Below are 70,998 nucleotides of genomic sequence, written 5' to 3'. Positions count from 1 at the left end.
TAGACGTTGTGTTGTGGTTGTTGATGATAACCACCTGACCTAGGCTCAACTGTAAACACTGACCATTCAGTCAGTTCAACTATCCTGCATTGTTCATATAATTATGATATTTAATCATATTTACTGTCAGCAATATATCTTAAACCCATTTGCTATTGAGACACATTACAAGATAGAGAAAAAAAAAAAGAAAGTGTGCAACCTGTTGACAAATCTATCGAACAGTCAAAACGGCACCTGATCAGAGTTGAATTCATCCTCTGTACTGTATGTTGACCACTGGTGCTGTTTGTACATTAGTCATTTCAGGAATCTCAGAAATGCATCGGTGGGTGGCAAGGCCGCTGCAGTGAATTGTGGGATATAATGTTACAAGTACAAAGCATTTTAAGTCTTGCCAGTTTATCATATGCTCCATTGTGATTGACATAGCTTTTTTGTGTCTTTGAAGGAATAGTTCACCCCAAAAAAAAAGTATAAAAATGTACTCGCCCTCAGGCCAACAAAGATGTAGATGAGTTTGTTTCTTTATCATTCAAACAGCTGATAAAAACATCAAAGTAATCCACACGACTCCAGTCCATCATTTAACACCTTGTGAGGTAAAAAGCTGCTTGTTTTAAGAAACAAATCCATCAAGGCATTTTAACTTTAAACCATTGTTTCTGACCAACATTCAAGTCCATAGTCCACAATAACGCTTCCTTTAGTAAAAAAGTCCATCCCTGTTGTCCACTTACTTCAAAATCCACCAACATACAAACTGTTTTCACTTATTTCTCTCCTGATTCAGACAAGACAACTTTTTATTTCGAGAAAGCAATAATATGGATAGAGGATTCGTATTTTAGCTGGAAGCTACAGTTGAAATTAAAAACATCTTGATGGATTTGTTTCTTACAAACATGCAGCTTTTGCACAAGACTTTTAATTGATGGACTGGAGTGGTGTGGATTACTTGTGGACTGTTGCGATGTTTTTATGAGCTGTTTGGACTGACGGCACACATTCACTGCAGAGGATCCTTTGGTGAGCAAGGGAAGTAATGCTACATTTCTCCAAGTTTTTTCTGATGAACAAACAAACTCATCTACATCTTGGATGGCCTGAAGGTGAGTAAATTTTCATTTGTGGCTGAACAAACCCTTTAAGTAAACATAAAACAGTTTCAACATGCAGTTCTTGTTGCATGATATACTTCAAATTACAGAAGTAAAACTGGTTTTGAATGCCGTTTCAAGTCAACTGTAAAGTTTATATATCTTGCAACCAAAAATAGCTGTGATTGCAATCCTTCCTTATGTTTGCTTTGTACCTTTAGCTTTTCACCGATGGCACAACTAACAAACTGGTGGGGTGTTATGTGGAGGACTGCCTCGAGGATGTGGTGCTGGTAAGGGTGTACGGCAACAAGACAGAGCTGATCGTGGACCGAGACAATGAACTGAAGAGCTTCCAGGTTCTGCACGCCAACGGTTGCGCGCCCCGACTTTACTGCTCTTTCCAGAATGGCATCTGCTACGAGTTCATGCAAGGACGTGCTCTGGATACTCAAGACGTCAGGGACCCTGTGTTACTCAGGTGGGTCCGTTCAGCACAAGGCACAAAATAGAAGGATCCAAATGGGTGTTCATTCTAAAAATAACACATTTATTTGGTCTATTGACTTGGGCATTTGGGTTAGAACATCTAGTACTTCACTTTGATTTTACTTTGATGTACATTGCCTATTTTGACCTTTGTGACTATAATAAGGAAGGCATTAAAACTGATCTTAGCTCTGTTCCAAAAACGTATACTTCTTACATATTTATAATTGTACTAATTACATAATTATACCTCATTTGTTCAAATTTTAAGATATTATCCTTTGATAAGAGAATCCCAGAATGCATTGCAATGAGGTAAAATTAAATGAATCAAAAATCAATACTGAAAATTATCAGTTTACACTACCATTCAAAAGTGTGATTGTTATTATTTGTAAAATGTTTTTGAAAGAAGTCTCGTATGCTCACTGATTATTTGATAAAAATACAGTAGAAGCAGTAATATTATGAAATAATATTGCAGATTAAAATAAGTGTTTTCTATTTTAGTGTATTTTAAAATGTAATTTTTCTGTGATGTAAAGCTGAATTTTCAGCATCATTACTCCAGTCTGTAGTGTCACATGATCCTTCAGAAATCATTCTAATATGATGATTTGGTGCTCAAAAACATTTCTTATTATCAATATTGAAATAAGTTTTGCTTCTTAATATTTTTGTGGAAACTGTGATCATTCTTTTCTAGGATTCTTTGATAAATAGCATTTATTTGAAATAAAAATCTTTTGCTTAAGTAGACACATAGTTTGATGAAAAAGAGAACAAAGGTGACATAATAGGCATCTTTTTAAAACGTTTGGTTTGTTGTTCTTCATATAGTCTAAGCTAACTGCAAATTTGGAGTGAAGTTCATGTGCACTCAGACAGAAGTGTTCATTCCTGTCATGAGGGTCACATAATCTCCTTCCAGGCACACAGTGAACCGTATCAAAATCTACACCAGTGACCCAGGGCTAATATCCATTTTTCCACACAAACAGCTTTTTCCAGGCATTGTATTTAACCTGAAATGAAACACTGCCATTTTGACCAACTTCTTCCTTTGTTATTATTGGCAGACTGATCGCGCGTGAAATGGCCCGCATTCACGCCATCCACGCACACAACGGCTGCATCCCCAAACCCAACCTGTGGATCAAAATGCACAAGTACTTCTCGCTGGTGGCCACTGAGTTCACAGACCAAGCATCTAATGTCAGGTAACCCTCAGAGAGTGGGTCTTAAATCTTCAATGATCTAAAATTCAGATTATAACACAAATAGTTCACAACTCAGAATCTGATTGGATGAGACCTATTAAAGCCATTTGAAACCTCTGTAAATTTAGATTTTGCTCAGACAGGTGTTACACAGTATACAGATTGCATCCGTCCATCTAATCTCATGCGCAGAGCTGTTATGTCACATAATCATCTCCACTGTCTTCCTTACAAACATGCTCTCTCTTTTTGCATCCTGACGTTTATCGGGAGTCGGAGATAATGCACATGTGAAGTCATTTCCGTCATCAATCATTAGAGCATTTGTTTCATAAGAGATTCTCTGGTGGAGATTATACTACTGCCCTAAGTCTAATCGGCCGATTTCACGCAGTAGTTTGACTTTATACAAGTCATCAACTTAAGCAAAAAAGCAACAAATCAGATCAGTGCTCCTAGGTTTTGAGTGAGCCGCTGCAGGGCAAAAGAAGATTCTAGAAATAGCTCCTTAAGCCCATTATGACGGGAGAGTGGTCACTCGGACAGCCTTTCTCATTGGTTTAACTTGACGACTTTATCACTTTGTCTTAATTTCTCTTTTGTTAATCCATCCGTTAAAAGCCTGATGAAGCATTTAGCTGATTCAGTAGGATTCCATTTGTTAACTCCAAGTACATGAACTGGCAATGAAAATTACTTTTATTAATCTTAATGTTCATTTCAGCATATAATAAAACATTATTAAAATCCAAAGTGTGTTTGTTAATGTTATTTAACAGACTTCAGCTAACATGAGCTAACATGAACTTATTAAAGGGATAGTTCCCCCAAAAATGAAAATTCTGTCATTAATTACTCCTTCATGTCGTTCCAAACCCGTAAGTTCCTTCGTTCATCTTCGGAACACAAATTAAGATATTTTTGATGAAATCCGAGAGCTTTCTGACCCTTCATAGACTGCGACACAACTGACACGTTCAAGGCCCAGAAAGGTAGTAAGGACATCGTTAAAATAGTCCATATGACATCTGTGGTTCAACCTTAATTTTATGAAGCTACGAGAATACTTTTTGTGCACAAAGGAAACAAAAATAATGACTTTATTCAACAATTGTTCTCTTCTGTGTCAGTCTTTGCTGCACGTTCACGAGAGTACCACGACACATGGGTGTGGTGCTGCTGAAACAGGAGCCGGCATTTTGACGTATTTGAATTAAATTCCGATTTAAATTCAGACCGTGGAGATTATTCTTAGGGATAAAGGGAGACTATTCCACAGTTTTGGACCAATAATAGAAAAAGCTCGATCACCCCTCGACTTATTATAACTCAACTAAGATATTTTGGAGCTGATCCGTTTAGAGCTTTAAAAACAAAAAGCGAAATTTTGAAATCAATTCTATAACAAATCAGCAGCCAGTGCAAAGAGTGTAATATTGGTGAAATATGATCAAATTTTTCTGCCAGTCAAAAGTCTGGAGGCTGCATTTTGAACCATCTGAAGACATCTAATATTGGATTGACTCATTCCAATATAAAGAGAATTACAATAGTCAAGTCTAGATGAAAGAACGAATGAAACACTCTCTCAAACTCTGCAAATGTTAAGAAACTCTTAGCCTTCGACAATAATCTTAATTGGAAAAAACTAGATTTAATAACAGCAATTATCTGTTTATCAAATTTGAGGGCAGAATGTAAATAACACACAGCAGAGTATTTTACATAGGAGAGCAAATCTCCCAGGTCGCCATTAAAAGTACCTGAAACACCCGTGGGCCCAAACACAGTAACCTCAGTTTTGCTATTATTAAATGCAAACAAAAATTTAACAAAACTAAGACAAGCATGCTGATAATGAGCTTAAGCCTTTTTCTGTCAAAGGGCAAATAAATTTGTGTCATCAGCATAAAAGTGAAATGACACCACATGTTTAGAAAGAATAGTACCCAAAGGAAGCATATACAACAAGAACAAAACGGGGACCAAAATGGAGCCCTGAGGGACTCCATAATCCAAAACAGAAACAGAAGAAGAAAACCCATCAAGACAAACAGAAAAGGTTCTATCATTCAGATAGGACTTAAACCAATTTAGAGCACAACCTTCAATACCCACACATTGTTCAAGTCGTGAGATAAGAATTCTGTGGTCCACAGAATCAATGTCACCACTTAAATCTAAGAGTAAGAGTATCACAGAATCCCCTGAGTCAACAGACAACAAAATATCATTAAAAACTTCTAATAATGCTAACTCGGGAATAAATCATTTTTGTTGCATTTGTAAAATACTCTTGACTCTCTGTTTGTCATGAGCTTGAATCACTCATCTGTTTCTGTGTTCTCTGAATTAGAATTCAGCAGGAAGTGCCCAGTCAGGAAGTTCTAGAACAGGAAATGATGTGGATGAAGGAACATCTGTCGCAGCTGGGTTCTCCTGTAGTGCTCTGTCACAATGACCTGCTCTGCAAGAACATCATTCACAATGCAAAGGAAGGTGAGTTTTGCTGGTGTACACCATGACAACATGAAATCAAACTTACTGTATTTACTTTTATGATAAAACTGCCTGGTCTCATTATGTACACAAGTGTGTATTACAAGTGAGTAATCTACTATCAAAAGCTTGCTCTGCCTCTGAAACAGCTTTCTTCTTGTGTAACCAAAGTCATGTGGGAGGGAAAAATAATATTTATTATTTCGTAGCCCGCTTTTCATGTTCAGTTCAACTCCTATGGATGGGAAGATTTTTTTTTATGTTTTTGAAATAAGTCTTTTATGCTCACTAAGGTTGCATTTGATCAAAAAATGTAGTAAAAGCTGGGAAATATTCTTTTGTAAAATTGTGAAATAATATTAATTAAGATATTTTAAAATGTAACTTATTTCTGTAATGGCAAAACTGAATTTTCAGCTTCATAACTCCAGTCTTCAGTGTCACATGATACTTCAGAAATCATTCTAATATGCTGATTTGATACTCAAGAAACATTTGTTATTATCATTGTTGAAAACAGTGTTTTTGTGGTAACCATGATACTTTTTTTTTCAGGATTCTTTGATAAATAAAAAGTTCAAAAGAATAGAATTATTTGAAACAGAGATTATAAATATCTTTACTGTGGCTTTTAATCTATCAATCTAGTGTGTCCTTGCTAAGTAGAAGTAGAAAAAAAAACACCTTACAAAACCCTAAATGTATGAACGGTAGTGTATATGTCATAGTACACAAGTTAAATGCATTGTGAATGTGTTTTTATGTTGTTTTAAAATGTAAATCTAATATTGTGCAACATAATAGCAAATATACTGACTGCTGCCAGGTTTCACAAACACTACTGCCGCTGTTTCCATGCTGCCTCCCGTGTTTTATTATTAAGGCAAACATGAAATCCTTCATTTGGTTGAGCCAGAAGTTGACATGTTAGGCTGCTCAAACAAAGAAATATTGACAACACCATAGAGCCAAAGTGTTGACACTATTCACCTAAGGCATTACATTTTGTGATTTTGTTTTAAAAGGCATCCAAGTCTAATATTTTGTTTTACTTACTACAAATCAACCCCTCTTGCTTTTTTCAGGTCATGTTCGGTTTATCGATTATGAATACTCAAGTTACAACTACCAAGCATTTGACATTGGAAACCATTTTAATGAATTTGCAGGTGAGCAGCATTAAAATATAATTCATAAAAGTAATCCTCTGGGATTTGTTTTGCATTAACCTCATTATACGTGTATGTGTTTGTTTATCAGGCATGAGTGAACCCGACTATAACCTTTATCCCAGTCGAGAAATGCAGTTGGACTGGTTGCACACTTATTTGCAGGCCTACAAGCTCTTTACCAAGAAAGGTGAAGAGGTGAGCCGGCGTGAACTGGAGACGCTCTACGTACAGGTCAACAAATTTGCTCTGGTGAGTGTCCAGAGGATCATAGAGGAGGAAGTGTTTTCATAATGCTGCATTTATGAAGTTTATTCCAAGGATATGGATTACAAGCTTTTTGCATGTTGATTGGTGTCAGCGATACGTCTGTGTATGGACTGAGCTGGGAGGCTTTGGCTTAAAGTTCTTGTTCTTCTGCTTTGGCAGGCTTCACATTTCTTCTGGGGTTTCTGGGCCTTGATCCAAGCCAAGTACTCCACCATCGAGTTTGACTTCCTCGGGTAAGCAGCATACCCAGCTCAGCAAACCTTTCATCTCTGTGATTGGGGAGGATTTATTTACAGGCATAAAGATCATTATCAACTCTGACTGTGTTAAGAGAAATGGGTGTTACTGGCAGATAAAGAATGTACAGTAAGTGATATGTAAGTGACAGTAAGTGGTGGAAACTCGTGCAGCCAATAAACAAGCAAGTTTTAGTTCCAGAAGATACTTTTGTAAGCTAATATAAAATTGTATACTGGGAATAAGTCCTGGTATTTCAATATTGGACACATTAGACCAAATTTAGAAATGTAATAAAAAAATGCTAATATAAGTAGTATGTGACATAGTATGCATGACATACATATGAATATCATAATATAAATCATATTAATACCCTGAAAATATAATTATACTATATGGGTCTCCAGGTTATTTGTCACTTTTTAATATCAAAAGTAAAACAAAAAATACAACAAAATAATAAATAAATAACATTTATATATAGAATCACATTAGACCTGAAGCTGAAATGAGGCTGAGATCTCTTGGGTTCATGGCTAAAACAATGTCCCAATACCTTGTCCATTGTCTTTGCACTTTAAAAATACATTAGATCTGAATCTGTGAATGAAAGCCTCAGTTGGAGGTGAACGTCTAATATGAAGCTCTCCCGTATACTGCAAAATGAATGGGTGCGGATTGTTATTTCTATTGCCTATAGAAACCAGTCAATGGTGTTTGTTTTCCAGAGGTGAAAAGTAGATTTGACTGCAACAAGTGAGTTATAGCCTGCTGCCCTCTGTGATTTTGGCACTCGACCTAAACCACACTTGAAATCTTCAGGGTTGTGTATCTGTAGCACTATGAAACTTTAATTAAGTTACTCTAGTCTTGGTTATATGGAGGGGGGTGAGTTATGTCACCCGTAGGCTGAGGATATTTTTGTAGGAATTGTGGCTCACTTTTATTAAACTGGCTCAAGTAATATATTCTGTAAACTTCCTACGTCACCAGTTTCCAAGCAACAGGTCGTGGTTCTACTCAGGCTGCACCTTTTAACAACAAATCACTGCCTGGCCTGCACAGATGAGATCAGGAGGGATCCTACAGCCTGTTTCAAAAAAATCTGCATTGTTGCATGTAGGAAAAGGTTAAAAAAGTCAACAAATAACCAGGTCTTAAGGCAAAATGGCCATCATGCCTTTTTAAATTGATTCAATATATATTTCATAATGTAAAGTGACGTGTGGCCAAGTATGGTGACCCATACTCGGAATTTGTGCTCTGCATTTAACCCATTCAAGTGCACACACACACACAGTGAACATGCACCCGGAGCAGGGTGCCCGGGGAGCAGTTGGGGGTTCGGTGCCTTGCTCAAGGGTCTCACCTCAGTCGTGGTATTGAAGGTGGAGAGAGCGCTGGTTTTTCACTCCCCCCACCGACAATTCCTGCCGGACCTGAGACTCGAACCCACGACCTTCGGGTTACAAGTCCATTTATTATGCTGTTTTGTATTTAATAATAATACATTTATTTGTAATTAATTTGTTATACTTACAGTATAGTGCTACTAATATAAAATATATAGCATAACACAAACAAAATCTATAAATACATTTAAAAACTGATGATAATTGTATAGATATAACAGCCAAAATTGGTCAAAATTTCTAAAATAAAAATTTTAAAAAGTGACATGTTTTTGTTTTTATTTGTTTATAAAAAAAAATATCTCCTTTTAAAGGTAAAAGAAAAACATTATTGGGGAATTAAATTAATTTCTGATTTTAAAAAAGTTCATTTCTGACAATATTACTTATTGTGTCTTATTCCTAATTTTTACTTTAAGCTCTGATTCTGTCATACTCTTTTCCTAGGTATGCCGTGCTACGTTTCAATCAGTACTTCAAGACCAAACCTGCTGTAATGGCCCTGGAGATCCCCAAATGAGACGTCAAGATTGAGAGGACAGTGCTGGTATCTGTTGACCTCATCGTTGACCGTTTGACTATGGAATCAGAGGCCTTTTTAGTCAGGGAAGGGTATGGGGTGCAGCAGGGGTAAGCACTGGGAGCTCTTATGATTGGTTGACAACTTGTCTGCCAAGTCGTAGTTCCACAAATTCTTGATTCCTTTTTCAAACACCATGTTTCTTTTTGGGACTCAACTTTTAGTTGATCAAGTTTCCTTTGAAATGAGTGTGTTATTTATGTTTTAAATGCAGCTTATTTATTAATTATCATTGGGCACTTGTTTTGCACCAAAGTAGTCCTTATGCTCTTGGAGCCGACTTTGCTTTGGGACTTCTTGTTATGGGTTTTGTGGTGTGAGAGCCATAGCAAACTTGTGCAGAATTTGCTGTGAAGGAGGCCTGCAGTGATGTTGAGCAAGGGGATATGTTGATACTATGGGCATTGACTAACACGAAACATTCAGCCTGTGGCTTCATAATGCTTCTGTCAAATGGACGTGGCCCACCGTTGTTTCTTTTGCATTGACAAATGCTCGAAGTCCAAAAAAAAAAAAAACTTTCAGCTTTATCTTACTGTGCAGTAATGGGTTTATGTGTAAAAATCTGGGCTGGTAATACAAAAGTTTCTGTTTAAGAGCCAAAAGGGTTGACTCAGGAGCTAAATAGTTACAAGGTCAAAATCCTGCCCTGTTCTGCACTATTACGCACTTGAGCAAATGACTTAAACCCTGCAATTTGTCCCCTATAAGTCACTTTGAATGAATGACGTCAGTTAAAAGGCAAGTAACCAAGTAACCATTGAAGTCAATGTGACCTTACTCCAGACATTCCCAAGAAGTCAGGTCCACGAGACCCCTCAGCATCTCAGCCACATTTCCACCTATTTAGCTTTTATGGTTGTGAGGAGTTCTGTTGAATTTTCCACTCATCACAGGCTGTGGTATATTACCACCTGCCTCCCACTTCCCCCTCCTTCTCTCGCTCTCTGTCCTACAGTAAATGCGTTTGCATCACCTGGCATAGCTCAAACTGAGATTTGAAAGTCATTATCTGCTCAATAATCACTAAGCTCATTCCTAATGTAACCCCACCAAACGTCAATCTAATGGTTTTCTAAAACTGGAAAAGGGGGCAATATTTATGTAACAGTGTTTTGTAGTTTGATTCAGGTCACCATCTGTGAGGACTCAATGTCCTGGAGCAACAAGGACAAGATTATTTAAGTTTAGAATATTAATTGCAGATTTAGGGATGTACTGTAATTGCCATTTCAGTCCTTAAATACCTGGACTGTCTGGTTGTATGTGGTTTTCAAAGTCTTTTCAAAACATTTTGAATTACATTTGGTTTCAGTGCTGTTAATCTAAAATTCTCTCACCTACAAGAACATAATTTCACATTTCCCAGTCTTTTGCTTTATTTAATTTCTTTGTCGCATATATTATGCTTTCACTGTAAAATGATGTCCGTTTTTGTCTTGAGTAAAACATTTCAGTAGAAACTTGCTAAAGCCTCACAAAGCACAAAATCATAAGTTTATTTTGTCATGCATATTAGAAATGCCGAGAATTGCACCATTTTGGTCACTCCAGCTGTAATATTGTACTGTAAATTAGAGGTAGAGAGATATTTGTGGGAATCTGTCAAGAACATATCAGGCCATATACCCAAAAGAAAAAAAAAAGATTTTTCAAAAAGAAAGTAAGCCTTTTTTTTTTTTTTTTTTTTACAAATGTTACGATTTATTGCATTTAAACATTATTTTCATGACAATTTAAGAGGAAAAATTCTAATTATTGAAAATTATTAAGAAGTATGAGAATTAAAAAATGTGGAGGCATTAAAAGAACTTGGGGAGAGAAATTAGCTAAATTATGGAAATGTCATATTCTGTTATCTTTTAATGCAAAATGTAGTTTCTTCATTTTCCTCATCACTTTTGTCATAAAATGTGACCTGAATATGTTTTTGTGAGATTCATCCATTTGAAGTATCACTGGAATCTGTCTGGCAGCTTGTTGAACACAAGTGTCCTTTTATTGACCGACCAGATCAGTCCCTGGTCAATTAGTACAGCAGTCCTTTTCAGACCATCTTGAAACTGAAGCTAGATGTTGCGTTTGAGCAGTGGGGTCACGGTCAAATCTCTGAGGTGTCTCTGGCTCTGTGTCAGGAGCAGGTTAATAATGAAACGCTTTGAGACGCAGGTGACGACTGAAAGCAAGAGGCCCTTCAACAAAATCATGAATAATTTTGTAGCCAGTGTTTCTCTAATGAGTTGGAACTGCCTGATAGCTCTGTGCTAATGTACTGTGTTCTGGTTGTGCTCACTTTTTACTGCTTAAATCTAAAATTTGAGTTGCAGTTTTAAGGTGAATCTTGAGAAAACATTTCCAGGTCAAATTTCACCATACAAATTAAAGTAAAAGTGAGAAATAATACTTTGCATACAGAAAATGCAAAAACATTCCCATTTCTGTAAAAAAAAACTTTAAAAAAAAATTAAACAGTGTAAATTAAATAAAAAATACTATATAATGTGCTATATAATTTAATTAGTTTTATGTGCATTACAGTAATGAAAATGCAACCGTTATTAGAATTACAGTAAGCTACTGGGATTCATTTTCATAATGAGAAAAAAGGTCCTAAAAATGAAAAAGGTTCTTTATTCATAAGTAGTCGCCTTTTTTTATGCTCTTGATAGCTTCCACAAGATTCTACTTTTAAGGTCAGCTGATGTATTTTTACATCTTTGTCACTTTGTGGTCCATGATGACTGATGACTTAAAAAAGTGAAAAATATTTATATAGGTTGCATATTCCTTACATGCATGAAGAATGTTATAAATTTGAACAATATGTTCATATAACAGGAGTGCAATTGCAAGATATGTGTGTAGATGTACATATGTGAGTGTCCACCAGAAGGAAACTACTTCTGTAAAATATTAGTTACTTATCAGTTTTCTTTTATGATATGAAGGCCATTTCTAATGTGAAGGGGGAAATGTTTACAAACACCATTCCCATTTCCTGGAAAGTTTATTTTGTATATAACTGAGATTATCCCGTCAACTTCTTAATGTGGAACAAAGTAGATTTTAACATCCTAGACATTTCATAGCACCACCCCTGTATATAATATTAGTTATTATCTCTATTATTTGAAATGACCTTGTAAATATCCCTTTTTAAACCTCTGCTCTTAAAAGGGATGTTTACAGGAAGCATCTGTGTTGGGATTTTTGTTTCATTTGCTATATTGAAAACATACCAAACAAGTCTGCTTCACAGTGTGCGCTTTATTTGAATGTACATCTTTTGTGAATGTACTGAAGAAATGTACAGATTATGTTTCATTTATACTTACATCTTTAGTATTTCTACTTGTTTTGTATATTTAACTGAACTGGGAGTGTATTTGGATTGTTAGGTTGGCATGGGCCCCAAGTGTGTGTTTGCTGGAGACCAGCAGGCGGCGCTACTGTAACGCAGCGAGGCTTTCGGCGCTGATAAGGATTCTGTAAATACTGTGAAATATTGTGAAAAATACTGTACAATGTTTTCGCTTCTATTTAACTGTGAGAATAATTTAATAATTATTAAAATTTTACATTAAAATGTCAGAGTTGGATCTAATTGTGTGCAAATGTCATTTTCCCCTTTGATATAATAGAATAATAAATCTTAATATGCATTAAATGCACATTTTCTGCTGCGTGAATCAAAATGGCCTCTGGTAACACCAAAGTGTCTTCTGTGTCACACCCGGTCAAACGCTTACGTTTCCTCATTGAACTTTTGCCCGTCTCCTGTGGACGGTGACCTGCATTTTGTCCTGGTAAGCACAGGAAGACTATTAAGGATATCCCGAATCAAACAAGCACAATGCAGTTACACACATGCATATGGCAAGCCGTTTTAGCATTAAATACTCCTTGCTGTACATGCAGGACTCCATCCTCGGCGTTAAAGTGCAGGAACTTGTTTTTTTTTTTTTTTTACAAGTTTCTCCTCAGAGATTCAGTTGTTTGAATGAGGTAAAACTCTACCATTTTCTCAAGCTCTTTCTACGTACATAAACATATAATTTAAATTTAAGTTGCTGTGTAATAGCTAAGCCAGTTTATGTGATCACGTCCGACTGACTAGTTACGATTATGACTTGGGCATTATGCTTAGCGTAGTTATGTTTATGACTTGGATTAATAATTAGCACTTTACTAAACTGAATCCAGTTGTTCACTCCAAAAATATAAAAATTAATCTGAACCACAGAAGTAAACATAACATTTTTTATTTATGCTTCAAAAACAAACCACAAAACTTGCTTGGAAAAATGCAACATACAGAAAAAAAACATGTACACCTTTAAATTATACACTTTTATAAACAAAATAAAGTCTATATCTATATTTTACAACAGCTGGTTTTGCAACAGTTGTCCAGATTGTGAATCATATTTCCCACCCCCATGGGTTCATTCTACAGATAAAATACAAACTGTATTTCTGTGTCCAGCTATATACATGTCATCATTTCCTTTAACATGTATAGGTTTATCCTAACAGTCCACTGGCAGATATCTTCTAAAATCTCCTCTTTAAAATATAAATGCTTATAATTTTTAACAAAATGTTTACATTTCAGCTCAACTGTAAATTGACTAGCAGCCCAATAATATGGACCCGGTCTTAAGAACTGCTGGAATGATAACTCAGTTATTTTCTTCAGCACAAAATCACGCTATATATACACACACACACACACACACACACACTAAAATAGAAAAGTAAACCAAAATTTAAAAAATGGGAGTAATCTGAGGGAAGGGCATTATTCACATCTCCTTTGACAAAATGAATAGTAGAAATGATTTGCGTATGTACATCAAGTGCAAAATTCTACTCTGAAAAAAAAAAGTTCTATTATGAATCATGAGGATCTGACAAAAATATATTAGATGGGGAAAGTGCATTTCAAGTGATTATTCTGCACTAAATCAAAAGAAACAAAAATATGATTTTGACCTGGGGAAATATTTTAAGTGCAGTACCCATATTCAAACAGCAGAGGACGCCACCAACCTTCGCTGCACTTAGCGAGTCTTAAAGGGGCAGGCTGCTTAAATCTCTGTAGCAGAACAGCCTCTAATCGTCATTATCTAGTATAATAAACTGGACAAGGAGTTCAGGAATGTTCCTTCCTTTTTCCAAGTCCACTTGTTTTCTTTTTCTTTTTTGCTCAGCCCTTGAGCTCTGGAAAGTACCTTGGCACAGTCTTAACAGGAACTTTTGCAGGAAAACCCTGGTGACATCAAGAAGCATTATAACAGAGAGGGTTTAGTTTTGTTTTTTTTTCTATGGCAAAATGATTCATAGCTCTTCAGTTTTGACTATTTAAAGAAATAGTTAATCCAAAAATGATTTTTTTTTTTTTTTTTTATAGTTTACTGACCATAATCTCTTTTCATTTCGTGTGAACCGTTTCATGCTATTATTGCCAATCATTTGACATGGTGTCAAATGTGGAACTTTTTCAGATAAGCCAACAGTGAATATACTTATCTGTACCCCTTATAGAGAAGCTGGTTCTCATGCAATTGCTTATCGCAGATAACATTTACTTCATAATAAATGCAGTGACATTTGATGATTTGTAAAACAATTTTTGAACACCAGCTTCACAATGCCTTCAAAAGACTCGAGATGTGCAGTCTCATAATAAATATCGTAGATTGAAAAAGTCTCGCTTTTTCCAAGCTGTGGTCAGTATGTAAGACCTATCCTGGATGTCTGGTCTAAACCACTGGAAAAATCTGAAAAATGAAGATCTGTTCTTTGTTTATCATGTTTGCTGCCTTCCTAACCAACTCTAGAAAACCATGTGACCGATCTGGCGGGTTTGAAACCAGGACATCCTCACAACTGGACTGGAAAACACTGACCTATACCATTTATTGGACACCATCATGTTGTAGGTAGGGATTGCAAAAACTCCCAATTATTTTCTCCATCTCATTCATTACATTTTCCACCCTCTCTGTCCTCCGATTGTTCCTTGTTCTGTCTCAGTCAGTGAGGACAACCAGCTCTCCCTCACTGCGTTCACCCGCGTCACTCTCCTCCCCTTCGCTGTAGGGCTGTCTGGGCCTCACGGCCTCCCGCATCTCGCTCCCTTGGCCTTTTGGGGGCTCCAGACCCCGAGGAAGGTAGTGCTCCAGGAGGGCAGGGTGCAAGGGCAATGGGGCCATTGACACCGGTGTGGTCGGGTACTGTCCTTCACTGGAGGGGTACGGTAGCTGCTGCTCTGACTGGCTGTGGGAATAAACGTCAAACCAAACATCAGGTATTTTACATTACTGATGACTGCATTCTTGGAATGGTAAGATTCACCGATTTGCATCGGTCCATTAGCATAAAAGTTAACGAGGCAATGCATCAATTTAAAAAGTGTGCATCGGATACAAGTTGGCATTTGTATTGCGATGCATCATTTCTAACATATTTGCATCGGTAAAAAACGATTTATTTATATATAATTATTAGTAGATGCACTATACTTTTATTATTTAGAAAGTGACCAAAAATTTGTGACCAATATTTTATATGTAGATCAGAGGTTGCGTTAGACTTTAATAGTGTCTGTTATTTTGACAAACGGTCATAAAAATGTTGTCAATCTATTATTACCCGTCACTTTAATTTTCATATTTTAATTATAATAACACATTTAATTGCTTGTATTTTTGTTCACATTTACATTTTTAATCATGAACCTACAGGATGAGCATATAGGCTTATGCGGTTTTTTTTTATTTATGAAGAGAACAGATGAACAGAGACTGTGCGTCACTTTTCACGTTCAACACCACACACCGCAGTGACAGCGGATGCCACTAAAAACAACAAAATATGTTTGTAAAAAAATATTCTATATATTTTATATATATAAAAAAATTTTTTGCATTGAATCGCATTGTTAAATCAGATTGCACTGCATCGTAATAGGGGTGAATCGCATTGCATCACTGCTTCAAATGTATCTTTAATGTATCGTATCGTTGGCTATGCATCGAGATGCGCATCGCATCGACCTTTAGTTATGGAGATGAACATCCCTACTGCATTCTCCAACAAAAGGCACCTCTGAAAAATGAAGATCTGTTGAGTGTGTCAGCAGGCATCACCTTGGAGGGTAAGTAACTCGTTGCTCCTGTCGTCGACTCTTCATCATGGCCTTGTACTCTCCAACCCGCAGTCGTCTACCCTCCACGATACAGGTCCGCTTCGGCCGGGGTTTGTATTTGTAGTCTGGGTAACGTTCCAGATGCTGCCGACTCAGTCTGGCCTGCTCTTCATAGTACGGCTGCTTCTCCTGATTGGACATGGTCTTCCACCGGGAACCTAAGGGATGGCAAGAATTACAATAAGTAAGGTACGATATCATATAACCAAAGGAAAACTACATGTGGGCACCAAAAGTATGTGGACACCTAAACAACACACCCATGTGCTTGAACATTTATGGGAGCTTGTTCATACACACACAGAAATGTTTTTCACTAGATGATACTGGAAAATAAATATATGCGCTATTGCAGTAAAAAAATTTAATTTCATGGCTGTATATGATATGCACCTGTCAGTAATGATTAAAGCTACTAAACCAGTTTATTAGAAGAAAGTATCCACATACTTTTGACCACATAGTTCGTTTGGAGCAGGGTTTTCAGGATTTTTTTTTTTTTTTAGATTTTGAGAGTCGGTGAGAGTTGAAATTCCACATCGACTGGGAAGTGAGAGATAAATTAGAGTGAAAGTACAAAGTAGTGCAAAGAAGAAGAAAAACAATCACTGACCCGAAGAATTCATTGACCTAATTCTCTACATGTTGCAAATATTTGACATTGTAAGAATTTGATTTACTGACTTCTTACGTGCAATGGCGCTTCCTGTTAAAGTGTGCTCCGGGCTAAAAAGGTAGGAAACTGACAGAAACGTAGGTGTGTACTAAAAGGAGCTGCGGGCCATGTTCAGGAGGAGAAGAAAGCCTGAATCAGGAGGGTGTCAGTGTCAGCACAATGGAATGGAATGCGAGTGTTTTGTGAAAGGAAAGAAATGAGGAAGGCAGAGGTGCAGCAAGGGATGAGGGGGCTGAAGTTTTGGGTGTTGTTTTCCTGTCACTCCAGGAGCCAGGTGGCTGTTCGTGCCCTGGTGTGACCCCTTTTTTAACCCCTTAAGACCTTGTGTCCTTCTCTCCATTCCAGGGGGCAATAGCAAGTTGCATGTTTGAAAATATAGATGTGTTTTACAGAGTAACACCTACACTTGTGACTGTAGGATTAGCTGTGAGCATAACAAACTCAACTTTCCCATAACCCCTCAGCCCATCCCGACAATAAACAACTGATCTGAAGAGAAAGATAAAGGGGTAGAGGAGATGAAATAATAATACAACAGTGAGGACAATGTTGTCAGAACAGGTGCTTCGGAATCCACAAAGAGGAAGGATTAGAGACACTATAGTCAGTAGAGCATGCGTTGATGGAAAGTATGGTGAAAAATATTTGACAGCAACATTTTTCTTTGACAAGACGACAATTATAAAAACACTTTGATGGACAAAGCTAACATAATGTGCTTATCTTAAAAATCTATGGGCAGAGTGGAAGACCAAGTACAACAATTAAAATTTGCAAATTAGTTACGTGTCAGACTTGTATCAATCATTTATGTGCATGCAATGTTAATAATTTTAAAATATAACAATCTTTTAATATTACTACCTCTTAACTGCTAACACTTTAGATTAAGGAATACACATTCACTATTAACTATAAGGGTTTTCCCTCAATAAACTCATTATTTGCTGCTTATTGATAGTAAGGTAGTTGTTGCAGTAGTTATGTTTAGGGTTAAGGAATGTAGAATATGGTCATGCATTAATATGTGCTAATAAACAGCCACTATGCTAGTAATATGCATTCAACTAGTTGATAGTGAATAGTGTTCCCTCATCAAAAGTGTTACCAACTATCTTAACTATCAATAGACTATCGCTAAAATCTAATGTTTTTTAAAGCAGCGGCTCCATTCTCTCTTACCGAGGATCTTGCTGATACTGGAGTTGTGCATGTCAGGGAACGCCTGCAGGATACGTCGTCTTTCGTCTTTGGCCCACACCATGAAGGCGTTCATGGGACGTTTGATGTGGCCAGAGGAGGGAGTCCGGGATTCACCAAAGCTTCCCACACCAGAGACTGCCATCTGCCCTGTTGGGAACAACAAGATTAAAAACAAAACAATCAGTCTAGACACACACAACTTCCTTTTGTTTGACTACATGCCCTGCAGCCAAATGCAATTACATAGGCAGGTGGCATCTGTGTTTTCTGCATGCCAAAGAGGGTTTTTTTATTGTATTAGAAACAGTCATAAATTCATATGCATTCGTAAGCACACAAAGCTAAAATTTTAAATCAAGTGAAATTTCTTGGCTAAAGAATTTGCACACATACTACTGACATGCAAAACTACATTTCACGAGTTCACACTTACATATAATAAACAGAGTAAAGGTTATGCGTATTTGGCGTGCTGTCCGGCGAGAGGGATTTATGAATTGCCGAAGAGCTCGGCAATTACTCTCGAGCCCGGGGTACTCCCCCTGTCCGGGAAGAGGGGTCCGAGCTCGGCTTTTAGCCCGGACCCAGAGCGCTTCTCCCTGTGCTGGGGTAGGAACGGGCTGAAGGTGAGGAGTCGGGGTGGTGGAGGGATGCTAAAAGACTAGAGATAATGAAGGTATGGCTGCTTTGGTTATTTATAGGGGTTTTCTCTTGTGCTGGTTGGATAGATGGTGTAATTACTGATGATGGACTGGCCGTGTTAATTATCTGCGCGTGCTCCTCCCAAAATTTGTTAATAAAACATCACGTCAAAATGAACAATTTGAACGACTAGTCAACTAAACTGGTAACCATATATAATTAGATTGGGATGAGATGATCGGACAGGTCTCATAGGGGGTGTTTACATAAGACCAAAATGGTTTGCAAAAGAATAGAACACAATGCAATCTATTTTTAAGTTGACACTGCATCACCGCAAGAAGCAGTGCAAAAACTAATTGAAAGACTCTCCCGTGTGAACAGCTAAAGCACAACATCCTGGGAATATGCTTATTAATGTATTGCCAAAATAAAACTGAAAAAGTGAAAAAAATATAGTTGACCCATACATACCCTCAGAGTCACTGCTGAGGTGGTCCTCATTCATCCGCAGGGACTGTCCATCATCCATCCGGTCTCGAGACGCCTCCTTATAATAAATCAATAGACAGACAGATGGAAAGACAGCTTATGTTAAAACACATTTAAAAAAAAAAACAATCATCAGTGATCATTGCATCCAGCTGGAACAGGAATTGCTTTTATGTTGGCGCCGTTGCTACAGAAGCTAGACAACATTACAAAAGCAACAACACAAAAAGCTCCAGGGACATTATGTCAAATATAATTCTGAAATTCAAACATTAATGAGCTATATTCATCTCCCTTTCAAATGGCTCAGATTTGTTGTCTACGTCTACCTGCATTTTCAAGAGCGCGTAAAACAGTTCTACAGTGTCAAGCTGTAAAAACAGGTTTAAGTGGAATGCTTCAAAACCCTGTTGACAACAAAGGCGAAATCACTGTCATATCTCCCTGCGGTTAAACTGAACTCAAAAGGAGCAACAAAGTGGTTGTCGAAACAGGTGTCTACGGAGACTCGAGGCTGTTCCGCAATTGCCACATATACAAACAAGTGAACACACAAGTTGCAGTGGGACTCTAATAACAGCTGTTCTTGGCTGAAAGGGGAATGTACCCCTTGTTTAACCGATATCATGAACCTCTGTAAACCAATATCCATCGCTGACCCTGACCGCCCCTCTTCTCTTGTAACACAGTGGGTGTTCTGAAAGAGAGGCACTTCAAGTGTGGGCCATTAATGGACACTTGCCCCGATGCTTCGGCCTTGAAGCATGACCAATGGTGACAAACAGCGGGCCCCAGGTGCCGTGAGGAACCTTGGAGAACTGGGGTGTGGAGTATCTGAGAGCGTGTTTGTGTGTGCGCTAAGACATCGACACACCAGCCTTGTGTTGTTGTCCCTCTCACGGTCCCTCTCTCGGCCTGTCGGGCCTTGTCTTCCACGCAACAGCTGCTGGGCATCATGAATGGCTTGTGTCACAACATCACCCTCTCCCAAGAAGCCTGAAGAGTGAAAGGGCGAGAGAGAAAGGAAACTTTAGACAAGGTCAAGAGAGATACATTTATCCCTCTCCGTCTTGTGATGCACAAATAAAGCACTTGGCTCGATCTCAAGTATATGATCCCGTCCCGGATGAGCCCCCTAGTCTTGAGTCCAAAGGCTTAAGACAAACAGTCACGTCTGGTGCTGACACATTCTCAGGAGCTGGTTCGAAGGGGGAACAGGTTTTCTGAACTGCCGACAACTGCCGTTAATACTTGGGATAGAAGCGTATTGGCAGTGGGAACCCTAAGAAGGGTCCTTTCTAACAGGGTCATTTTTTCTGAATGTGAACCTCAAGGACTTCCCTCTCAAACAATGCCATGGCAGGAAAACCACAGTGGATGTGTCTGACTCATAAAGAGGTAGAGATATTTTCCGACACACCTGACAGCACAACAAAGTTGTGGAACTTGTTATGGAACTGTAATAAATAAATTTACGGTCACGGTCTAAATCTACTAAACAGTTCTGCGGTTGTTGCAAGATCAGTTGTAACAAAACAATCTTTCGACTTGTCAAATTAGCTCAAAACACAAAGCATAGCTTCGACCTTCCAAGCAAATTATGTTAGAGTTTGGATGTGTCAGTGAGGTGTAGTATCACATACTCAGGCTGAGGGCAGATCGAGAAGGGCTATGCGGCAGATCTCTGGGTCGGTACCCTGTCTGCAAGTGGGCCATTTCCAGTGCCTGTGGACTTGGGGTCTTGGGTTTAGCCGTGAGGTTGAGAGGTTGACAGGTATCCTGGAGAACAAAGTCACTATGAGATTCACTAATGGATACAACAAAGTGAGATGACCTGCAGAACAACGTAAGGAAGGGTACCTGGCGAAAGACTGTACCACTGGACCTTTTGACTGGGGTGGAGTGTGGATTGGGCAGCAACGGCATGGGATACTCCACTAAAAACAAAGAAAGTTCATTCAGAAGACTGAAACTTGAAGGATTTACAAACATAAATGGTCGGTGAACATGCTAGAGATCTACTACCCAACCCAAGCCCAATGGGACTTGGCCAACTATCAGGTTTTAGGCTAGGTTCAGGTCCATATTTCCATGTCTAACTTCAAGGTAAGAACTTCTCAAAGTGTTTATCGCTTGAGAACATCTCTAATATAGCTGAAAAAAGTATTTGAGCTCAGATTCACTGGCGTCCTTGGTCCTCTACTCCAGGTTTCATTACAAAGGCGGCTCAACTGTGTCAAGCACGCTGTTAGCTGACTAGCTCATACACTTGTTCTATTGTTCCCTGTTCTTTCCTTCTACCCTTCATCTTCTAAGCAAATAGAGTACATGCATGCAGGCATCAAAGTTGTGCATTCACAAGAGTCTTTTAACCGAGTGAGGACACAGAGCCATACATTACAGACGTCAATGCAAAGAACCCGCTCTGTATTTTACCAGACCAATATACAGTCTAAATCAATGGCCAACCCTGAGCTGTTCTTCAGTGCATGTGCAAGAAATTCACTCAGGCAGACCTTTCAATTAGTCTTTCTTTCTGAAGCTCTTTCTAAGTGGACCAAAGACATCAATTCATGCAATAACTTACATTACAGAACAGACCTTCAGACGAACATGCATTAAGAGAAGGAAAAAGTTTTTTTGCAGTTAATACATTTCTAGAATAGCAAGTATTAACTCTTTCAGTTCAGCTTTGCTCCAGTCTACTTATTACCTAAAAATACAAACAACTGCTGATAAGCGTATGCTGAAAAGCGCAAGAGCAAACACGTTTTTTAAATAACCGACAAAGGATAATATTTGAAGTAAATTATTCAGAGATTTCTGACAGATGCTTTGATCCATCTGAAGTTTGTAAAAGCTAACTGTTGCTCAATATGCCAATAGGTAGATCTTTCATGCCTATATCAGGATGTGCGAACAATTCACTCCATCGGGCGAAGGGAGGGGAGTGGAGGACATTACCGAGGGTTTGGTGAAGCTCACCTGGTTTGCAGGGAATGGGCTGCAGAGGCAAACCCATCTGGACTTCAGAGGTGACTGGCAACGGTTGGGCATTGGGATGAAAGGCAGGGATCATAACATACGGCATGTTTACCTGCTGGGTCAAAGGTCACAGAGAACACCTTAAGTCACCTTATATTGTATTTCCACACTGTCCAAATAGTCTCAAATGAACAGTTCACCTAAAGAAAAGATGATTTAATCATTTTAGGTGAACTATTCCTTTATGATCTTAAGATGGTCCCCAGTTCATACATTGAAATAAACTGCAAGATTATGAATCATGACATTCAACCTCACCTGAATTTGCTGCTGCAGTAAGTTGATTTTATGTTGCTGCTGTATCAACTGCTGCTGCTGTTTGGCAATCTAACAAAAAAAAATCGGAATTTAGAAACCAAACTAACTCACATATTGCTGTTGCTGATTTCAAATGAATTCAAAACAAATTAATTGTTTCCCTTTTTTTTTCACTTTTTCAACTAAAAGCATCTCCACACCTGTTCTTGCTGCTGCCTTGCCAGTTCCATCTGTTGCTGCTGTTTCTCCAGCAGCAGAGCGGCCATGTTCCTCTGCTCAGAATGAGCTCCTAGCAGCTGCTCTCGCAGACCAGAGAGCTGGTTTATCATCAACAACAACTGAAGCTCCTTCTCTGCCAGACTCTCTGGGGTTCCTGTAAACACATACGCACATGCTGGTGGTCAGGCAGAAGGTGTCAGTGAAACACAAATGTGAGATGATCCACAATGGAACACATAGAAACAACACTATATGGTTGCTCTATTTGGTGATTTGCATGACAAAGTGCATGTATGTGCAATATAAACATATAAATTCACCTTTTAGGTTGACACTGCCATGAAGACCCTTCCCAAGGAACTTTTCTTTCCAGTCCGTATTCAGAAGTTTTTCAATAGTAGGCTGTGTGTGTGTGAGAGAGAGAGAGAGAGAGAGAGAGAGAGAGAGAGAGAGTAAGAGAGAGAGAGAGAGAATTTTACATATAATTTAATATATTTAACAATATATAACTTATACAATATATATTTATACTTAATATAATGAAGCGCCTTTATGTAGTTAAGGAGACACAGACAAAGAGTGACATAACAGAGAAGCAAATAAAGAAAAGCTTTTTTCATCTCGATGAGAGAAACACTACTGAAAATCCTTGAGCTTAAAACCCCCAGTTATACCAAAAGAAAAACAGAAAACTGAAACAATTTCATAGAATGTGTGAAAACAAAAGGAAAGCCTTTTGAGAAAGCACTCGATGACTCTTTAATAACCAAAGAGCTGTGAAATGTATCATACAAATGAAACCGCTGAGAGGCTTCATAGAACTTGAAGCAAAGTAGGAACTTGGATCATCTCAATGTAGAGTGCATTAAAAGCAATGGTATTCTAATTGCTGACACACACATGGACAAACCCCTTGCATGGGTTTCCATCAAAATTAAAACTTTCAAAAACCTCTTTTACTCTCAAACCACAGCCTTGAAACATTGGAACACAAAGAATGCCATGGACCAAGTGTGAATATGCTAATTAGCACTCCATGAAGACCTTATTTTTGTAAAGGAAACGTTGCACTTACCCTCACTGACATTAGGCTTGCTGTCAGTCTTATCATGAGCTCTACTGCCTCCATCTTGACTGGCAGGTGTGTATGATCGTACTGGGTCTTTACTGGGAGAACTCGCCTAAAAAACACAGGAACCATGAAGTTAAGTGAAAAAAAAAAATGGGGGAAAAAACTATGATTTTAATTTATAAAACAAGACTGAAATTCATAAACACTTCATACCAAAGGAGATTGTGCATTAGGGGGCGCTGACTTCTCAGAGTTGTCTCTGTCCGACAGCTGCCGAACTGACCAATCACTGACTGGAGAGGACTGCTGGGATTCCCGGTGGATGACTCTACCTCCTGATTCGTCGTCTTCAAGCTTGATACCAACACCCACCATGGTCACATTGCCCTTGGCGTGGGGATGTAGAGCAGGTGGACTGGGCTCACACATTCTACAAAACCAAACCATTCAGAAAATTAAAAATAGAATGAATCAGTCCATGTTAATCCAAAAATAATTTGCTCTGCCTGAAACAAGTTTAATTTTCAGGTGATATCATCAAGACCTCTTAATTTTTATCCCCTCCCATCCAACCACCTGTCATATAGAGCTGGTCTGGAGCATCCGATCAATTCCAGATTCCCATCCTACACATTCTCTCATGAAATATTCTGTTTCACCCAAAAATACGTCACATTACAGAAGCAAAATGCATTGCGTACAAAATTTCATGCTGAATTAGCATTTCAGCAAGAAGAGACCACATAAGACTGCATTACTAACAAGAGTATTCCGGTTTTGTACAGCTACTGTCACAGCACAGAAAGACCACAGGAAAAAACAACAACAACAACAACAGCTGACTGCTTTGCATAAGGAACAGAAGGGTTTTTGTAGAGCCCAGACACAGGCCGCCCCATTCAAACTCTTTCACCAAAGCCACTTTTTCAGGGTCTCTGGGGCTCAGGAGCCGCTCGGTGTTGGGAGAGGATATTTGTGCATGTTTGTGTTGTGTGTGTGCATCCTAAGTTGTTCGAGTCTGTCAACACACTGTCAGAAATCAGATGCAAGACTCTAGTGTGCCCATCAAGTATCTGGCCGTCTCAAGTAGCACGGCAAACCCTTCTGCAATGAAGGACAAGAGGAGGAGAGAGACAGACGGAGTGAAGGAAAGAAAGATAAGGCTATATTTTAAAATTAGCTGAGGTCTAAAAAAACCCCTCTCCTCCTTCACTCTGCATGACAAAAGAAACACAAGACAACCCAAAGAAAACAAACACGAGGGAAAATGCATCTCTCCCTTTCTGTTTCACTCTCTAGCTCTCTGTATGTATATCTATAATGCCCATTGTTACAGAGAAAGAACAAAGGAAGTTTAAACAATGGGCATGACATGGACAAAAGCAATAGGCTGCAGGAAACACAGCGGGGTAACAATACAAACGGAATGTGCCGATGGACCGGGGCAGAGAAAAAAAAGAAAAGCAGAACACTCACTGGGCCGATTCCAGTTCCTCCTGTACTTTTTCATCCACTCAGAAAACACAAAAGCAGCCTGTGCGTTTACTGTGCACAAGAATAAGGTCGAACACTTAGCTCAAATGTTTTCTGTTAAGCTGAGCAACTTGGTTGAATTGTTTGAAGAAAAGAATTCAATAGGCCAATCTGTTCTTTTGAAGTAGTGATTTGCCAATCTGGAAGGTGGTTTGGGTAAAAGGACGTAGTTTTCTGTTCCGATGTACTTGCCTGACCTACAAGCAAACAAAGTTTTGTCTGTAAAAATACAAGAATTGCATTTGGTTGTGAGGAGGTGCCACAAACTAAAACTTTGGACATTCACTGGCAGTCGTCAAACTCGTTTCAGGTCGCTCTTTCACTACAAATCGGTCAGTGTGAACTGCAAACTTGATACGGTCTTTCCAAATCAGATTTAGATACCAAGGACAAGACCCCCTCCTTTCCCTGGGAACCGAGTGCACTCAAGAAAGATCCTGCCACCATTGGGGCATTATAAATAAACACTTGCGAGGAGTCTTGCGCTATTAAGTTCCTATTGTGATTAGGCTAAAATTATTCCTATTCCCCCAGTTGAGGAGCGCTGATCCACAAACCAGGTGCAGGAAGTGTGAATTTGTCACCTCCTTCCAAGTGCACTTGTAGTTCTAGAGATATTCCGGCTATTTGCTTGGAGGGATTTGACTGTCAAAAAATGGCACAGCCTCAAGCTCTAAACGGACTCGTGAAGATTAATGTTATAGCGAAGCTTCTCCACACTCATCGTGCACAAGTGTTAAAGAATGTTGCATCATAAAAAAAAAAACAACAACAACAGTTGGATGGGTAAATCCTAAACCAGCAAAGCCGAGAATTCACGCAAAATGACACGATATCACATTTTGCATGTAGCATAACTTTATGTAGCATAGTGGTCTTTTGTAAAGTCTAAATGTAACTACATGCAAATCTCTCATTTGAACTACAGAGCAAAGTAAAAGAACAGATAACAATTTCTCATATTTGCTGAATTTTATTTCTCACAGTTGCAACTTTATATCTCATAATTGTGACTATCTTATTGTAAATAAGATTTTAGTCAAACTTTATTTTAACTTTTTTAACCTCAAACTCCTAATTTGCTGCTTATTAATAGTTAGTAAGGTAGTTGTTAAGTTTTGATATAAAGTAGGATTAAGGGATCTAAAGAATAAGGCATTAATATGTGCTTTATAAGTACTAATAAACAGTCAATATGCAATTAAAAGGCATGCTAATAAGCAACTGGTTAATAGTGAGAATTGGTCCTTAAATCAAAGAGTTACCAAGATTCCTTTACTCAAAAACAGGTTTCCGTAAAGAATTCATCAGATTTTAAAAAGGAAAGAGAAAAAAAAAAAACACACACACACACACAAAAGGACGGTACTGACAACATTGTTCTTAATCCTCTTTAATCTTTGCTCCAAGCAAAACGTGAATGCTTCATAACTTGGTGATAGTGATAAGAAATATAATGGCAAGCTCTTATGTCAGCACATGCAAAACAAGCCAGAAGAATCAACAATATGATTATTGGTAACTGCCAGTCGGTCTTACAAGAGAAGTCGCCTCTAGTTTGTTCTTACCTGTTGTTCGGATGTGGAGCCATAAGACGCATTTCCAAGAGCTCTGACAGACTTTTGTAGTCTAAGATAACATCAGCCTCCAGGTTCTTTGCTTTTGAGCTAAAACACCTCTGAAATGAAATACTTCCCATGGTCGGGGGCACGCGAGACAAAAGCTTAAGTTGCCTTACAAGTCGCAACGTGTCGCGGCCTCACATTCTGTCCTCTGATGCAAATACGAGTTTTCTTTGTTGTTTCTAACTCTCCCTTTCCTTGTGATGATCCTGAAGTGGTTAATTTCCGCATTGTGACAAGTCGGGCTTATAAAATTTGTCAAAAAGCATAAACAAAACTGTCAGGAGTGCCAAAAACAAGCCTGTGCGCGCAAAGACGTTATTTTACCGACATCTAAGCGAACAGAAGACTCGTAGTGACACAACACCAGTTGGAACTTTAAGTCCAAAGGCTCTTTTTTTTGCTTTTTAACACCCTAAATCATTGCACTTGCCAAATAGAGGCACATAACGATTAGACACATTCTAACTTTACAAACACCTGTTGTAAACCAGCACTCGAGATGTTGTGAGAATGCAGCAGACCGCATTGGATGATGGTGGGTTTCAATTAAGACAAGACACAGCTAAAAGCAGAAGTGTTTGTAAGCTTTGAATCCCTCAACATGCGACGCAAAGTCCAATCAGCTGTTGAAACCCAACAACAGGAGCTTCCAAACCCACCTGCCAGTAACTGTACTCTTAACAAAGATACAAAGCCTTGACCTACACAAACGGTCTACCAACCTCAAGAGCATCTGGTAAGTTTTCATTGTCTTCTGGCTGTCTCTTGGAAACCGTTCCACTTGCCAGTGTGGAAGTCTGAAGTAGCAACTCATCTTGTTATATGGAAGACAGTGGACACAGTGGAAAAACTATCCAGTGACCTCCCAGGAATAGAGAGGAGAGCTGGTGCTCTCGATGCCGGATGCGCAAAACTGCGGCCACAAAAGTATGCCCTATAGCGAAGGCAAACAGTAGCATTTGCATGGTTTGCCTCTGTTATAACTTTCCACTGAGTACTTTACACAGATAGGGATTTGATAACATTGTAAAAGTGAAACAGGAGAAGAGTATCCAGGAATAAACATGGCCCAAACCAAAATCAGATGGATATATACAGAACATTTTGTATGCGTTTTGCTTTGACTGCTGATGACATTTACTTTTGTCGTATATAAAAAAGAAACATATCTACGAATGACTAAAAATAGATAGAAAAACTATACTATGGAAATTGTTCAAACAATGCTTTCATTTCGATGAATGCAAGACCAACAAAAGAGTAAAAACATTAAGTACCAGGTAAAACATATTCTGGAAGAGCAATGATATTAATTAACTGTTCCAGACCAATAATCATAGGGTGTGTGTTATGCAATGCCTTTAACAATTGTTCATGAACAAGCATTACAAACTCTTAAAGAAACGCCTTAAAACTAATCACATAGTAATCATAGTAAAAACAACAATTATTTGGCATTTACGTCATTGGAAATATTACAATGCAACTTTTACGATGATCTTTGAATCACAAACAAATGAGTAATACAAATTGTTGAATTTGCCAAGAAAACAGATGAACAGTAGCGTGCAAATCCTTAGTGTCTACAAAACAAAAACAAAGTAGTTTTTGTAAACCTGTGGCAAGCTAGTAGTCAAAACTCCTTTCCTACAACATACAATACAGATTCTAACTTCAAAAACAAGCAAATGTTTTTTCATTAAGTATTGATGACTGAGCTTTGTGTAATAACAGCTCTTTTATTGATAGCTTTTCCTCTTCCGTGCAGGGGACAGCCCCTGATAGTATCCGCCTAAACTCACCGGGCTCAATGTTTTGAATGCAGGAAAGGAAAAAAACAATGCAAATCAACAGGGTTTACACACGGAGTGTAGAAACCACAAGGACACATGGATTCACAACCAAAGATGCATTACTAGTTCGTGATGAATTCCGGGTACCGTTAAATACTATCTCAGTTGCCGTTTATGAGTACTATACATTTATAGCATGCCTTTAAGCTAAGCTTAACTCATGATTTATGATAGAGTCTCCAGGCTCATAGTTTCCATGATGGCAATTTTTTACAAATTCAGAAAAAAATTAAAGGATATGATTATGGTTTTTCAGTAGTAACAGTGTAGGTGTACATTAGCACCATTTGTTGTTTGCTTTTGGGATCTGATTGTTTGCATTTGGTCCCGGAAATGGTGACGTTTGAATTTTTGTGACCTGTACATGCATGTTTGATTTGAATATAGTTTCAAACTTTCTTTAAATCTTCCTGGAAATTAGGAACAAAACAAAAAAAACCCAGACTAGGTTTTTTAATTACAAGTAATTCGTCAATGTACAATTTTATATATTTTTATTATTAAACACAAATTCATAGCTTAATATGTAATGATGTGAAAATTATTTTTTCATTTACTTTTTTCAAAGTACTATTACCCCAAAGCGTGGCATCATTTAATAAAATTGTATTAGTTGCTGGACATGATGGACATGACTAACAATATAAGCAACTACTTAAGTTAAATCAAAAGTGAACGCATGATCAAGATAAAATGTAACTTCATTTTACTGAATATTATATTGGGAGTAATTTCCAATCAATCAAACTGTAATTCTGACACGTTAAGCTAAATTTATGTGTACTTAAGATACACACACACACACACACACAATGCAAGCTTTGAAATTTGACCATTTTAACCATTTTAACCAAAACATCAAAACTGCTCAAAATGCCAATGTTTTTTAAAACAACACATAATTTGAGATGTGTTGGAAATTATATAAAAAGTTTATAAATTCTTTGCATGTGATGCATGTAAATTAATTGAGAGCTTATTTTTCAAAGTCCACAGGGAAAAAAGTGCTCATAGCTGAAGCAGTAGCCTCACATATTTCCCATAAATCAGCACGGTACGTCAAAACACACATTGTCTGCGACTTTTTCCACAACAAAAGCAGCTCTAAAGATCAGAATTTTGGGCTCATGTTCTTTTGAGACCTTCTAAATAAGACGTATAAATGGGATGATGGTACGACCACGCTCTAGACACAAAAGAGGGGGAGAGGAGAAAGAAAGGAGAGTGGGTCGCCGCCGTTTTTTCCTCCTTGTGCTTTTGAGAAACGCAGGTTAAAAAGCAGCCTCTTTCATTGTGCCTCTCTGGGCCTAAAACAGTCCGGTTATTGTGGCGCCAAGTGAAAGGCTAGTGTGGCATTTATCTGAGAGACAAGAGGAGGGGGCAATGAAAGGAGGCAGAGTACAAAACACACTTGGAATAAAGAAATATAACAAGAGAAAGGGAATAGAAGATGTTAGTGAAGGGCCCCCTTTGTGAAAAAAGGCGCACAAAAACCTTCCGCCACCCCCTTCAGGCAAAGAAAGACAAAGGCAAAATACATTAAAATGTGCTTTTTTCTAAGCCTGGCACACTTTTATATCCAATCTGGATTCAGATGGACCCTTTCCGTTTGTTTTATATAAGCGTATGAGTGCAACGCAGTTTGTGCGCAATCCATTAGACATGTTTTCCAAAGCTAGGGATCATAATGTCAGATCCAGAAGGCTCTGGGTCTTGCTGGCACGTCCTTGAATGACTACAGGTCTTGAGTTAGGGGTATTTTAGAAAAGACAGTGCGTCTATGTGGTTGTCATGGCGACCGGACCAGGCTGTTTTGTGCTACGAGGCACACAACAGGTAATTCTAAGCAACCACAGGTCATAGTCTCGAGGTCAAAGATGTGCTGGGAAGCAGCGGGTGTCGACAATAACATCATAGTGTTTGAATTGTCTGAATGATTTAGGACATTCCACTGATCCAAAAAAGCATTTTAAAATGATAGTTCACCCATAATATACCCACCCTCGTGTCGAACACAAAAGGAGATATTTTGCACAATGTCCAAGCTGTCTTGGTCCAAAAAATGATTTTAAAAAAAGCACTGTAAAAGTAGTTCATATGATTTATGTCCTGTATTTGAAGCGTCATACGAATGACACAAATTATTTTGTAAATATTACAGCGATTATTGGAATTCGGTCTGTCTGCTTCAAAATTTCATGTTTAATTTTGTTAGCAATAACACATCTAACCTGTTGTTTTTAGAGCTTTTTTAGAGTCAAATGCATGCATTTAGAATTGATTTACAAGAATGGTTCACAAAAAATTACATTATGTCCTCATTTACTTCAAAAAATGTTATTTGCCTTTCTTTTATTATGTGTGAAATTAACTAGCAATTTCTGGGTAAATACTACACCAATTGTTTTTCAGTGTGTGAAAAACTAACTTAAATCGTTATTTATTACAAATCACCTCCTCTGCCTCACTAGAGTGAAAAAAACTATTTTTTTCAATCAGAAATTGCTAGTTTATTATTTCACAATAATTACAAAGGAATGCAAGTAACATTGAATTAAATGTGAAATTTTGAAGCAGAAAGTCTGAAATAATTTCATTTTCAATCAGAAACTGCTAGTAAATTTCACAATTAATTACAAATAAATGCAAGTAACACATTAAAATAAACATGACATTTTGAAGTAGAAAGATTGAAATAATATTTGATTTTCAATCAGAAACTGCTAGTAAATTTCACACTTAAAGGCACAATATGTATTTTTCGGCGCTAGAGGGCGCATATTCAAAACAAACAAAGAGACAAAGGCGTAGTTTGATGACGCTGTGACTGAGTGTGGAATCATGGGAGTTGTCGTCTTCATCCCCACAGCCGATGCAATACGACGGGACTCGAGTAGAAATCATGTTCATGGATGAGCTAGTGATTTATTAACGTAGTAGAATGAAGCACAGTGAGGCTGAAAGCAGTCAAAGTGAAACGAGGCCACTGAACGAGCGTGACACACGGCTCGAAAGCAGTGGAGCTTTTATTATGCCACAGTCGACCGCTTCTGCTCTTTCCGGTCGTGCGTATGTGGGGGAAAGCAGCGCTGTGTTATCATACTAGATACATTTGAAAGTTCTGTTATAATGCTACTCTGTGGTTGTCACCGGTCTATTAAAACGCACAACATGTTAAAGCGTCTTTGGTGTTTCCATGTTTTCTACAAAACAAAACCAGAAATCGAGGGGTTATGACGTCATTGGCAGGCGACACAATGACACTATAGACACGGTCCATGTCACTAGTTAAAATTGCTTATTTATTTTGATTTAAACTTTCTTCAAAACATTTGGGATAATGTAAGTACACAAGTCAGCAAAATATATAACACTGTTCTAGTGGTTTTTGGATATTTTAATAAAAAAATCTTACATATTGTGCCTTTAATTACAAAGCTATGCAAGTAACACATTGAATTAAATATATCAATTTATTTTAAATATTAATTAATAAATTAAATTAATATTTAATTAAATATTGATTAATTTTGAAGTAGGAAGACTGAAATAGTATTTTATTGTAAATCATACTCCAATAATCTTTGTTTTATTTACATCTTATGAAAATTTATTTTTTTCGTGTATCAAATCTAGCTACTTGTGCTCCTCACACAAAACTATGGAAAACACGAAGGTGAGTAAATAATAAAAAAAAAAAGCTTCATTTAAAACTAGTACAAAATCAAACTAAAATTAGGCAGGACCTCAAATGTTTTTCTCCGTCATGTTAGCACCTGGCGGCACATTCAAACGGGGCAGCTCGTGGAGTTCCATCGCTCAACATGAGGACCCAGACAGGAAGAGAAGACGAAACCTTCAACTTTCAGGACATCCTGAGACCCTGCGCCTCCCTCCCCACCCCGCCGGCAACTGAAGGTGAGTAAATAATAAAAAAAAAAAGCTTCATTTAAAACTAGTACAAAATCAAACTAAAATTAGGCAGGACCTCAAATGTTTTTCTCCGTCATGTTAGCACCTGGTGGCACATTCAAACGGGGCAGCTCGTGGAGTTCCATCGCTCAACATGAGGACCCAGACAGGAAGAGAAGACGAAACCTTCAACTTTCAGGACATCCTGAGACCCTGCGCCTCCCTCCCCACCCCGCCGGCAACTTCACCGGCGCAGGACGGAGCACGTGGGCTCCTGCTGTCAAAAACAGGATACACACTCACCGCACGGCTGAGAAACAACGGTTAATAGAGAAACAAGGGTGGGAAAAGGAGGCATGACGCAGGAAGACCGAAGGATATGATGGAATTGTAGAAGGATTTGGGATCTTGTGAGAGAAAATCCATCAAGTTTACTTCTGCTTTTAAAATGTTTTCTCCATGAGCTACTCAACTAAAACTTTTAGGAATATTTCACCCAAAAATTAACATTTTCTGTTTATTTTCTAACCCTCATGGTGCTTTTTCTGCATTTTGGAAGCTTGGCCGATGTGGACACTACAAACTGTTGTTGTACTGAAAGGAGCCGCTTTGGTGACTTTGGTTTTATAGTAAACGGGGACAAAATGTCATTTATGCGAACTGTTTTTGTAAATCAACTCTAAAAGCAAGAGCTGCATGCCTTGGACTCCAAGAAACCTGAACGAGAGGGAAAAGAACCTGGGTCAAATGCAAACGATCTCCAATCATTTAAAAGAGTGGTGCACAAACAAGGCAGAACGAATGCAGCACGGGAAAGAGTGACTGGAAAAAGTGTCACTGCTAACAAATGTTGAGCTTGTATTTAAAAGCCACATCAGTATGCAGTATCACACTTTCTGATAACATCTCAAGAGATGCTCCTCAAACGTCTTGCACAAGTAGAGGCGAGACATACACACACTTCCACTAACATACAAACACAACCCCCCATTTCTACAAAACCTACCCACATTTTGGAATCAAGCACTAACTTTAATTATCACATTATGTCAGCAGTAAAATAAATTTTTTTTGCAAGTTTTTTTTTATATATATTTCAGCCTGATGTTGAAGCAATGCTACGCAGTCACTCTTCCATAAACAAATACAAACTTTTAAGAAAATCTTAAACTTTTATATTGAAAACCCAACCTGAAAAAAAAATGTGGTTCAACTGTAGAGAGGTGATATTTGTCAGCTCTTACGTACAGTGACATAAATTGATGACTTTCTGGCAAAGGCGCTTCCCCCGCGCTTTCACTACATTAAATTGCTTTCTCTGTAAGTTCTAAATTATACATTTCTGTGATTCTACGTTAGTGATGAGTCAACTGGGAATGTGAGAAGGAACTAAACATGTTATTTCTCTTTCATTGAAAAGCTCAGGTGTCAGGCAACGTGGTTAAAAAAAATTGTCTAAGAATCTGACAAGACATGAATAAGCAATTGAACCATTTTTAAAACTGTGTTTTTTAATGTTTGTGGTCTAACTGCAATAAAAAGAAACATTTGGTAAGTCATATACACATAAAAAAAACTTATTTTCCCTTTCTATTCTTTCTCCAAACTAATCAAAAGCCAGTAAATAGTGAAGGATATTATTATCTCTCTTTTTACCACAAATACCAATTTAATGTGTGATGTGAAATGGTGTATAATAAGATAAAGGAAAAGTCCTAAAGACATAAACCTGAATGTATTACTATTTCTCAGAACTAAAATTTCAAGCAACCACCTTTGCGAACCTCAAAACAACTGTCATTATGCGAGTTCCCCAGTGCAATCTGTGGACTGTTTGTTTGAGCGTGAATTAATATATAACAATCCTTGATTAATTTGTAAAGAAACAAATCATGAGGCAACGGCGGTCTATTAAAATATCAACCCGCAGGAACACTACGCTGTGTTCTCGAAAGTCACAGCGGAGGCCAGTGCAGTTCATGCAAATAACTGCGGGACTATTTCCTGGTCATATTCATTACAACTGAAAGCGGCCTTACTGTATTAGAATGACAGTTTATCCGACTGTGAGTGAACATAGCAAGGCATTTGTATTTTTACACATGACAAACAAACAAATGAAGCCCACACAAATCTGTTGACAATATTTGCACTTACGTTATTATTCAGATAAATGTAAATGATTAAACCAAATAGAATATGACATTTAGTGTGGCTTTTTATATTTCTAGTGCAAAAGACATAATACATTATTTAAATATGAATTAGATTTAATAAAATATTTATGAAGGAGATAAAAAATCTTTTATATGGTGATAAGGTATAACAATTAATGGAAATTTTTTTTATCTTACATTATTTCTAAACTACCCGATTTAAAAAATATTTATTTATTGGTTTTAATTAACCTGAATTAGCCACAACAGTATTTTTGAATGACGTTTTACTATATTTTCCATATTCTAGAACCTATAAACTAGACCCATGGGAACATTTCTATTACATGAAAAAGATCTGAATAGCGTTTGTCTCCTTTCAATTTTCATTTCATTCAGCACAATTCTTCCCCCAATTTAAACAATTATACATTCAGGGCATAAATCCACCCTGCAATTTGCCCCTGAAACTTTTATGTGAAAACATTTGTTTAAGCTCACACCCAAACCAGCATATTCAGTCCAAATCAAAGTCATGTTGAAGCTTGCATCACATGAAACTTCACCTTTTGCCCATCACACACTTTAATAAACCTGAGAACATGCTGCAGAACAAACACACATGCTAAATAAATTCAAAAGTCCAGTCGCAGCATGAAGGATCAAACCTGTTTGGTCGTTACTCAACTCAAAAATATCAGTTTTTAACGTAACGTAATGTAATACACTTAAAACAATCTTCACAAACCCATTACAATAAAATGTATAAAAAATATAATATAATATAATATAATATAATATAATATATAATATATAATATAATAGGCTCAAAATAATCCTGCAGCATAAATGTCCCGCCAAAATTAAATAAAATAAATTTTACCATTGCATAAATGATTATAATATGCAATATAACTTCCAAAGCACTAAAAGCAATTTAAAAAGCATAAAAGCAAAAGTATTTAAAAAAAAAAAAACTTAATGCAAAACAACTAAAGACAAAGCGAGCAACGTTGCAAAGCAAGTCTTACCTAAAGTGGCTGAGTTCACCGTTATGACAAAAGAAAGAGAGTGATGCTCGTTTTGATGGGTGGCTGTCAGATTGTGTGCTGAAGCTTTCTCTGCTCTAATGTTCTAATGGAGGACTTTCTAATTTCCGCTGTGGGTCTGAGCTCATCTCATGGTAAAGAGGGTAGGTGGAACAAAAACTGGAGGGTTTTGGGAACATGTAGGCGAAGAGTGAAAGTCTTACGGCACTTTCCAGTTGCCACCTCTCACGTGCGGAAAGCCATTTTACCATTTCGGACAAAGATAACTTGCCATTAGGGATTATTTATAGAATGTTTCTGTATTCTCATGTGCTAAAGGATCTACAAAAATGTGTGCAATGTAGTTAAAGACACAGCAACAAAACGTGCAGCCTTTTCTAACTTTTGACATATGCATTGCTTAGAAGAAGCAGTGATTATTATAAGTCTTGCAACTACAAAGGAAACCATTTTAAACAAGATGCTGTTAGGGGTTTTTACAGCAGGTCTTCAAAAACACACAAACAAAACTTGTTACAAAAATAGTTACAATGCAATCTTTACAGACAAAATTACATTTCATATTTCTGACAGGGCCTCTGAGTTCTTTGACTCCAAGCACAAGCTGCTGAACAGAACACATTCAAAGCATGAAGATGATTTGATGGACAGCCCCAATGATCGAACGCATTTATCAGCGCGAGCTTCTCTGGCCTGCTCAGTTTGATTTCATTGATGTTGTGGCGAGCCCTGAAAAACTCACTTAACAAGCTATTGTTGTCTCTCTCTCATCAAACCCCGGCTCAATAGGACACATGAAACAATGCAGACCCCAACAGAAGAGGTCGAAGTTTGAATAACAGAAAGAATGGACTTTTGTTCATTCGCCCGTCCTAGCTAAACTCTCTAGCCTATGGGAAATAATGTCAAGAGGTTGTCCGTCCATCAGTGCTGCAAAGATTTCAGCAGAAGTTCTCAGCACAACTTTTTCTGCATTGTGTGACTGACATCCTATAGATGCATTTGGCTCAAGCATGGCATCACCAGGATAAGGTCAATAGAATTACCCAGGTATATGGCAGATGACCAAAAATACAATTGGAACAACTCCCAAATGTAAGCTATAGTTAGAGCATCATAATTTTATAGTGTCAGCCGTGATATAGAAAGGAGTAAGTGACTGATCAATATATTGGCCAGGCCAATTAATTGGACGATACTTGGCTACTTTAAAACAACGTTCATCTGTACTATTAATGGAAGTACTGCTTCCTTCTTACATTAACTGAAAAATCCCAACAGGCTTTGTCAGTGAATAAGAATTCAAATTCATAAAATTGTGTACAATAAGTGTTCGCTTTCATCTCATTTCAGTCAAAATTACGATAATGAGCATACTTCGATCTAGGTATGAAACATTGGAAACCCCCCTTCAGTCGTCCACCAGAAAACTCAAAAAGCTATTAAACAACCCGTTTTCAAGATGTTTGCCCTCTAAAGTGCTCTAATAGTAATTCCAGCCTTGGCTGTCAGATAAGAGCATCACAGAGTTTGTATAAATCAGCATGTGAAGTGATCTGGGCTCAAGACTTTGCAGAGACCGGATGTATAGATGCACTGACAGCTAAAGAGAGCCACCACTGGTTTCCTGACCTCTCAAACTGAGTAAGAGACAGATAAAAACAGAGAGGGATGCAAAGCAAGAAAATAAGGCATAGTGTAAACATAAGATGGATAGAAATGAGGGGAAAAAGCAAAAGGTCAGAGACTCCCTACTGACAGGCAGCTTTGTGCGCAGTCAGCCACTGTGAAGCCAAACACTTGCGGCCACTTCGCCAACTTCCCCTTTAATGATCCGTCGACATGCCCGCTCACAATGGAGGTGCACAACTCAGGTGCTGGATGTTCTTGGCGGGATAAAAGCGGGATATGCTGCCTGCACTGGCACGATGTGCTTATTTAACCATGCAGACATAAAGAGGGAAAATAAAATGTCTACTTAGAGCTCATTATCAAACTTTAACACCTATTCAGCGATTGCGCCACAGTCGGTCTGCCCTGAGGAGCTCTGCTTTCTGGTTATTCCGGAAGGCTGATATTCTTCAACAGAGAGATCAACAGTTCACTTCACACAGAAAATCTGTCAGACCTGTCAGCTGCCTGAAGAGCAACTCTTAGCAGGTCTCCAAATTTAAAAAAAAATGTTCAGATGCAATAAAAACAGACTTGAGTGTAATCCATTGAAATCAGATAAGTAACAACTTCAACTACTGATGTACAGTGATAGACAGATTTTATATGTATATATAAATTTTATGTAATTATATATTTACATATATGTGTGTGTAATGAATAATATAAAATCATATAAAAATAATATACTATATATAAATTTGAATTATATATTAAATAACTTAAATGTAATTATAAAATTAGTTTTTTTTAATTATAAAATAATTACACACACACATATATATATATATATAATAAAAAATAATTATAGCATAATATTTCATGTCACCACTGACATTGGCTAATGTGAGCTGCTAATTTCTTCTTTCTAAAGGGCCTAAAATTATAAGTTAGCTATTAGTTACTTTTAAGCACAAGAATGATCATATTAGACCCAATAATCAGTATTCAGTTCACTTTCACAAATGAGTGATTAAACAATCCAAACAGGGCAATTTGAGCAGACAAAAACATCAAATAAAAATGCATTTAATTGTTTTTAGTAAGTCTGCTAGTATGGGTTCACCTCATATACGAGATAAAACAAACATATTTGAAAACGCTTGCATTAAAAAAAATGCTTCTTTTCCTTTTTCAATAATGCTTGAAATATCCATATCTTTGAAATAAAACAACTGCTTCTTCATGTACAATGAATTGCTGCAATGGCCTTGAGAGGACACTGAATACACTTTCAGCTCACATCAATAGTAATTGACTGAGTACGCATTGAAAGCAGGTTGTCATTTCCTATCCAACCGTATGAACAAACATGCTGCGCTGACACACACACACACACACACACACACACACACACACACACACCACAGAACAGTTTCAGGCGAGAAACGAATCCGTTTGATTCAAAACTCTTAGTCAAAGTGAGTTTTGTTTACTCTGCGGGTTCATAAAACCGGGATATTTTGACTTTGCTGATGCGTAAAACGCTCGCTTAGGTGATTCAGGTAGATGATAGAGGATCAAAATCCTCGTCCCGTTGATCTACTTGTGTAGGTTTGCTATATCTCTTACTGCAGACAGAAACAAACGTGTCGAACGTGCCAAACACTCGTGCGTAAAGTTTCAAACAAAGCGCCGTTTGCCCACTTACCAACTCCAAAGGAACTGCGCTGCGCTTTGCGCTCCACAAACTTTATTCCGTCAGTCTTTCCGTAGTCTCTGGGCCAGCAGAATCGATAACGCCGCATGCAAAATGTGGTTTCCCCTCGTGTCAATGAATAATACACCTCTGTCTATCAACGGCTTACAGCACAACCTGAGACTCCAAGCGCACAGCTGATGAATGCGTCGCACTCTCGCCGATCCAGCCTCCCCTCACTCCAGAATGACTTTCTGGTGTTCAGTTTCCAACATTCTCGTTCCTGCTGCCCGCTATTCACCTCCCTCTTAAAGGGAAAGCTCTTCTTTCTGGGTTTCCCTTGGCAAAAGGAAAAATGTTGGTATCCTTGAAGGGGGAAAGGGAGATGCTCTATTCATGAGTACCTGCTGTTTCAAGTTCAGCTTTAATGTCATTTTATCCTTAATGTAGCTCTAATGCACACAATTAAAGAAATATAAGCATGGAGTTTTGGGGGAAAAAAGCACATGATAACATGCATTTGTATACTTTTTATTATAAAAAAAACCAGAAAGCATTTCAATTTAAATAGTTTACATTTCAGACAAATTCTGACACAAATCCATAATATGGCTGTAAATGATTTGGAATATATTGTATGAACTTTTATGAAACTTTAGTGCTTTATTGTCAGTTTTCAAATTCAGCTATAAAGTTTTAATGTCATTTTATGTTTTGTTTAATTTAGCTTTAATGCACACAATTTAAAAAAAACATGCACAATTTCAGAAAAGGCACATGATAATAGGCATTTTTATACTTTTTAATTTACAAAAAAAATTGTGAATTTCAATTTGAAGAATTTCAGTTTTAGTCTAATCCTGACAAAAATATGATGGCACATGATCTGGAATGTGTCATATGGACTTTTATGATACTGTTTTGAAGCCAAAGGTAACTAATTTGCAATGACATGATGATTTTTGCAGTGAATTTACTCCCAATTATGTATATATGTTGCATGTCATCTAAAAAAGCGAGGAAAAAAAACATCGAATTTAGTTCAGTGACTCAAAAAAGTGAGGGGGAAAATTACAAAAATAGTATTTATTTTTTAAATCAAGTGTGAAATGTGCTATGACAGAAAAATATCAGCGTGCCATATGCTTGCCAAACCTGACACGCAGCACTTAAACATTTCGAGCAAACCCTCAATTAAGACCTTTCCAACCTCAGCGTCATTGTATTAAAGTTCTCTGTATCGAGGGGCTTCATCACAGTCACCCCGTGTGACATTTGCGTGGGGGCCCGTTAGCCAATCCGAATCATCAGAGTCCTTCAAAGCACTCCAGACCTGCGTTTTTATGTCTCTTTCTGTCTCTTTTTCCCTCAGTGTACGCACAACTAGCCATCGCCACGCAGGGGTGAGAGCGCAAAGCCGATGTGCCATTTCTAATCCCCTCTGTTCCTGCCTTTGTGTAGTGGCCCAGCAGGAAGTAGGAGCTGGGCAGACAACAATTAACAAAAGAGCTGTGAAGAATACAATTAGCCATCAATAGGAAACCACAGGCCTTTGTGCCTGTTTCCATGGAGATGCTTGACTACCACTATTCCAGGATTACAGAACCTTACCCCCCCTTCCACAACACCACCACTTCTTCTGTTTTTTTTCCACTTCGTCTTTCTTTAACCCTCTCCATCCTTCTTTTCTTCCTCTGCCTTTTATATCCACCTCTCTTTCTTTATTTCCATGTCACTCTCTTGTCACTAAGTAACTCTGGGGGCTTTAGACGAACGTTCACACCTTTGTTCTGCTCTGAGCTTTTCAGGTCTTCTACCTTTGTGTCCCCCCCTGGGCTGAGATGAAGGTGCCGACTTTTTTTTTTCATTACTCTCTCCCATTTGCTTCATTTGTCCAAAGGATTACCCAGACTGGAGCTTTGTAAGGGTTTGAGAAAGACCTGAGCTGATATAACACCTCAGTGTTTTAGCTCTTCTGAAGAAAGGTTCATGAAAATGAAGTCTTTATGGTCCATCTGCATGGGCCCGCACCCTTTGTCCTGGACTCCATAGCGTTTATTAGTGATTCACACTGTTGTTTAACACAGATAATGAGGTGTTTGTTCTAAAAATGTGTCACATTGATTCCATTTTCGTTGTGGGAACGGTAATGTTCCAAATATGTTCCTGAAACATTCCTCTGAATTTCACGTCACAATATAAAAAACAAATTTCTGTTTAAATTTTTCGAAAGCATTCTATTTACCATTCAATGTTTAATTAAACCCAAGTGTTAATTTTAAAGGGGTTTTAAGAACAGTTCACACAGGCCTCTAATGTTCGAAAAATATTCAAGCAATGTTGTACTACGAACTTGAGAATTTTCATCAGATGTTAATAAGATCATTAAAATGTTCAATTTGTTTCTAACAGTTGCACACCCTTTAGGCCCAATACATACTCTAAGAAAGTACATGAGTGCAAATGCTTATATGCACATTTGATTTCATTGTATCTCAAAATGTGTCAGAACGTAATTTGTAACTCAACTACACATTGCTAGAAAGCACTATAGTATAGTATGCAGTATGTAGTATAGTATATACTGTCGTCGAGTAATAGTTTGAAGAGAATGTTACCAATCAAGCTAGATTTTTGTTTAAAACTCTTTAAATCTGGTTTAATAACACAAGAATTTGAAGTTATCTCTATCGCCTCCTTGAGGTTTATCACAGCCACTGTAACGCACTAGGAATGGAGCTGTCAGTCAATAAATGGGAAAACAAAGTAGCTGGCGTTACTTTTTTGAAAAAGTAACTCGGATATTTTCTTGTAGATTAAAAAGTAATGCGTTACTTTACTAGTTACTTGAAAAAAGTAATCTGATTACGTAACTCGCGTTACTTGTAATGCGTTATACCCCCAACACTGAAACTCAATATATTTTAATTATATTTACATATAATTGAATGAAGACTAAATTGTTTTCTGAACAATTTAAAAAGAAATTTCTCGTAAATGAAATGATTTTTAAAGGTTATTATGTGGATGACTTGAAATAAAGCAAAAAGTAAAAATGAAATATATTGATTGTTTTCAAACAGACTTCCCAAAAATGTTTACAGCAATGTTTCAGTGTTTATGCTTTTTGGAGGTATCAGCCTATGAATGGTTTACTTGTGAACTTGCATAGTGTATGTTTCTGGCCTTAGATAACGCTGTTGGAACGTTCCCTATGAGCTCCCAATGTCAGGACAGGCCTTTGTCCATCAGGAGACTGGCGAACCCAAACACTCTACATCTTTCTGCAGAACCGTGGCATTTACAAATGCAAATGATTCCATAGAATGAAGGTGTTAATTCAGTCTTTTGGAATACAACCAAGCGTTCTTTAGACCCCTTGTCTTCATTAGAACACAGCCGGCCTGTCAAGCCTGTAAGAATCACTTTGTATTCTCCGCACTATGCCAATTAGGCAATCATTGTGACTAATAAGAATAATCTCACATTGTGGTTGCAAAAATGGTTCATATTATAAAAAGAAGTTTGGGAGCGGATATGCCTGTGTTCTCTCTTCCTGTTTGCTTGTGTGTAGATATGCTCCCCCCACCCACCTCGCCTATTAAAGATCTTTATCAACACATGCAAATGCATCTCATTAAAAGCATTATTATTAATGATTAATTTCATGTTTTCCCACTGCAGTGAATAAATCTGATAATGCAGATATTTTAAGACTCAAACATGTTTTTGGTGCTTGTTTGCATTACGTGAGAACGATAAGCTGATTAGAAGCTGCAGATATAGGTAGTACTCAGTGTTTTACCACAGTATTTCAGTGATGCTATCAGGTAAGTGCTGGGAACATTCAGAATTCACATCAAAATTGCTTTGTTAATACGAAAAAACACATCGAAGCATCTCATTTCGCTTCCAAATAAGTGATTTACTTTTTGAACCTTTGACATTTTATTGATTAACTAGGCCATTAAACTAATCATGCTTGTTCAATGTGGCAGCAGTGTGGAATTGTGGGAGAACAACGTAAACCACCATGAAATTATTATTTTCCTTTGCAATTGCTATCTGCGCTGCTTACTCTCCAACCAAAATGGCATTTTTGTCTATGTAGGCACTTCACAAAAACCAATGTGTCCTCATAAAAACAGCGCAAAAAATGTTGATGGGGAAATAATACTGAGCCAGATAGTCACTCAAACCGCATGGGAGGGAACCGGGGTGATATAGAACAGCAAACATGACAGATACTTGCCCAAAAACACATATGCGATAAGGTCAAGCGCATTATTTCTGAGAATTATCGGAAAGCCGCGACCCGTTCCGATTTCTGTTCCGTTGATTTCAAGCAACAAACGTGTTTGTTTGTGAGAAACATATGATGCAAAACATTCCTTTTCAACCACAAACGCTTAGTGAAATCACAAGAATCAGGTCTGCACAACCTAATTGAGGTAAAGGCAATAGCAAAAAAGCAGCAGGTGGTTTGAGAACCAAAAGGTTTGAGTGGCAAGTTGGGCTTCGATTATTTTCAGGCAAATTACAAGCTTTTTGTGCAACTTGGCTTTCATCAAATATCTCGTACCTGAACAAAATGGGTTGAGAGGCTCCAAACAAGTTTATCTGATGGTGCTTTCAGGCTTTCGGCATTTCGATGTGCCAGAATTCTCTCTCCAAAGCGGAGGAAACGGGCGAAGGGCATTAACCTCGACTGTTTCATGTCTGCTTGTTTGGAGCTCACATTGTGGAATGAAAAACTCTACAGAAACAAGCATCACAGTTCTGCTAGAGCACTAAAACAAAATATACAATCAATTATAAAAAGGAGTACAGTATGTATGACAGAAAGAATATTGCACATGTTAAAAGGGAATTGAATGCCAATGCCTCTACCCGGAATGCAAGCTGCAAAGAGGCCCTTGCCAAAATACTTTGCATACTCAATTTTATAGGAATAGTTAATCTACAAATGAGAATTCTGTCATTATTTATTATTTTTTCTATGAAACACATTGTTTTCTTATTTTTTTAAATAAAACTGAATGTTGTAAACTGGCATCATGTCAAACTTGGTATGGTGCTTTACGTTTTCTGCACACAGCTATCATATAACTTAAGATTTGAGATGTATTCCACAAGTCAAATGGACTGTATACTTTTTTGTTATTCTTGGAACTTGACAGACATTTATGTATTTGGTTGATGTTTTTATCTAACGTAACTGATGTTGTATTCAAGCATTTCCTTTTCCTTTCCAGTTCATACATTCCCTGGGAATCGAACCCATAACCTTGTTTGAGCTACATGAACAAAGGACAGATGTGGTCACAGTATAAACTAAAAACTCTTTAAAAACTCCATTTGTAAACTGGCATGCTTGCATATGCCATCAAATTTGATTTTATAGTGCTTCAAATTTGATCTGTTTTCCTCACAAAGGCTTCAGAAGACCTGTGATGTAGTGTACTTGTCGTATGGACTGTTCACGGTACTTTTATAGTGCTTTTTGTTATTTTTGTAGTTTGACAGACATTTACATGCATTCATGCGTTCACGCATTCCCTGGAATCAAACCCACAACCTTACTGTCATTCTCGCCATGCTCTATTGTCCGAACTACAGAAACACAGGAGAGATGTGGTCACACTACGAACGTAAAACTTCTAAACTGGAATGTTTGCATATGGAAACTTGCTATAGTGCTTCAGATTTGATCTGATCTATGATATGGCCTCAGAAGATTTGAAATTTAGCACACAAATCATTTGGACTGCATTTATGGTACTTCTATAGTGTTTTTTAGAGCTTGACAGATATGTACATTTATGCATTTGGTAGACGCATTGTTTTGAAAGCAATGGATATTATATTCAAACATTTGTTTCCAGATCATGCATTTCCTGGGAATCAAACCCATAACCCATAAGCACCATTCACCATGTTTGAACTACACGAACGAAGGACAGGTGTGGTCACATTATGAACTAAAACCTTTATTTTTTTTTTGGAAAACTTAAACTTTTACACTGGCATGCTTGCATCCGGCATCAATGATGTCAAGCTTAATTTTTGATCTGTTTTCCATATTAAGCTATTATATGGCTTCCAAAACATTGAGATCAAGTTATATGGACTATTTTTATGGTACTTTTATAATGTGTTTTAGAACAGACATTTATGTTTATGCATTTGGTAGATGCTTTAAATCAAAGCAATTGCATTCAAGCGTTTATTTTTTAATTTCATGCATTCCCTGGGAATCGAACCCACAACCGTGGCATCGTTACAGCCATTCCCTACTGTTTGTGCTACTTGAGCAGAGGACAGTTGTGGTCACACTAGGAACAAAAAAACCCTTTAAAAACTCAATCTTTTAAACTGGCATGCTTGCATCTAGTATTAATCTTGTCAATGGCTTCAGAAATGCCTGGGAATCAAACCCATGACCTTGACGTTGCTAGTGCCATGCTCTAAAATGAGCCGATATTGGTTTGGAACAACATGTGAATTTGCATTATAAGCCACAATACATAGTCAAACCATCCTAGATCAAGACCACGATGCCCACCAGGCCACCAAACTGCAGGCACAAACACACACGCAGTGCATGTCAAATTGGCGTCACATTCAAGTCTGCCAAGAGATTCCAGCTCTTGCTATTTTCAATTTGCCATGGTAAACCCAGGTGACAAGGCACAAGTTATGCCCCACTCCCCCTTTTTTCTCCTTTCAGAGGCCTGTCTGGTCCAAAACCACCCACATTTCTACTTTAGCGCTTGTGCAAAAAAAACAACAAAAAAAAACAAACAGTAGCGAGAATAAAGGGCTGGCTCACAGCAGGGGCTGAAGGGAATATTGGCAGTGCCGCACACAAAGGCGGACCTGAAAATAGCCCCCTAGCACAATGAAACCTGCCACTCTGTCTATGAGATAATGTCTAATTGAAAACAGTGCTGCCATTGTGCCGCTGTCACCGGCCTATTGTCCAAAGCCTACCCCCCCTCTCCGCACACACTTTTTTTTCCATTGACGCGGCGCGATTGTTCCCTGCCATTGTGGCACCCGCTCCCCTCACTCTCTCTCTGTATTGTTATAATTTCATTACTCGTTTGTTTTTTGTTCCACATCTCCTTTTGCTCCCCTGCAGGTCTTTTGTTTGGTACATTTAGGCACTTCATATTGAATTGCCAACACATTGTGTGCGCGCATATGTATGTGTGTGTGTGTGTGTGTGCAAAAGTCTACCTCGCAGACAAAAAAAAACTTCCATGAAAGGTGGAAAAGTGACCAATTTTAGCAAACATAAGTGAGAAGTTTAGAGTGTGTGTTTACCACAAAAAGAGCAACAACAAATTCTATTCCAAAATGCACTAAATTACATAAGTGTCACTTTGTAGTCTGTTTGTTTAGGGTCATTTTAAAAACTGGTGATATTAAAATGTCTTAAATATGTCAACTTTGTTACCATCATTTTGTTATATACACAAGATATAATTATAATAATAACATTTTCCTTATGAATCATACCTTGCATTTTCATGACTTTGAGCAAAAGGTTAATAATCATAAACTGTAATTAAACTGTAAAATTGTCTTTGTTTCCTTTAAGAAGGTATAAGTATTACCAAATGTATTTAAAATTCATTACTTTAGATTGAGATGGCACAATGCAGTTAAACAACTGAAAACATTATGTATTTCACAGAAAGCTGTAAAAAGAGAAAAGGAGCCCTTTTCATTGAATCACCATTAGTGCTAAGAACATGCGATTGCTTTCATGTCAACTGTTTTTCATTTGTATACTGTTGAAAAGATTACATAGAAAAGTGCACTGCAAAGTACACCCATTGACCAGCAGTCTCTTGATACCCTCTATCATCACTGATCATCTGATGATGCCGAAACATAGAAATGTCTGAAGCTTGTTCATTATTTATTTGCACAAAGCCCGGCCTGATTTGGACCCTCTTTCACTTACACTCAGAGTCTGGACCTTTGCCCAACGGTGCCACGTCCATTTCAGCCAAACTGAGTCACAATGAAAAATGCTACGAACTTGGGTGAAAATGAGAAACAAAAGCCCTTATCGGACTGTATGTGTTAATAGGAGAAAAATGGAGGTATTATGTATTACGACCAGACTGTTAAAACAAGATAAGCAACATGTTCACAGGTCACTGCCTGTGCGCACAGAACGCTTTGGTGGAGTGTCACCTACGTGTAAACAGCATTTGCAGCGTTTGTGCTTTTTTTGCACCTCTAGTGAGGAAAGTATTTTTCAACCTAGTTCTGGAAGTTCTACATCAACAACCTTGAGTCTTTGATAAATAATGAAAAACCTCTGTCTATGAGATAATGTCTAATTGAAAACAGTGCCGCCATTGTGCTGCTGTCACCGGCCTATTGTCCAAAGCCTGCCCCCCTCCGCACACACTTTTTTTCCATTGACACGGCGCGATTGTTCCCTGCCATTGTGGCACCCGCTCCCCTCACTCTCTCTCTGTATTGTTATAATTTCATTACTCGTTTGTTTTTTGTTCCACATCTCCTTTTGCTCCCCTGCAGGTCTTTTGTTTGGTACATTTAGGCACTTCATATTGAATTGCCAACACATTGTGTGCGCGCATATGTATGTGTGTGTGTGTGTGTGTGCAAAAGTCTACCTCGCAGACAAAAAAAAACTTCCATGAAAGGTGGAAAAGTGACCAATTTTAGCAAACATAAGTGAGAAGTTTAGAGTGTGTGTTTACCACAAAAAGAGCAACAACAAATTCTATTCCAAAATGCACTAAATTACATAAGTGTCACTTTGTAGTCTGTTTGTTTAGGGTCATTTTAAAAACTGGTGCCTTTTGGGTCCCTCATTAACATATGTGCAAATAATGACTTTAACAATGAAAATCTGATGCCAACTTTCACTGTGTTATTGAAAGCATCAAAACAAATCCCCAAAAAAAGTTTCTTTTTGTTTTGCATTTCTTTTAATAAGGATTTGGACTAAAAATTAATATACAGAAATAAAAGCAAGCAATATCTCCTCATTTCTAACACAAAATTATTTATTAAATGTAACAAGAAAAACATTTTTTTATCCAATTTCATATTAAATGTATATATATATATATATATATATATATAACAAATGCTCACCTCATTTGTATACTGTTGAAAAGATTACATAGAAAAGTGCACTGCAAAGTACACCCATTGACCAGCAGTCTCTTGATACCCTCTATCATCACTGATCATCTGATGATGCCGAAACATAGAAATGTCTGAAGCTTGTTCATTATTTATTTTTAGGGTCATTTTAAAAACTGGTGCCTTTTGGGTCCCTCATTAACATATGTGCAAATAATGACTTTAACAATGAAAATCTGATGCCAACTTTCACTGTGTTATTGAAAGCATCAAAACAAATCCCCAAAAAAAGTTTCTTTTTGTTTTGCATTTCTTTTAATAAGGATTTGGACTAAAAATTAATATACAGAAATAAAAGCAAGCAATATCTCCTCATTTCTAACACAAAATTATTTATTAAATGTAACAAGAAAAACATTTTTTCACTGATCATCTGATGATGCCGAAACATAGAAATGTCTGAAGCTTGTTCATTATTTATTTGCACAAAGCCCGGCCTGATTTGGACCCTCTTTCACTTACACTCAGAGTCTGGACCTTTGCCCAACGGTGCCACGTCCATTTCAGCCAAACTGAGTCACAATGAAAAATGCTACGAACTTGGGTGAAAATGAGAAACAAAAGCCCTTATCGGACTGTATGTGTTAATAGGAGAAAAATGGAGGTATTATGTATTACGACCAGACTGTTAAATTTAATAATGTTTCCAACCATATCGAATTATAAATTTGTAAACTATTTTTTTTTGTTTACAAAAGGCTTTATATATCAAATACATAGAAAATAAATAATAAATAAAATAATATATATAAAAAATAAATGAAATATTATTCAATTTAATATTTTTAATAAAAAAATCGATTTAAAAAAAATATCTTGACACTTCCAGAAGTATAAGTGTCACTTCTCACACATTACATTGTTCCATTAAGAAATTACAAAAGAGTCATTTATAAAAAAATTGACACTGGAAAGATTTTATGTTTCTTTTTCTGAGCTCTTTGAGTTTCTATATTAAGTATTTTCGTCCTCAGTTCAGAACAGTGAAAACAAACAGGGCATCACTCTTTCCAGACAGAGAGGATGGCAACCAGATAAATTGCCTGAAGTCTTTTAAAATCCCTATTTAATGTGAAAGCATCTCCTGTTTGGATACGCAGACGCTATTATTAAAGAGAAGAAAAACATCCATGCTCAGTCCAAACATGTGTGAGTGATCCAGACAGTCGGGGTTGAGTTGATGGTGTGGATGTTGAGGGCAATGCAGGCGTACAGACTGAACCTGTCCGGTCGGAGCCGGGGTAGGAGACGAGACGGGTCGGGTCGGGTCGGGGGGAGGGAGAACAAAGGACACGCTCACAACAATCACACCCGCAGGAACAGGAAGGCCCCTCAGGAGCTCCCGGATGGCAATCTGACCTGGGCAGTGTTTCCGACGGCTAAACCCAGCAAGAGCTGACCTGCCTCCAAAACGTTTGGTTGGTTTCCCACAGCCTGGTCATGGCAGAAATGCACTGTCTCTTTGGTTTTTTGACTGGGGTGAGAGGAACGGAAGAGCTGGGTCTTACTGAAGGATGGGATTTGCGTAATATAAGGAAACTGGGTGAAGAAGTGTGCATGGAAGAGTATGAGTGGAAAACCACAGCAGCCACATCACCTCTACAGAACTAAAAATTGTCCAAAAGGAAATAAGGGCCTACCATTAAAGTCTATTAATATTATTGAAAAATGATTCATACATGTATGAGGTTTCCCCCATGCATTCTTGTTTTCTGTTCCTTCTTTTGGTTTATTTTTTCTTGTTTGCTTATCTTTATCATTTATACTGCATTGCTGTCACATGACCCTATCAAAGATCAACTGTGTTGCAGTTTTTCAAAATTCGATTTGACATTTTAAAAATGATTCAAAAATACTTTTTTAGTGCAATTCAGGTTCATTTTGTTGTTTTGCAAACTGAGCACATTGCATTGTGGGATTGTAGTGGGACTTTAAGTGTTATTTTAGTATCACTGAGATACTATCATCGCTTTTTTAGACATTATTTTAAATTTGCTTTTATTTTTACATTCTCTATTTTCATTGTCATTTTAGTGAACGTTTTAATAAAGTATGTAATTTTGTTGTGTGTTTTTGACATTTTTCTTAAATGCCTATATCATTTTTGTTCATTTTTTATATCAGTTTTAGTTAGATAATTTTAAATATTTTAATAAAAATGAGAACTAGCTGAGAAATAAAAACAGTTTACTTTTTTAATATCAGTTAACGTATATTTGATTTGAAGTAGCTGATTTTTTTTATGGTTTTAGTTCATCATAATTACGCTGTACTACACATTTTACTAATCTATCTTTCAGATGTATTCCATAAGCACCAAAATTATGCATAATAGCATACGCCTATGCAAATAAAAAGAACAAAACGTAGGGTTGTCATTTCTCCATTGGGATTTGGTTGTATTCTAGATGACATCAGTTAAAAAGGATCGCCATTCAGTAAAAACAAGTTATTATATTATGATGAGCAAAATCACGTTTGTTTCTAGAATAATGCACACCAATAAATTGTTCACACGACGACCATGACCGTGTAAGCCTGTTAGGAAAGCAACTCTAAGTTCGGTTTAGCAGTTCTGGAAATTCTGGACACATTAATTTTCATCTGCATGTGAAAAGAAGCGATTTTAAGCATTTAAAGCCCCTAGAAAGATGCACACCGAATGAATACTGAAAGAGAAATTCACAAGGGGATCGACTTTATGCAACATTACTGTGGTTGAAGCCACAGTGAACGACTAAAAGCGTGTGGTCGCAGTTATAAAGTGAGTTTAAAGTCTCTGGAGTCAGCAACTGACTTCCTCCCGATGAGCTTCACAGCTACATCTGGTTCTCCGGCTCTGTGCACACACGCAATGCTCGTGTACTCGTGATTTAGATACCGCTTCCTCCACAGGTTGACAGTCAGTCCCTATCTAGAGACTCACCAACCACTGCCTCTGACTTCAAAGTCACAGCTCTCCTGTTCTCTGGCAAACCCATCTGAGCTCTGCTGACATGCTGCTGTTTTCACATTTCCAGATTTTTATCAAACTTCCCCTTGAGGAAAACGACCGTTATTGAAATCTAAAGCTTTAAGCTTAAAATTAGTTGTTGGGGGATTTGAAACTAATACCACAAACTGAAGCACGCAATAACGTTCAGATAAAGAACTATGCAGATGTTGTGTATTCATCTCTTGAACAATCAGTACATACTGATTCAAAATCACTTTAGTGCACATATCACGTCATGGTTGCAACTGGATTGTTTTATAAACATCGCTGAATTCTGTAATTTGTGATCCTGGACTACAAAACCAGTCATAAGGGTCAATTTTTTGAAATTGAGATTTATACATCTCTCTCCATTGATGTATGGTTTGTTAGGATAGGACAATGTTTGGCCGAGATATTTGAAGATCTGAAATCTGAGGGTGCAAAAAAATCAAAATATTGAGAAAATATAAAAATTTAAAGTTGTCCACATGAAGTTCTTAGCAATGCATATTACTAATCAAAAATTAGGTTTTGATATATTTACGGTAGGAAAGTTACAAAATATCTTCATGGAACATGATCTTTACTTAATATCATTTTGGCAAAAAAGAAAAATCGATCATTTTGACCCATACAATGTATTGTTGGCTATTGCTACAAATATCCCCGTGCGACTTAAGACTGGCTTTGTGCTCCAGAGTCACATTTCATCACATTTATTTTGTATAATTGTTTAGAACCTTGAAGGGCAAAGTGGTAGTTTTCATTCTGAAAACATTATTAAATTACTTTGTTTTAAAATATTTTATTAAGCCATTTTTTTTTCTAATCAAGGATTAGAAAAGTTCAACAGGTTATTAAATCATGTGCTGTATATGTGCTGTTTTGGTTAAAAGCATCTGTTAACCTATTTAATCCCACCGGTAACATTTGTGGCTCAAAATTTTACTTTAGAGTTTGAAAGGTCAAAACAAAAAAAACATCTCTCTCTTTCATATATATATATATATATATATATATATATATATACATATATAAACAATAATAATAAAAATTAATTAAAAAGGTCAGATGTATTAAAGCGATTAACTTCTTAAGAAAAGTTATGCAATGTTTCATTGGGCTATATGAGTAAAATGCACTTATACAATACAGTAGGGGTACAAAAAAAAAAAAAATTATACAAAAACATAAAATGTCACATGTAACATCTTTCAAAGACGCATCCCACTATTACACTACAAAGACAAACTAATGCATTGCCCTCTAGTGGTTACACGGTTAGCTACAGACAGGTGTCAAACAAAGCAACAAATATTACTTCGAACTACGACTAAAATATACATATTTCTAAACAATTTAAGAAACGAAGTACCATGTCAATAAGCAGTCATGCTTGGTTGCACAAAACATGCACTATGTATTGGTTCAGTACAATTTTTACATAAATTAGTACATTTTTTCAGCAAGGATGCATTAAATTGATCAAAAGGGACAGTAAAGACGTTACAAAAAGATTTACATTTCAAATAAATGATATTCTTTTAAAGTTTATATCAATCAAAGAAAAAAGGTATAATCTTTTTTTTTTTAAAGCTGCTGAATATTCAGTTTAGCCATCACAGGAATAAATGACATTTTAAAATATATTACATTTTTAAAAAAACGGTTATTTTAAGTTATGATATTTCGCAGTACTACTGGTTTTTGATCAGATAAATGCAGCTTTGGTGAGCAGAAGATATTTCTTTCAAAAACACTAAACCTTTGAACTTTATTTTTTTCAGTCCTTTGCATATGCTAATTGTCACTTTGTTTAATTCCAACACTAAAAACAGTAGCCTGGAACAGTGGGGGGAAAACAAATATTTATTTTTGAGATTTAGAAAAGAAAAAGGTTTTCACAATTTTAAACATGGGTCAAAATACCAAATATTGACAAATGAAAAAGTAAAACCAACAATCTAACAGCAAACAAACAATATCCAAATGAACTCCTAACAGACAATCAATTGGACACACTCTGCAGCAATGTGATGTTGTCTCCTTTCAACATAATCCGCCCTATTGGAGAGATAAAATATGTTTAAAGTCATATCGAACTTACATCAAACAAAAGTTATTTCTCAGAAACGCATGACTCGCCAGTATCGCAAAGTTCACTTACCCAGTGGCTTCCTGTTCTTGGTCTTCATGTGAACCTCCTCTGCATCATCCAAAACCAAGTTCATATACTCATCAAATCCCTTGAAACATAAACAAAAAGCAAATAAGAGTTCTTTATTCACATGCTTGCATGATATTGTTCCCAAAATTATCTGTAAAGATGAAAATGAGCTGTGTGGAAAGAGTAAAGTGTGTTAACAGTAAATTTGAGACTTGCTGTGTTTACTCACAATGATGCAGCCTTCTATCCGCATGTTGACCTGTTCATACAGCCAAACCTGGATTCGAGAACGCTGCACAGGAAGGGAAAAAATATTAGCAACTCATCATTTAGATTTGTATTTTGAACTTTTAATTTATATTAGATTTTTAACTGGTCAATTAGATTTTTATTTTTAAGAGGATGATAAATACAAAAACGCTGCAGGTAATGCTGTTCTAAAAATGTATAACCAAAAAAAAAAAACAATAGTAGAAACCAGAAAACAAAAATGCATGGAGAAATTCTGTAGATACCTGAAAATAAGGTTCTGAAGGTGTAATTAAGGAAACAAACAAATATTAACTATAACATTATACTGATATCAAATATTACCCATGAATAGTTTAAAAAAAGCATTTTTCATTCATTAGTAACGTTAAGTAACCGATCAGCAGGACAAACACAAACCTGATGCAAACATCTCAAATACTGATCAAATATATAATTATAGAAAAAAATCATGCAATTCATAATACAATATGTAATACAATACAACATTATTATTACTAAACCAACGTATATCAATACAATGGAAAAAGCCAATCCAGCTCTGCGTTCTGAAGGATACAATGGGCTGCACCATGACCTTCTGAACCTTCTGTCCTTGTCCTCTGTACGCCATTCTTTCAAGCAATATCCAGATATTTTTGAAGAAGGTGATCAATGTCAAATTAAAGGCAATAGTTACTGGCGCGGCAACGAAACTCTCACGTTGCTTGCTGCTGTTTCAATGGCGGCGCAATTCCGGAAACAGAATGACGCAGATAAAACGACGTGTTGATTCTATGTTACGCCTCTTGTGGCCGGGAGACACATTACAGACTGGTGGATTCACACAAAATATTTGTATTGCACAGAACATGTTACATAATACACGACTGTAAAAGCAGTTATATATATGCACAACCAATTATATGTGATTGTCCAATAATTCTACACGTTTTTTCACTATTTTAAATCAGCGTTTGCTATCACTAGTTCATTATAAATGTCTCTGTGTTGTTACATATTAATTTTTAAAAGTAAAAATGTTAACTATTGATATGCTGATATTGCACGAAATTTTACGCTAGCAATATCTACAACTTGTGTAGTTTTCAGGACGTAGTACACAGATTGTGTGACGTAATACGCATGTTTCTGCTCGGTCAGCGTGTCAATTGTTGTTGTTTTAGAGGCGTTCAGTGGTGAGTGACTTAGCATCGGGCCAGCTCCAAACTACGAGTGATTTTTATTTATTAAGACAATATTTTCATTTATCTTTAAAGGATGTTTTTATAGTGAAAGAATTGTTTGAATTTGAGGTTATATAATTATATATCTGCTGAGCTTTTGTAACGTTATCTTTAGCCTGGCTAACAGTTAGTCTAGCTTAGATTGTTGTCAACATTGTCTTTTATATTATTAAACACCCGATACTTTTGCTTAGGTGATAAAAAAATAAGGGTTATAAAGTTTTAAATTAATAATTATATACGCATTTATTGCGTTTAGCATTTTGTTCAGCTGTAACGTTAGTGCTTTTGTTGTTTTTTTCAAGTACTCAGTAAATCTGTTATATCTAGTTATACTGGAATATATATTTTAATGCCGTTATCATATTCCTCGTTTCTTTCTTTATTTTTTATGTATATGTATTCATATACTGTGTAAATACGTGCACATTTCCACCTGTTATTTAAATGAAATTGCCATTGCTTTACATGGATGGTTTTTCTATATTTTTAGTCTTATAATTTTATTGTTGCATATGTCCTTGTTTTAAAGCCAAAATATAACTGCTTCTAAACTTCATATTAATTTAGCTCATGCACTTGTTCTGTGTTCAGAACTGAACAGGTACATGATGCTGCGTCTGCGTTGCAAAGCCAAGAACGGGACCCATCTGATGCAGGGCCTTACACACCAATCATGTGTTCAGGAGCTTAAAGATAAGATCGAGGAGCTAACTGGAATACCATGTGATGTACAGAAGATCATGGTAGGCTATCCTCCGTCCAGCCTGGATCTACGCAATGGTGAAGCCCACCTCAAAGAATACCCTATCAAATCAGGTTTGGGTTTGCTTTGCATTGCATGATCTTTACACTTGATTTATTTGCAATGTGCTACAGGAATAGTTGACCCAAAAATGAAAATTTGTTGCAAATGTACTCGCACTCAGGCCATCCAGGATTAAGATGAGTTTGTTTTTCATCAGAACAGAGTTGGAGAAATGTAGCATTACATCACTTGTTCACCAATGGATTAGGGCTGTGTATCACCGGCAAAGTCACGGTACGATACATATCACGATACAGATGCCACGATATGTATCATGATACGGGACTGCACTGAATTTCACCTCAGCAGAATTTAGTAAAACAACTGTTTATTAAACACTGCATACTATAGGGCCATTTCTAACTATAGGCAGAGCAGGCAGTTGACCACGTTATAAAGGGCCTCCATAACTGTACCACAGTAGGCTACAATATAAGTAATGGCGTATGTTTCATGTTTACATTTGGCACTCTCCACCAGGTACAATATTCTGATTGTTTGCATCTTGATTTTAGGCCCATAAATAATAATGTATTAGTTCTATTGTAATGTACTCATTCTAATATATTAAAAATCATCTTTACATTGCTGGTAGGTTATCATTGCACAAATGAACACTCTCTACGTTTAAAAAAATAAAAATAAAAATTAGAAGCATTCTAAACTAATGTGCTGTCTTCACTGTAGCTCACAGCACATTCAGCAACACAGAAACTTCTCAGCGCTGCCCTGCAATTTGATCAATAAAATAGCTTAATCGCTGAAGAGCTACATTAGCTTTCTCAACAAGATAGTGGAAATCAATTGCTTAACGAGTGTTTAATAATAATATATTAAATAGTGGTAGGCAGGCTATAAGGAGGGCTTTGTTGTCCCAATAAGGCAGCATCTACCGTATTGGCCCGAATATAAGACGACCCTGAATATAAGACGTCCGCGTGTTTTCAGATGTATTTCCAAGAAAAAAACATCGTCTTATATTCGGGTCAATATGGTATTTAATCATTTTAATAAATAAAATCATTTAAAATAGTTTTTTCTCGAAATGTAACAATTTTTTTCTCATAATTTAATGAGTTTATTCTCAACATTTTATTTCAACGTTTTTCTCGAAATTTATCCAAGCTTTTTTCTCGAAATGTAACAACTTTTTTCTCTTACTTTTATGAGTTTATTCTCAACATTTTATCTTGACTTTTTTCTTGAAATTTAATGACTTTTTTCCTCACGATTTAATGAGTTTATTCTCAACATTTTATTTCGAATTTTTTCTCAAAGTTGAACTAGCTTTTTTTTCTCTAAACTTAACGACTTTTTTTCTCGTAATTTAATGAGTTTATTCTCAACATTTTATTTTGACATTTTTCTTGAAATTTAAAGAGTTTAATCTCATATTATAATGACTTTATTCTCGAGATGGTTTTATTTTTTGATTATTGCTTTGCGCTAATCCTCTTCCTTACATATTTTAGCCGTAAGCAATATTTTGAAGTTAAAACGTCTTGATGGATTTATTCATTACAAACACGCAGCTTGTGGATTAGTAAAATTGTTGTGATGTTATCATCAGCTGTTTGGACTCTCATTCTGATGGCACCCATTCATTACAGAGGATCCATTGGTGAGCAAGTGATGTAATGTTAAATTTCTCCAAATCTGCTCCAATGAAGAAACAAACTTATCTACATCTTGAATGACCTGGGGCTATGGGTAAACTCTCAGCAAATTTTTGGGTGAACTATTCTTTTAATTCTGTAGGCCTATTTATAAAACCATCTTGCTGAGTTTCCTGTGTTGCTCATTGGTACGTTTATTGTTCCAGGAGACACACTGATTGTAGAGGAGGAGAAGAACAAACCCAAACCCCAATCACAAACCACTGTGACCAAAAGGCCCAGTCTTGACCTGTCCCCGGTTATAGAGCGGCACGTCGTCCCTGCCGACAACTCTTGTCTGTTTACCAGTGTGAACTACGTTATGGAAGGTGTTTATGACCCAGGCTGTGCGCCTGAAATGCGCGGGCTCATCGCACAGATTGTAGCTAGTGACCCCTCCGCGTACTCAGAGGCAGTATTGGGCAAGACTAATGAGGACTATTGCTCCTGGATCCGTCGCGATGACACGTGGGGAGGCGCCATTGAGATTTCAATCCTCTCAAAGTTCTACCAGGGTGAGATTTGCGTCGTTGACACTCAGACTGTGCGTGTCGACCGCTTCGGCGAGGATGCTGGTTACACTAAACGAGTGCTGCTAATTTATGATGGGATTCATTATGACCCACTCCAGAAGGTGGTGCCCAATTCAGATATTCCCGCACAGACTGTGTTTTCCACCACCGATGACATAATTTTGGCCCAAGCGCTGGAGCTCGCCGATGAGGCGCGGAGGAAACGGCAGTACACAGACGTCAACCGCTTTGCTCTGCGCTGCATGGTGTGCCAGACTGGCCTGGTGGGGCAGAAGGAAGCAAGGGAACATGCCAAGGAGACCGGCCACACCAACTTCGGGGAGGTGTGACGCTCTTCGCTCTGTTTTTTAAATCACCCCCACCTTTACCGCGCCACTGCCACGCCACCTAACATGGTACCTGCTCTTTCTCTGCTGCCTGTTCCAGCTTGGTACAGTCCTCTACCTCACATTGTTTAGCGGCTTCAGAAGACTCTTACATGTCGAGTTCCCCCAAGAATTCATTATTCTTTTAACTTTGGTTTACTCTTGAGTTTGAAGTATTAAATGTGCTCGTGTTTTTGAGTCTGTTGCCAGATATGATGACAAAGCCATATCTTCAAACCAAATTTTAAAGGGATTCTCCACTGACTACCTTATATATAATGATTGCAATACTAGTATTAGGGTGAATTTCGCAAAACACATCCAGGTCATATTTCACTGCAGAATCAAAGAAGGAAAAAAAAAAAGACTGTGTATGAAATCACAATTCAAAAAATTATTTAAATCACGATTCAAAAAAATTAATTTAACTGTTAATTATTAACAGGCATCTTAAGCTATATGTGTGTTTATAGTTGTTGATGCCTATTTTCATAATTCTCACCATAATTCTCATTTAATATTAGTAATACAGTATGGTATTATAAATTATGAAGTATTTATACATAGTAGTATTAAAGTTAGGCTGCTTTTATATTTTATAGCAGTCATTTCATTGGAAAATAAGTTACTGTATTACATCTAATAATTTAATGAAAATGTCATGAAAATGATGTTAAAAATATCTTAAATATAATTTTTCACTGTTAAATGTGACCTAGACGTGTTTTTGTGAGATTCACCCATGACCTCATGTAAACACTTTTCTGTTGCCTGCAGCTCAAAGATGTGTGAGTAACAGCTGTTTGACAGTGCTAGCCAAACTCTTGGTAGTACCTAACAAATAATGAAACTTTAAACGAGTGATCGCATAAGGCATAATTGATCATTTTTAACAATTAATCAAATATGTTAATCTTTTCACACACAAAGTGCATCTGTGGCCAGAGTAGTATTGAAAAAAACGGTGGAGCACAGCTAAAAACATGCCTTTCATGATATCTAATTTAATCATGGCATTACTGTATTTATTATATTATCTGTCTTTTTAAGGTCATACGCACAGCTTCTGAACAATCGATGGCACTACATGAAGTCTTAAGTTCACTTGGCTCCATTGTACCTGTTACTTGAAATAGTCACATAGATCAAGTGTCGACTCTGAATACTCGATGCGGTTTTTACACATTTTCAGTAAGCTATTTAGAAAGAAAGCGTGGATTTTAAGTTGAAGTGGACAACAATGGTGCTGATAGTAGAATGTCACTGAACTACTTTGTGAATCTGTAGATTTTTTTTTCTTTTAAGGGCACTTGTGTATTTTCTGCAAATGACCACGCAAGATTGTTTTATGCAAAACGTGTTTATTCTCTCTCAAGTGATTATGACATATTGTTAGGAAGAGTGATTGTAGTGATTTTCATTTTACATTTTAAGTGATGAAATGTGTCATATTGAACATTTTGCTGCTTACAGGGCCGATATTAGAGGTTTAGTGTAGCAAAGTATCATTGCATTAGAGTGTGGATGAACTTTAGAGAGAAAACATCTTGTAAGGCCTGATGATAATGATGTACATTCTCAGTATTTTTCAGTCAGGTACTATCCACACTGTTGTTTACTTGTTTGCAGCCTTTTTATTTTGAAGAAATGGTGTCATTGTAAGGCCAAAGGACTTTATTTTGCAGTGATTTTTCTAAATGGCTGTGATCAGTGTTACACTAAGGTAACTTTGAGTGAGAAACTGCATGTACAGCACTCATTGCTACAAAATCACTGGTTATACTGGGCAATGATAAATAAACTTGAATTGATATATATAAATATTTTTATATTTTTTGCCTAATTGTTAACTAATTAGTGTGGTTTACTAAAGCAACCATTACTACTACTCCCAAACTTTAAAGGGGTCATATGATGCTGCTAAAAAGAACATTATTTTGTGTATTTGGTGTAATGAAATGTATTTATGCGGTTTAAGGTTCAGCGACCAGCTCTGATCAGCTGCAGTCCTTCTTTTGGAAGGCCAAACAAAGTAGTTTCACTTTCACAACGAAACACAGCGTCACACACTCAAATGCACTCAAAGCAGAAGCCGGGGGCTAGAGTGAGGAACGGCTGGCGGATTCGACGAAGGAGCGTCCGGAGGGCTTGCGGCAACCACATGTGACGACCACAGGCTGGACTCCGCGTCATCCACGGTGAAAGCCGTTCTGGCGATCCACAGCGCAAAGTTGTAGTATTTCCTCAGCAACCAGCATGGATCAGCTCCAGGCATGACGAAGCAGATATCGTCCTCTTTTGGAAGGCCAAACAAAGTAGTTTTGCTTTCACAACGAAACACACAGCGCCTTCACGACATGGCGGCAACAACAATACTACAGCGAGAATAAAAGTTACGCCTTCTTTCTTTGCATGAACATTTGGGCGGCGTTATGCAAATCTTCCCACATAGTGATGTAGACATGTGGGGGCGTGTTAGAACGAGCCGTTTTAGGTAGGCGTGGCTGACTCTTAACTTTTGTAAAGAATATCTCTTTGGATTTGAGACTTTAGTCTTTGCAACGTTACAGATCTTCTTTATGCACCAAGAGCTTGTAACACTCCAAAGAGAAAGGAAAAATTGAAATCGCATCATATGACCCCTTTAATGTTAGTATTAAACTTTACCAAGCAATTTGTTCCATAACTCCAATTTAACCAGGAACCCCAATGTTAATTTCATCTTGAATGCCCTAGAATTAGAAACCACCTAGCAACACCCAACACACACTTAGCACGGCCAACCAACTTACTGCAGTTTTGCGCAGACAAGTACAACTCTATATTCTTTAGAAAATGTACAAATTTTGTTTGCATATGGCTTTTAGCATTTATTTCTTAAACTAGCATCTATTGTGAAGAAATTATTTTAGAATTACTAATATATAATCTACAAATAATCCTGTACCTCATTCACTACATAGTAATTACTCCTTAGCAATAGTGACTAAATGGTGAGTAATTTAATATATAGGCTACTATCACATCGGAATAAGAACTAATGAGTAGTTACTAGTCGTCATTGGATTTTTACATGGTACCACTACCATAAAACGTGTTAGTTTGAAGAAATAAATATTAAACCCGATTGAATAGTTAGTCACAATTGGATTTCTTCGAGTAGCATAAGCACCAGTAGTAGATCAAATCTTAAAAGTGAATTTTAAGGAATAAATGTTAAAACCGATTGAAGTTACCACACGATTGGATTTCTTATTAGTAGGAAGTACCATAAAAACAAAACAAAAAAAATAGTAATAATACTAAAAAAATAAATGTTAAAACCGATTGCTTGTATAGGGTGTGAAAACATAGCCTAATGAATCCCAGTTAGTGGAACAGGATCAAATCAGTTCCATTTGACGGGGCTTAAACTAATGTTATTTTAAGAAACCCTTAATAACGCGATTAACCAGGATTTGCCGGTGATCCTCTCTTGACACTTTCTGTCATCGTGTGTTTGTCATTCCAGGCGTGTGCAGAGAAGTAGTATGTGTAGTGAAGTATATACTACGCGTCTTTCATATGTATTTTCCAGTCACTAAACTACTGTTTTTAAACGAACGTTCGTTTTTTCTCTACACTCACCGGTCTGTTCTCTGATTGGCTGCTGCAGGAGAGAGACGCAAATGATTGGTTGAAGATTTTCCTTATGTACAGTACTGACACCTCACTGTACCTCACAGCACTGACACTGTAGAAGCACGTGAACCTGCTGGGCTGCCATCTCGTTTCTGCACAAGAGGTAAGCTTTTATTAAGGCATGCTTCAGGATTCATATATTTATTTCTGCATATAAGTATTCTTAAGATTTTAATTTAAGGGAAAGGCAAATTATAACAGAATTTTAACCAGAGATGAATAGAAAATGAATTATGCAATTGTAATTAATGTGATGAAATGTATCAATTAAAATCAGATTTAAATAAATATACACGCTGTTATTTACTATAGCCTATTATGTGTCTTACCCATGTGTTAAACACTGTGAATTCATTTCTAGTGTAGTCTGATACTGATAGTTTCACATACCCTTAAAGTAAATTACTAGATAAGTGTGCTTTCTTGTGTAATACAGGTCATACATGTATAATAAAGTCATTTCAGTGTTATTATGATCATAGATTATTTCTCTAGAATTGCATAAAAGACGTTGGTGTTTCAAAGCACATACTGGTGTTGCAATTACAAAGAGAACCAAACATTTGATTAGCAGTATGTTATTAAGATTATATAAACTAGATTAAAAAAGGCCAGTGGGTTTAGTATGTCTGTGGAAATGGACTTTGCTTCTACACTCATTGCGATATGGCTTACTGATTACAGTTCGATTATTGCAGATCAACTTTTAAAATATAATGATATTTTGACAGATTCGAAAACAAATGTTGTGCTATACTGATGATGGTTTCATTTTTCATTAAACTGCAACTGCTTCATTCATCTATCTACAAAGAAATCCTGTTTGCTCTTACATTTGCATTGTATCCAACAATGTAATCACTGAAGGAAAAAAATGCGTTATCATTCACGTCATATGCAAATTTATAACAGTGAGAGCCTTTTACATGACTAATAAAACAAAGTGTATTGACATTGTTCTTGCTGATCTTTCATAAGGTGTACATATGAAACCATTTCTGTAGTACAAAATATTAAAGAATTAAACTTGATGAGCAGAACTTTTTGCACATTTAACATTTTTGTCTATTTAGCATTGTGCACTCTGAATTGGAGGTCAAAGTTTTGCTTTAAACCAACCGATGGTTCACTATCTTCCATTCATGCCGGACTTGATCCAACTAAAGAAGCTCAGAGTAACGTCTGCTGTAATCTCATTCACATCATCTGATCATTTAATATACCATACACAAAAATACAAACAATTCCTGGCTAATTTAAGTTCATGTATTTACAATTTTAATTGCTTTACAATTTCCACTATTATTACTAATATAACCAATTCTTTCAAAGGATGCATATCAAGATGCTTGCTCAAGCATTTTTTTATATGATCTTTTTTTAAAGGGAAATGCAGTTTCATCACCATTGTAAAGAACTTTGAATTCATATCAGGGTGGAGGTTTCCATAATTTGCAAATGCCGATAAGTGTCATGTGGCAAGATGGCAAATGCCTCGACACAATGGGCGAGATTGACAGTAATGGCAGCTGTGACAGCATGGTCAGCTTCAATTCATGCTTCGTAAGACATACTTTTTTTATGAATACATACTGTACATATTGTTAAAATACATTTAAATACGCTATACATCTCCAGTTGTTTGATGTGTCTAGAAAACGCTGATAAAATATATTAAAGTGTTAGTTCACCAAAACATAAAAATTCTGTCATCATTTACCATGTCCTTCCAAACCAATATGATTTTCTTTCTTCTTTGGAAGATGATATTTTGAGGGTTGTTTTGGGCCCCACTGCCTTTAAGACAAAAACATTCTTCAAAATATCTTCTTTTGTGTTCTGAAGAAGACAGAAGAAAGTGCAAGTAGTACAAAGGTATGCAAGTACCAAAATTTTTATTTAAATGGTACATATTTGTACCTTTTGAAAAGGTACTGCCCCAGTGACAACTTTTCTACCTTTTTTTCTGAGAGTGTAAGTCATACAGGTTTTGATCAAAATAAGGGTGAGAAGATGATGACGGAATTTTCATTTTTGGTTGAATTATCCCTTTAATAAACACATTAAAATCCGTCCACAAATGCAAATAATTTATGTTTTAGAGTGATGAAAGTCTGGAGTATCTCTCTGCTGAGGAGAAGGCTTGTCTCATGTACTTAGAGGAGACCATTCAGTCACTGGATACGGCGGATGACAGTGGCCTGTCCAATGATGAGACTGATCAGCTGCCAGCTCGAGGAAATGTGGCTAACAAAGCGGCCCACCTCTCTTCGTCAACAAGACTCAGCAAGGTTTCTAATCAAGGTGTGTTGTTGCTCATGTAGTATTTATAACTACTATTGCCTATAATGCAGTAAAATATATTTTCTTTTATTGTCTGTAGATGTACCCAAAAGCCAATTTGAAGGTCCATTCTCATCTAGCAGCTTAGTGCAAAATGACATTCTGAATTATATGGTTCCTACTCCATTTGTCCTTGCAAACCACAACTCACAAATCCAAACCAGACCTGAAATAGCTGCATCCCAGAAAAAGACGGCACCCAAAGTGGCTTGTGAGCTCCATCAAGAAGCTCCACGGGTTCCCTCTGAAGTCAATGTGGTACTGATACCACCTCCACATAAAATCAAAGGCAGTAAAGACATAGTTGAAGAACAACAGAATAAACATCAGCCAGAGAATGTGGCACGTAGAGGACCACTCTCGTATGAGGCTCTGGTGCATCTGCGCAAGAGTGCATCGATGCGGAGAACCAATGCTACAGAAGCCAAAACCGGAGAACAGCAGTTTTCTACAAATAAAGATCATGAGGGAGGCATCTCTGGATCCCAAACTCTCACACAGGCCATGACAAGTAGGAGCTCCAAGCCCACTCCTCCACCTGTGGCCCCTAAACCTAAAATGAAAACCCCACACAAGGTCCCAGTGAACCAGGAAGAAGCCTCCAACCCTAAGATCGACTCAACCATGCCTTACTCAGGAGTATTGACAGTGGATAAATTAATGAACGTAAGAGTGGAGGCTCTTTGCAAGTTGGGACTCCTCAAGGAGGATACAAAGAACCCAATCTGTCAACGACAAAAGCATTCAGAGTCCCCAGCAAACTTGGTGCAAAACCAGACCACAAAGGAATGTCTTGCTCCAAATCAGCCAGTACAAACTTGCAGTCCTCTCCACCAAAGGTCTGTGAGCGATCTTTTGGCAGCTTCTTCTTTTCCACAGCATGCCAATATGGCTTCAACCAGGAAATCTGCTACACTGGAACGCACTGGGATGGGACTGTCAGGATCTAACATCACAGTCTTAAATGCAGTTTCTCAGAACCACCAATCAAGTTCTTCTACAGTAGAAACCAAAAACCATTTTACAGACACACAAATTAATTCTAATGAATCGGCCTCCATAAAAGCAGAATTGCATGCATCATCTCGTTCCAAAGGCTTCAATGTGTCGGTTCCTAGCATCGGAAGGGATCGGAGAGAGGCATTACGAAAACTAGGATTGCTGAAAAACTGAGATTTGTTGACTATTCTCTCCAGTCGTGATATATCAAATAATGCTTCTGGGTCTAAGCCTCTTTTCCGTTTTAAGTGAGAATACCATTACAACAGCCATTTATGAGCACTGTTCATTCTCACAGTGTAATCTCCAGTCTCATGGTGTCCTGGACACCAATATTTTAACATTTTTTAAAACAATAATCACTCTGTAGCCTAGTAAGATTGGGGTATGGAGATAAAAATTTGGTTCATGATTTTCAGTAGGACTGCAGCACACACTGAGCGTATATTATCATTGTTTGTTGTTTGCTTTTGGCATCTGAAGAAGCGTTTGGACCATAGACTGTATGGTTTGGACCCAGAAACTGTGACACATGACGTCTGACTTAACAACCAAATAATAAAAGTGGAGTGTGCAATTTTATAATGTTAAAAGCCACTGGTAGGCTGATTCCTCTGAAAAATGTAAAAACATACTGACCAACATCAGCTCAACCAATGGTCATTATTTTTGCGATTCGTACTAGTTGCACAGAAATTGCACAGTTCACTTTTAACAATTTCAAGTAATACAGTGTGGCACTTTACCTTTAGTCCATTAATTATTGATTCTAAATAGTGACTATAACAAATGGATGCCTTTGCGATAATAGAGTATGTTTACTTTTCCGGGTGATCCTAATAACTTTAATTTGGAACTAGACCTAAGTAGATGCTCCAAAATCCTGCTCCAAAACTCTTTATGAATCATTACTGTTTTGCTAATCAGTTGCTTTAGAAAATCACTTCCTGTTTTTTTCCAAATACAATGGAGGAGGCTATATCTGCTTCACCAGAGACTGTTGAACCTGAGGAACCCAGGCTTCCAAAGATCAGCTATCAGTCAAACTCCTCATTTTACACACCGGTCAGTGAGATCTGACACAGCACTTCAGTGGATTAGCGCATTATCTTGAGTTGCAACCAACAGACTGGTGTTCATGTTACCTGGCCTCTCAGATTCATCTGTCATTAAAGTTCTTTATCTCGCAATGTGACCTAGTTCATGACTTATACTGAGAATGGTTCCTTCTGTTTGTATTTACTCAGTTAACAGTTGCCCTTTGACAGCTGCTCATCTAACCAAATCCACACAATAATGCACATGGAAAGCAGCCATAAATTACTGCAATGTTTAACCACGGAACACACATGAATAAAGCAATAATTTCTTACTTGGTTTCAAGTTTGTCTGGTTGCTGTGCTGTATGATCATCAGATAGCAGAATATTATGCTTAAACTGTATCCAAGTCCAAGTACTGTGCTTTGCATAACCAACAATTTAAACCTTTACAACTGGTATGGCTGTGGTTGAAACCATGGTGAAAAATGTAACTGGTTCAATCCCAATGCAATTAGATTAATAAAACACATGTGAAAAAATGAATCAGGTGATGCACTGCTGTAAAAATTGTGAGCTTTGAAACTATGATGATTTTGATTAGCCCTCACACAGTTTGTGAGCAGGCTGTTAAAGGGGTCATATGTTTACGTTTAAATGTCAATTTCAAAATGTTTTTGTGGCAAACTGACTAATAATAAGAATAGCTTCTGTTTCTTTTACCACGCTTACCTCCAAAACGTCTGTTCTCGGTAGCAACAGAGCTAGCCTTCGTCGTCTTTTTCTTTTGACGTTTTATGGCGGATGGCAAACCGCTTTTGGTGCTTATTCCACGACCTACTGGGATCGAGTGTGGAGCAATGATGTTGAGGGGGAAAAAAACATGTTCTTCTTAAATCCTGTGTCTTTTAGATATTTAACAGTATATTGAACACTCTCGCATATTTATTCAATAGATTTTTCAATTAAAGTTTTATTTATTTATATCACAGCTATCCACTGTAATTACGACACTTACATTTTACTACAGCGAATTCCACTTATTGAACTGTAGGGGGCTCCAAAGTCGCACAAATACACAAAGCGAATATGTATTTTACTTATCTATTCATTGCAGCGAAGTTAGGATTTAAATTGACCACACCTAATTGTTTTGAGTCTGGCTGCAAGAGGTTAATCACCAGAATGTGCACTAGAGAGACATGACACACATTCGGTTTTGCAAATTGAAGACAGCAACACAAAACAAGATTTGCAACCCATATGTTGATATTAGTCTATTGAACAAAAGTGAGACTTGATTTTAATCCACTCACATTAAATTAGTTATATACTGTAAGTGGCCTAGAAAAATGTATTTTGTTTTACATGGTCTGCATGTTGAATATGATCAGCCATAACCATAATTATTAGACTACTTTCATTTGTAGGATAAATCTTAAAAAGGACAAACAAATTAGACTAGTTTTTCAGGTCAAAAATATTTATTTAATGATATAGACAGTAACGGACATTAAAATACCACAAAATGGGTTTTCTGTGTTGAACTCTCAGTGCAAAATAAAACCAGAGCAGCACATTAGGTAGCATTATTTCTATTACTTCAGGTAGTATTAGTTAAAATTCCTATGGTTATACAGTGTTTCATGCCACATTGTGTGACATTTAGAATTGAAAGTTAGGTCACAAAATTACCCTGTTTGTCATTAATCACTAATACAACAAAAATATGTCTTTATATATCTACATATGAATTAAAAACAGATAAAAGCAGCTTAAAAAGATAGAAGTTCTAAGCTCTCATACGCAGGATTTGTCAAACCATGTCCTGTCAGTTGCTCTCAGTTGGGATGAGCGTCTTGCTCTTCTTGCGTTTTACTTTGCCATGTGCAGGTGGGACTCCAAGGGACTCCAAACGGAAGGGGCGTGGAAGGAGAGATTCCACGTTTAGAGGAGACAAACTGGACCCAACAGAGGTCTGGTGCACTGGACCATTACCGATTGAACCAGAATAATTCACTGTGAGAAAATTATTAGAATGATCAGCATTTATAAACACAACCATTGCATGAGTGAAACAAGTGAATATGAAAACGTAATGGTTTATATTAAATCAGTCTCTCACTTGTGTTTTTAATAGAGTCGCCAGCCAACAGCTGACTGCTCCGTTTTGGCTTGAAGTAGTTAGTGGCGATATGCTCGCTATCACTGCGTTTGAGCATTTCCTTGTAGCGGTCCTCCTCCTCTTCCTGCTAAAAAAGGGATTTGGACTCATTCAGACACGAGTCTAAGCTATGGATGTTTCTCATATTCATAAGAAATATTCTGTGGATCTAAAAGACTTTTACACTTAGATTCAGATTACACTTAACCCAGGGTTAACATCTTTATTTAACCTAGGTTAAAAGTTAATTCTGGGTTAAGAACAAAACTTATTTTGTATTTTTTTTAAAGTGGGACAAGACTACTTTTAACCCTAGTTCATTATAAGAGCTTTTACAGTGCTAACAGAATTTCACTGCATTTGCGCCCAATGCTCACCTCTTTAAATATTCATGCACTTTGTACTTGTTACATACACTTCTTCTAACATGCTTTATTTAGTTTCAGCTAAGCAGTATAAAATGTCAAACAGTGAAAGCAAAAACATTAACTGGAATAAAGAGATGTATTATTATTATTAAATATGCATACGTCACAAAAATATACAAATAATTAAGGTAACACAGGATTGCTTTAATCCAAGTTTAAAATGACCCTCAGACAGCAATTTCAAGTGTAAACCCCCTATTATTGAATGTGGCACATGAATCTGGTATTAGTATATTTGTAGTGTATCTGTGTATAATTAAAGGGTTAGTTCACCCAAAAATGAAAATTCTATCATTAATTACTCACCCTCATGTCGTTCCAAACCCGTAAGACCTTCGTTCATCTTCGGAACACAAATTAAGATATTTTTGATTAAATCCGAGAGCTCTCTGACCCTGCATAGACAGCAACGCAACTGACAAGTTCAAGGCCCAGAAAGGTAGTAAGGACATCGTTAAAATAGTCCATGTGCCATCAGTGGTTCAACCGTAATTTTATGAATGCTACGATGCATACGTGTGGTGCTGCTGACGCAGGAGCCGGCTTTCTGACATAGAACCCGGATGCGCTGCGGCTTGTTTGCACATGCATGCGTCATGGTACTCTCGTGAACGTGAAGACTGACACGTAAGAGAAGAAACTGTTGAATAACGTCATTATTTTTGTTTTCTTTACACACAAAAAGTATTGTTGTAGCTTCATAACATTACGGTTGAACCACTGATGCCACATGGACTATTTTAATGATGTCCTTACTAACATTCTGGGCCTTGAGCTTGTTAGTTGCATTGCTGTTTATGGAGGGTCAGAAAGCTCTCAGATTTAATCAAAAATATATCGGTGAATAATTAATGACAGAATTTTCATTTTTGAGTGAACTATCCCTTTAAGTGTCAGAATAACTTGTTTTAATGGTGTCTGAATACCACAAAAGGGTCGGCAAGGTCTGAGGCAGAATTCCTGCGAGCTGAAAGTCTGCCAGGGGCAATGGCACCTGAAGGAGGGACTATAGAGCAAGAGAGAGAATATATCTTTAAATCACACAAGGAACTGACTGAAACATTTGCTTTGCAACATGCACTATTTTCTGCAAAACAGTGACCAAGAACCACAGTTTTTGTCATCCATGAAATAGTATCATAATTATTTTATGGTTTGCTGTTACTGGTGACTCGTTTATTCTGAATCAATTTTAGTGCAGAACAAGTTTCTTTTGTTTTCTTCTATGATCACATTAGAAATTAGCACATAAAAGTAAAGTGTATAAAAATGAACTGCGACTTTTACAATTGACTGAACAAAGATCATAAAGATTCTCTGACATTCCACAGCACTTCACCTGCAGGTAATGTCGTTTTCTGCACCACCACCTCTGGCAGTTTCCAGGTCCCTCCCTCTTCATCCCACACCGCCTCCCTCCGCAGCCGATCCAGGTTACTGTAGTTACAGTCTCTGCGCACCAGGGGTGCCATGCGCTCCAAAATTCCTTGAAGGAGCTGGCCTTCCCGCTCCAGACGCCGGATGGTGGCCAGATAATCATCTCTCTCCATCTCAAACTCTGCCTGAAGATCTCTGATCTCCAATTTGGCAGCTTTTAGCTGTTCATCACACAAACAGATGGTTGGACATTTTGGACTGGTTCTACAGTTTCATCTCGTTAGTGAAACTAGAAATCTAATTTAAGAAAAATATACTTTTTATACGCTTTTTTGGTCGATTTTAAATAATAGTTTCTGTACATTTAGCTAATAAATTCAAATAATATACATATTTTATTCAGAACTAAAGTAACAGTAAGTATGTAATAGTCAAATATTCATATCATATCTAAATACTGAAATCTCTCACCTTCTTCTGCGTGTTCTCCAGGTGTCTGCTCTTGGCATGGACTTCCTCCTGAATGGAATC

At 37.2% G+C, this 70,998-nt stretch overlaps 6 protein-coding genes across 11 annotated transcripts in view; 3 read left to right on the top strand and 3 right to left on the bottom strand.

The window, feature by feature from the left end:
* The window catches only part of LOC107694884 (ethanolamine kinase 1-like), a 13,852-nt gene extending 4,750 nt beyond the window's left edge, over positions 1 to 9,102 (top strand). The window contains exons 2-8 of the mRNA XM_016494606.1: positions 1,322 to 1,581; positions 2,669 to 2,809; positions 5,166 to 5,308; positions 6,394 to 6,477; positions 6,569 to 6,729; positions 6,907 to 6,980; positions 8,847 to 9,102. Of these exons, the coding sequence (XP_016350092.1) occupies positions 1,322 to 1,581; positions 2,669 to 2,809; positions 5,166 to 5,308; positions 6,394 to 6,477; positions 6,569 to 6,729; positions 6,907 to 6,980; positions 8,847 to 8,919 (936 nt within the window). The 3' untranslated portion in view covers positions 8,920 to 9,102. The remainder of the gene's footprint in view (positions 1 to 1,321; positions 1,582 to 2,668; positions 2,810 to 5,165; positions 5,309 to 6,393; positions 6,478 to 6,568; positions 6,730 to 6,906; positions 6,981 to 8,846) is intronic.
* Positions 9,103 to 14,388: 5,286 nt separating this feature from the next.
* On the bottom strand, positions 14,389 to 39,526 carry sox13 (SRY-box transcription factor 13). 2 transcript variants are annotated; one of them, XM_016494603.1, is made up of 14 exons: positions 39,250 to 39,526; positions 24,013 to 24,229; positions 23,803 to 23,908; positions 23,048 to 23,129; positions 22,709 to 22,881; positions 22,509 to 22,577; positions 22,191 to 22,305; positions 21,066 to 21,142; positions 20,849 to 20,984; positions 20,080 to 20,201; positions 19,188 to 19,263; positions 18,051 to 18,218; positions 16,134 to 16,350; positions 14,389 to 15,261 (listed from the first exon to the last, which is right to left on the bottom strand). In XM_016494603.1, exons 2-14 carry the CDS (start codon positions 24,027 to 24,029, stop codon positions 15,015 to 15,017), a joined length of 1,605 nt encoding a protein of 534 aa, XP_016350089.1. In that variant the 5' UTR covers positions 24,030 to 24,229; positions 39,250 to 39,526; the 3' UTR covers positions 14,389 to 15,014. The 2 variants fall into 2 exon arrangements, with proteins under 2 accessions (XP_016350089.1, XP_016350091.1); XM_016494605.1 differs by having other exon boundaries at positions 22,191 to 22,302.
* A 13,509-nt stretch (positions 39,527 to 53,035) lies between these two features.
* Positions 53,036 to 54,609, bottom strand: snrpe (small nuclear ribonucleoprotein polypeptide E). The gene is made up of 5 exons (XM_016494560.1): positions 54,409 to 54,609; positions 54,082 to 54,108; positions 53,809 to 53,871; positions 53,580 to 53,658; positions 53,036 to 53,476 (listed from the first exon to the last, which is right to left on the bottom strand). The coding sequence occupies exons 1-5, from the start codon at positions 54,460 to 54,462 to the stop codon at positions 53,421 to 53,423; spliced, it is 279 nt and encodes a 92-aa protein (XP_016350046.1). The 5' UTR covers positions 54,463 to 54,609; the 3' UTR covers positions 53,036 to 53,420.
* Positions 54,610 to 54,978: 369 nt separating this feature from the next.
* LOC107694882 (ubiquitin thioesterase OTU1-like) lies at positions 54,979 to 58,963 on the top strand. 3 transcript variants are annotated; one of them, XM_016494601.1, is made up of 3 exons: positions 54,979 to 55,027; positions 55,670 to 55,894; positions 57,706 to 58,963. In XM_016494601.1, the coding sequence occupies exons 2-3, from the start codon at positions 55,684 to 55,686 to the stop codon at positions 58,398 to 58,400; spliced, it is 906 nt and encodes a 301-aa protein (XP_016350087.1). In that variant the 5' UTR covers positions 54,979 to 55,027; positions 55,670 to 55,683; the 3' UTR covers positions 58,401 to 58,963. The 3 variants fall into 3 exon arrangements, with proteins under 3 accessions (XP_016350087.1, XP_016350086.1, XP_016350088.1); XM_016494600.1 differs by lacking the exon at positions 54,979 to 55,027 and adding an exon at positions 55,030 to 55,064; XM_016494602.1 differs by lacking the exon at positions 54,979 to 55,027 and adding an exon at positions 55,121 to 55,144.
* A 3,089-nt stretch (positions 58,964 to 62,052) lies between these two features.
* LOC107694864 (specifically androgen-regulated gene protein-like) lies at positions 62,053 to 66,928 on the top strand. Of its 3 annotated transcripts, XM_016494557.1 has the most exons (5): positions 62,053 to 62,220; positions 63,191 to 63,304; positions 63,504 to 63,680; positions 64,220 to 64,421; positions 64,501 to 66,928. In XM_016494557.1, exons 3-5 carry the CDS (start codon positions 63,576 to 63,578, stop codon positions 65,631 to 65,633), a joined length of 1,440 nt encoding a protein of 479 aa, XP_016350043.1. In that variant the 5' UTR covers positions 62,053 to 62,220; positions 63,191 to 63,304; positions 63,504 to 63,575; the 3' UTR covers positions 65,634 to 66,928. The 3 variants fall into 3 exon arrangements, with proteins under 3 accessions (XP_016350043.1, XP_016350045.1, XP_016350044.1); XM_016494558.1 differs by lacking the exon at positions 63,191 to 63,304 and having other exon boundaries at positions 62,181 to 62,220; XM_016494559.1 differs by lacking the exons at positions 63,191 to 63,304; positions 63,504 to 63,680.
* A 1,045-nt stretch (positions 66,929 to 67,973) lies between these two features.
* kif17 (kinesin family member 17) overlaps positions 67,974 to 70,998 on the bottom strand; it is a 17,259-nt gene continuing 14,234 nt past the window's right edge. Inside the window, exons 10-14 of the mRNA XM_016494599.1 lie at positions 70,939 to 70,998; positions 70,430 to 70,688; positions 70,017 to 70,096; positions 68,624 to 68,750; positions 67,974 to 68,517 (exon numbers count right to left, since the gene is read on the bottom strand). The exon at positions 70,939 to 70,998 is cut by the window's right edge and continues 169 nt beyond it. Coding sequence (XP_016350085.1) covers positions 68,330 to 68,517; positions 68,624 to 68,750; positions 70,017 to 70,096; positions 70,430 to 70,688; positions 70,939 to 70,998 — 714 coding nt within the window. The 3' untranslated portion in view covers positions 67,974 to 68,329. The remainder of the gene's footprint in view (positions 68,518 to 68,623; positions 68,751 to 70,016; positions 70,097 to 70,429; positions 70,689 to 70,938) is intronic.

Source organism: Sinocyclocheilus anshuiensis, unplaced genomic scaffold (genome assembly GCF_001515605.1).
Source record: "Sinocyclocheilus anshuiensis isolate Anshui unplaced genomic scaffold, SAMN03320099.WGS_v1.1 scaffold294, whole genome shotgun sequence".
Classification (NCBI taxonomy): domain Eukaryota; kingdom Metazoa; phylum Chordata; class Actinopteri; order Cypriniformes; family Cyprinidae; genus Sinocyclocheilus; species Sinocyclocheilus anshuiensis.
This window is presented reverse-complemented; position numbering and strand designations above follow the sequence as displayed.

What these genes read in the sequence shown, in the direction of transcription:
- sox13 (XM_016494603.1), bottom strand. An exon ending in CAAGGCAGCAGCAAGAACAG is followed by an intron (nt 22,578 to 22,708) that starts GTGTGGAGATGC and finishes TTTTTTTGTTAG; the next exon opens with ATTGCCAAACAGCAGCAGCA. An exon ending in GCCCATTCCCTGCAAACCAG is followed by an intron (nt 21,143 to 22,190) that starts GTGAGCTTCACC and finishes CTTTGTTTTTAG; the next exon opens with TGGAGTATCCCATGCCGTTG.
- snrpe (XM_016494560.1), bottom strand. Translation starts at nt 54,462, where the DNA reads ATGGCGTACAGAGGACAAGGACAGAAGGTTCAGAAGGTCATGGTGCAG. An exon ending in TTTTCAGGTATCTACAGAAT is followed by an intron (nt 53,872 to 54,081) that starts TTCTCCATGCAT and finishes CTTCCTGTGCAG; the next exon opens with CGTTCTCGAATCCAGGTTTG. An exon ending in GGATAGAAGGCTGCATCATT is followed by an intron (nt 53,659 to 53,808) that starts GTGAGTAAACAC and finishes TTATGTTTCAAG; the next exon opens with GGATTTGATGAGTATATGAA.
- LOC107694882 (XM_016494601.1), top strand. Translation starts at nt 55,684, where the DNA reads ATGATGCTGCGTCTGCGTTGCAAAGCCAAGAACGGGACCCATCTGATG. An exon ending in AGAATACCCTATCAAATCAG is followed by an intron (nt 55,895 to 57,705) that starts GTTTGGGTTTGC and finishes TTATTGTTCCAG; the next exon opens with GAGACACACTGATTGTAGAG.
- LOC107694864 (XM_016494557.1), top strand. Translation starts at nt 63,576, where the DNA reads ATGCCGATAAGTGTCATGTGGCAAGATGGCAAATGCCTCGACACAATG. An exon ending in TCAGCTTCAATTCATGCTTC is followed by an intron (nt 63,681 to 64,219) that starts GTAAGACATACT and finishes TTTATGTTTTAG; the next exon opens with AGTGATGAAAGTCTGGAGTA. An exon ending in CAGCAAGGTTTCTAATCAAG is followed by an intron (nt 64,422 to 64,500) that starts GTGTGTTGTTGC and finishes TATTGTCTGTAG; the next exon opens with ATGTACCCAAAAGCCAATTT.